This window comes from Vicia villosa, linkage group LG5, assembly GCF_029867415.1.
Source record: "Vicia villosa cultivar HV-30 ecotype Madison, WI linkage group LG5, Vvil1.0, whole genome shotgun sequence".
NCBI classification, from domain to species: Eukaryota; Viridiplantae; Streptophyta; class Magnoliopsida; order Fabales; family Fabaceae; genus Vicia; species Vicia villosa.
In genome coordinates, this window is record NC_081184.1 from 28,348,643 (window position 1) to 28,420,731 (window position 72,089).

Consider the following 72,089-nt stretch of genomic DNA (forward strand, 5'->3'; position numbering starts at 1 on the left):
CGACTCAAGTGTTTATTTGTCTGCTTTTTGTAATACGCACTCACGTGAAAATATAAACGATACTTTTTATGTTTAAATTTCTTTAATATAATGTGTATCATGTCTAATTTTTCTATCAACGAATTTCCTAAAAAAAATAGAGCATTACAATATTCTTAAACATGATATTTTTAAGTATCACGGAAATTTTCATTTATCACTTCGTTAAAATTTTCGTCAAGAAGTAATAACTTTGTTATTAACATTATAATGAGATAATGTCATCATTATTATATGTCTTTTCCGCTTTTTCAATGTTCACATGCGACAAAACATAAATATATTTTTTATTCAATTTTTGTCTAATCTTTTATTCAACTTTCAATTCTCTCTCTCTCACTTCAAATTCAATCATACTCATTATGCCACATGATGGTTATTTAGGGGTAATAATCGAACAAATATAAGCCAACCTGAATTCTTGAATCGCCTTTATAAATAGCTATAGATTTATGCAAATGAACTATATTCTCTCTCTCAATGGAACTCAATCATAAATAAATTAAGAGAAAATAGAATATATGATAGTTAATAGTGTAAATTAAATTTACATAGTCAACCAATCACCATCATGTATTCCACTAAATCAGACTGTATTTTGGAAGTTAGAGCACCCACATCTATCATATTCATTTCAGTTCTTTAAATGAGTCACACTCAATTTTTTATATTATATTACACTTTCAAATAATTTAAACAACTCACCTATGTTTTTCAAATATCCATACAATCCATCAAAAACTTTAAAATGGACCCCACTATACCCCACAATATATTCCAATAATTTGTGTATCCGATTGTAATTGTCATTTTTTATTTAAAAAAAATAAAGAAAAATGGACAATTGTGATAGAGCACCGTGCTGTACTGCACCCACGTTTGTGTATTAGAGAACACAATTATTAGGCGAACATCAAATATTTCTGACATGATAGCTTTGGGTAAAGTGTAGGAACGGTAAAAAGTTGCCGATAATTATGCTCTTAATGGCATGACACGGCTGAATGATGAATTTCTATTGAACAACAATATAAAACTATTTTACACTATCAATACATAACCAATAAACTCACAAATTAATATACTTGTATTCTTACAAACAATTACTACTTCTTATAGCAGTATTATAGTTGATAAGTTTTTTCTATATAAATTTTTAGTGCTACATTCTCTTCCATAGTTGTCTCTTTTTTCTTCTTTTCATCCTTCCCATTTCTATATAATTAAAAGGAGATTAAGTAACAACAAAGACAAAGAAAATATGTGAACAATGTAATGTCTGCATTTTTCAAAATCGTGAATAAAATAAAATTCAAGACAAATATAAGAAAAATAAACGGTTAATGAATTTTTTGGTCCCTCTAAATATTCCAGATTTTGTTTTTAGTCCCTCTAAATTTTTTCTTCAAAGAATAGTCCTTCTAAAATTTTTCATTCACACTTTTAGTCTCTCCTGCTAACATCCGTTAACAGGGCTGACGTGGCACTACCACGTGGTACTGCCAGCGTGACAAAGATGCTGACATGGATGCCACGTGACATTTGGTTCCCATTTTATATTTTTTATATCTATTTATAGCAACAGAAATTCAGTCGCAAAATCCGTTGCAAACATGAACATCATATAATAGCCCAGAATTTGTAGCTAATCCGTAGCTAATTTGTAACTAATTCCTAGCTAATTCAAAGACATCATATTTATGACCTAGAATTTGTTTTTTTTCATGATTTTTTATAAGAAATTTTATCACATAATAAGGATATCTCTCACAATTTTTTTTTGTTGACTTGAGATGAATTAAATATGAGTATTTTTATGACTCGATTTTCTTTAAAACGTTAGCATATGCTTTATTTTTAGGCTATTATTTTTCAGGGAGTTATATCATAACATATATAAAATATCTGCAAATTTTCATGGCATTTCGAATAAGTCTCGGTTTATTTTGATTTTTTGATCAAAACACGTATAAATGTTTTTTTTTTCAAGTGACGAAATGAGAAATTTAACCATATTGACTGTAAAATGACTGAGATGCTTTACTTTTTTTCAACATTAGTGTATCAAATTATAAGGGTCTCTCCCACAAAAATTGTTTTTTTTTTTAATTTTGTATGAGGCTAATTAAATACGAATTTTTAAGCGCAGGTATTTCACGAAACGGAACAACGTAATATTGGAATATTATTGATTTTTTAACTAATATTTTGCAAGAAATTAGATGATAACACATAATAATTATCTGCAAAGTTTCATGACATTTAGCATAAGTCTCGATTTATTTTGAATTTCTGATCGAAACACATATATGTGTTTTGATAAAAAAATCAAAATAAATAGAAACTTATTCAAAATTCCATGAAAATTTGCAGATATATGTTATGATATAACTCCACGAAAAATAATAGCCTAAAAATCAATCATATGCTAACGTTTTCCTTCTTTCCGTTTTAAAGAAAATCGACTCGTAAAAAAATTCATATTTAATTCATCTCAAGTAAAAAAAAAAATTGTGAGAGATATCCTTATAATGTGATAAAATTTCTTGTAAAAAATCATGAAAAAAAACAAATTCTAGGTCATAAAAATGATGTCTTTGAATTAGCTGAAATTAGATACAAACTAGTTCTATGGCCCGTGCGTTGCACGGGTTTGATTAGAATTTTGATCTTAATAATTTATATATAAAAATTATATCATATACTTAAATGTATTTTTAAATTATATTAAATATAAACAAAATTTAAAATATATGAGAATTCCTAATAATTTATATATATATATATATATATATATATATATATATATATATATATATATATATATATATATATATATATATATATATATATATATATATATATATATATATAATTTTAATTATGTTCTATAAATTTGAAAGATTTCACATATTTACGTGAATAATGCAATATTATAAAAAATGTTATATTAAATTATTTATAGATAAATATTTATGATTAATCATTAAATTCATAATACATATAATACATATAAGAGTATATCAATCTAAATTTCAGTTATTCTTTTAGTATTATTCTATAACTTCTAAAACCTAAGATTTCTTTATTCAATGTCATGTCCAAAAAAAGTTTTAAATCGTATATTCTATATATATTTTTTTAAAATAAATCATATTATATCTTATTATATTGATTTTTATTTGGTGTTCCTATATTAATCAAGTAACTTCATCCATATTTTTATGATTTTTTTGTTTGTTTATTATTGTGGAAGAGATATGTTCTTACTTGGTTAATGGATTTTTTATTAATACTATTATTTATTATAGGTTAACCATCTTAATAAATTAATTATTTTCACTGTAATATTTTTTTTGGAAAGAAATTACTTTATTAAATTCCAAAAACAAGTAATACATGCCGATCAAAGATCCAGGCCTCAACAAAACAAGACAACTAAAAGCTCAGTTTTCAACTACTACTACTAGCATTTACATGATTCCTTAGTTTGCTAGATAGCTTACTTCTAATACTAACTCTTTCTTGAATCCTGTGAATGATATCCAGACTAGGACTAACCAAATTGAAGATCATATCATTTCTCAAAAGCCAGATTTGATACATAGTTTCAGCAAGGTTAATACGCAACAATTCTCTTCTCCACCCTTTTTTGGACAGCTCCACGATAAGCCATTTCTTTTCATTGTCCCAGTTCATGTTCTGTCGATGATAACCATTCCAAACTAACATATGTCTCCACACTGTACCTGAAAAAGCACAGTCAAAATATAGATGATCCAGTGTTTCATGTTGCAAGCAAAAACAGCAATGACTGTCATTGATCATCCCAAAGCGCATAAGTCTATCCTTGGTGGACAGTCTCCCCCACAAACCAAGCCAAAGGATAAATTTGGCCCTAGGACTGGCTCGATTCTGATAGAACAGATGTCTCCAAGGCACCACACTGCTCTCCCCACATATACTCTTATAGTTGGCAGTAGTGTTGAAAATTTTTGTACTATTAGCTTTCTCTCATGCCTCATTATTCTGAGTATACACCCTACACTTCAAGATACTGTTTAACATCCATGAGCTGGTATGTAAAACACTCCATTGAAGAACAGGTTTACCTTTTAGGAAGTAAGTGTCAAGTCATCTTATCCAAAGCTTGTCCTCCTTGTTATGAATGTTCCATAATAATTTCAGAATAGCTGCTTTATTCCATACGACCAGTTTCCTGAAGTTGAGGCCACCAGCATTCTTAGGCTCACAAACATTGTCCCAAGCTACCAAAGCCTTCCTACCATCAGCTTTAGCAGACCATAAAAAGTTCCTACAAATTGCTTCAATTTTCTGTATAACCTTCTTAGGTAGAGGAAATACACTCATCCAATAGCTAGTAATAGATAGAAGAACACTTTGCACAAGCTGTTGTCTACCAGCATAACTCAGAAACTTAACCGACCAATGCTGAATCCTCATCATCATTCTATCAATCAGGGGTTGGCATTGTGCCACAGAGATTTTCCTACTTGTTAACGGCACTCCCAAATATCTAATAGGAAGCTTACCTTCACCACATCCAGTAGCACTCCTGATAGCTTGTTGCTCTTCCATTCCCACACCTCCTAAGAAAACCTTACATTTGTCAGGATTTGCAGTCAGCCCAGTTTCCTCAGAGAAGCCATGGAAAACTTTCATCATAGTCTGGACAGAAAGACCATCCCCTCTAGTAAACAGCATGAGATCATCAGCAAAACAAATATTGGTGATGTTCAGCTTTGCACATCTAGGATGATACTTAAAATCCTTATTATGTTTGAGTTCCAGCATACACCTATGGAGATACTCCATAACCAGCACAAACAATAGAGGAGATACAGGGTCACCCTGTCTCAGACCCCTATTAGCTTGTAGGATATCACTTACTTGCCCATTGATCACATATCTGTATGAAACTGTTCTAACAGCAAGCATAATCCAATCAATGAATTGAGTGGGAAAACTCATCTCTGCCATAATTGTTTCCAGAGCATCCCAGCAAACCGTGTCATAAGCTTTTTGTAGATCAATCTGGATAGTGCATCTAGGAGATATGTGCTTTCTATTATAACCTCGAATCAATTCATGTGTCAGAATAATGTTATCATGTATACTCCTACCAGCCATAAAAGCTGTTTGACTATCATGGACAACAGTGTGGATTACCTTGCTCAGCCTAGAAGTTAAGATTCTTGATATGAGTTTGTATATAGTTGAACAACAAGCAATAGGTCTCATTTCTCTCATGGTAGAAGCATCCTTATGCTTAGGAATCAGTGTCACTAGGGCACAGTTGGCAGCTTTGTACAGTCTCTTATTTCCAAAAAAATCATGAACTGCATCAATGACATCTCTCTTGATAATGTTCCATCCTGATTTGAAGAATTTACCATTAAATCCATCCAGTCCAGGTGCCTTACTATCTCCCATACCTTTAAGGGCCTGCCATATCTCTTCCTCAGTCACAACTTGAGTTAGAGATATTTGTTGCTCTCTATTCAGCTGGGGACCTTTCCTCAGTATGCTGATATTGACTTGCCTTCGATTCTGGCTTTCAGTACCAATCAGATTCTTGTAAAAATCGAGCACTTCTTTTTCTAACTCCTTATACTCAGTCACTGTCTTCCCATGTTGGTTCTTTAGGCTAAGGATAATCTTTTGTTTATTTTTTGCCTTGAGGTTGGCAAAGAAATTGATAGGAAAATAGCAAGTGTACTATTTTTGCCTATGTAGTAGTAATGGGAAAATCCCAAGTATCGAATCTCAAGGACTGCTTGACGATATAGAGTTTTATCAGTGTTTCAATTAAACAAAAGTTCAAAAGGTTGTTTTGATTGGTTTTGCAAATAAAGTAAATAAACAGAATAATAGAACGATGAACAGAGATGAGTAGATTGCTAGGGACGGTGAATGATTCTTCATGCAACGAATTTTCTGTCTTAATACAATAACATGCTTTTCATAGTTAATTACCGGTTCTTTAGAGTATCTAATCCTAAGGCCTTAGTGAAAAGATCTTTGACCTCACAACCTAATTACTATGTCCATAGACAATTACGGTTATGATCAAGCATTCCAATAACAAGAAATTCCGGTTACAATATGATATCCCTAGTCCTAGGTGATATAAATATTATATGTTCTTAATCGTGTCCACAAATAATATGCCGTCCAGCTACACTATTCATTCATATTCAGAATCCGTTTTTCCGACGGATAAAGCATTATTAACGGATGAAGAACAAATTAACAAATATGAAAAGTAAAATAGTTATTGCATCAATTGAATAAATTCATCACAATCAGAATCAGGGTCACCCCCCTAGCAATGGGGGGTTTAGCTACTCATGAAAATAACAAAAACCATAGTGTAAATTGTAGACATTACAGATAAATGAAGGAAATCCAATCTTCAATGGCAAAAGCTCATAGAAATCTTCAATCCTTGCATAGAATCTGAGTTCTCCAGCCTTCTACAGTGTATTTTCGCTCCCAAATTCGTCGAACCCTTGTCCAAACGCAACCTCCTCCTTTTATTTCTGCCAAACTGGGCTTTTCAGCAAGAAAGCCCATTCTTTTACGTGCACACGCGTGTGGACACGCGTTTGGTGGCTGTGACACGCGTCCTGGGACGCGTCTTGGCAGGGGCAGGCATTCCTTTGTAATTCTGGCAGCTGGGACGCGTGTGGGCACGCGTCTGGCAGTCTGGGACGCGTCTGGGCACGCGTTTGGTGGCCTGGGACGCGTCTGGGCACACGTTTGGTCAGCAGACCTCAGCATTTCACTTCCACACGCGTTTGGGGACGCGTTTGAGCAGCAGGATGCACTTTCATAGGCTCCACACGCGTGTGGGGACGCGTTTGGCCAGGCCATGTGCTTTTTCATCAGTTCCTTCACGTTTCGCACTGATTTTCTCCACTTCATTCATCTGAGCCTACAAACACTTAAACACAAAACCAAAGCATAAAATGACGAATAATAAATTAAAACATAAAATAAAATACTTAAAGATAACTAAAAACAGCGGTAAAAATACGTGTGAAAACCACTGATCAAACTCCCCCAAACTTAAACCGTTGCTTGACCTCAAGCGACAATTACAAGAGTTAATGACCTTCAAGGCACATCGGTATTCATACGTGAGATATCCAGTTTTATTGATCAAGAAACAGTGGTCCGACATTCACATGACGCGACGAGTTTCTGCTCCCACTTTAAACCTTAAGCTCCCCTTTTCGATACCTCTCCAACTATGCTTTGCACTTAAGTCTCTTTCCGATTTTCCTCCTCTTTCATTCGGACAATCACATTAAGGCACTGTATTTCTCATGATAATCATCACATGCATGAGACAGATCAAGACTTTATATTTTCTTTTCTCTGGCACCAAACGAGCAGCATTTGCTACTTTCTTATTACCGATGAAATTTTCAAACTTTACAGTTGTATATTGTCCTTTTGGACGACGTTTGGGGATCAACCTCCTTTGGGCTGAATAACCGGGTAAGGGTTACCCAACTTAGCGAGCCGGTTGCCTTTTACCGCCTTTTCATCATTTGGTGCCAACCTTATATCCTTTATTTTTTTTTTCAACCAATCATCATGCATGTGAATCTGAATTATGCCAGACTGTATCAATAAACTACTCGAGGAGTACTTCTCAGGATACAAGTACTATGGTGCAAATCTACACGTTGGACTCGTATTTCATTTAAGGAACCAAGGGTGTTTAACCAAACCTCTTCTTGTCACATTATTCCGAACTTCCTGTCCTCAACCAATCCTCCCTTCATCTCTATATACTATTCCCGATCGCTCTTTAAGATCCAAACTCTTCAAAATTTAAAAATTTCGGTTAAAATTTGGGAGAATGATTTTGTAAGTCTTACACATATTATAGCAGCAAAATAAATTAAAAATGCAAAGAGTGAAACCTCCCCCAAACTTGAACAAAACATTGACCTCAATGTTTTAGAACAAGCCCGAGAGAGGTGACTCACAGAGGGTACTGCACTCCATAGCTTCCACTTGACATGCCCCTTTTATTTCCTGAAAATAAAACAAACAAACAGAGAAATTAATTATTAAAACTGTGGGTTGCCTCCCACGAAGCGCTTCGTTTAACGTCGCATGGCTCGACGGTCCATTACCCTTTATTATGGAGGGTATTTTCTATTCCACACCTGGTTGCTTTTCACCTCCGCAACCAAAAACTCATGAAGATGAAAGGCATGGACAACTTTTCCCTTCAATTCACTTACCACATTCTTCTTGACTTTCTTAGCCTTCTTCGGACTTTTGATAGCTTCATGAGTTGTTTCTACCCGAGATGCTATGCTTGAAACTTTTTCTTGGAGCTGCTCAGGCTTTTTGTCTTTTTTTTCACTTTCTGTCATACCACCAGAATTTTGATCATTCACAACCGCCCTATGTTTCTTAACTCCTAACATCTTCAAGGTTACTTCTTCATCAAAAGATCTCAGCGTTAGTGTCCCCTTTTCAATGTCGAGGTTGCAGCGACCTGTCGACAAAAATGGCCTCCCAAGAAGGATAGGAGTTTCTTCGTCTTCCGGAATGTCCATGACGTGGAAGTCCACGGGGAATACAAACTTATCCACTTCCACCAATACATCTTCTGCTACCCCATATGATTTCTTGATGGTGTGGTCGGCGAACCTTAACTGTGTCTTACTCTCACTAATCTTTTGCAACTCAAGCTTTTTAAAGATTGACAAAGGCATTAAACTCACACTAGAACCAGAATCGAGGAGTACCTTTTTAAAAGTTATGTTATTGATAGTGCATGGTATTGCCACCGCTCCCGGGTCTTTCCTCTTTATTGGGATCTTTCTTGCTGACGAGACTAAACCGCACTTCTCAGTTGCAATCTTTTGTTCTCCTTCCACTGATCTCTTTTTCGCCATCACCTCCTTCATAAATTTCCTATACAAGGGCATGTGCTCAAGTGCTTCAAAGAATGGTAGATTTACCTCTAGCCTTTTGAACAATTTAGTGAACTTCTCGAAGTCTTTCTCTTTTGACTTCTTCTTTGTCACTCTGGAAGGGAAAGGTAGTTTGATCGCCGGTTCAGCATCTTTCTTTTTTTCTTCAACTGGTTTAACCGGTGGTATCACAACTTCTGGCTCTTTCGAATTCTCTCTTATTTCTAGATCCACCTCTATTACCATAGGGTCATCTATTTCCTCTTTCTCTTTTTCTGATTCAGCCACCCTTTTGCTCCTTGTTGTAACAGCATTAATCTTCTCTTGATCTTTCGGATTTTTCACAGTTGCACTCGGAAAGTTACCTTGTGCCTGTAGAGTGATATGCTGTGCTATTTGACCCACCTGAACCTCTAGATTTTTTATTGAAGCTGTGGTGTTCCTATGGTTGTTTCTTGTCTCTTCTTGAAACTGAGAGCATTGTCCAGCCAATCTCTCGATAGCTACTTCCCACTCCGCCTTCTGAGGGCCTTGTTGTTGTTGTTGATCTTTCCAAGCGAAGTTGGGATGATTCTTCCACCCAGGATTATAGGTGTTAGAATAAGGATTATTTTGCCTCAGGAATTTGATTTCTTCAATTTGCTTGGGAGTCGCAACACAGCATACAGTTTGATGAGGACCATTGCAAATTTCACATATTACAGGTTGAGCTTGTTGCACTTGAGCCACCCGTTGTGTACCTATATTCATAGCCTTCAATCTTTTTTCAACTTCAGCCGATATCGCATCTTCAACTCGGATTTTTGAGGTTTCCAGCTTGAGGTCAATGATTCCTTCTGGTTTACTGGCACACCTATCATACAGCTCCAAATGCTCATTTGCAGCTATAGCTTCAATGATCTTGATGATACCAGAGGCTGTTGTGAAATTTGTTGAGCCTCCAGCTGCTGTGTCGATTAACTGCTTTGTTTTCATTCTGAGCCCATTGACAAATACTTGCATCTGTTCAGTCTTGTCCATATTATGAGTGGGACATGCTACTAGAATTCTTTTGAATCTTTTGTAAGCATCTCCTAAGGGCTCACCCTCCTTCTGCTTGAAGTTCAAAATGTCATACCTCTTTCTTATAAAGACCGAGGCGGGGAAATACTCATTCAAGAAAGCCTTCTCCATTTCTTCCCATGATGTGATACTGCCTGCTGGAAGAGAATAAAACCACTCTTCTGCTTCTTCGGCTAATGTGAACGGGAACATTCTCAGCTTCTTTGCTTCTTCTGTATGCCCTTCAATTTTTAGAGTTGTGCTCATGGTCAGAAATCTCTGCAGGTGCTTGTTTGCATCTTCATTTACCTTTCCGGTGAAAGGTTTCCTTTCAAGCTGATTGATTGTGCTTGGATGTAGTTGAAAATTTGCAGCATTTACCGGTTGGTTGACAATTGTTTGTCTTCCCCCCGGTGTGTTTGCAGCACCATAGTCACCAAGGAGTCTCTCAGGAGGAGGAGGATTTTCACCCATGGTTTCTTCTTCACTTTCAGACTCTGAATCGGAATGAACTGACACAATTTCCTCTTCAGGTTCCAGTTTAGCCAACCGAGCTTGTCTTCGCCTTGCGTGCAAAGTTCTTTCGATTTCTGCGTCAAAAAGAAATTCAGCTGAGGCCTTACCTCGCATACACAGATTAGACAAATATTAGAATTAGGAAAAATAACTAAAAAGTGCAGAAAATAAAATTTTAGTCGCAGAGCAACAAAATTTTAATTGAAATAAATCTAGAACTCTATAATCTTCGGCAGTCCCCGGCAACGGCGCCAAAAACTTGATAGGAAAATAGCAAGTGTACTATTTTTGCCTATGTAGTAGTAATGGGAAAATCCCAAGTATCGAATCTCAAGGACTGCTTGACGATATAGAGTTTTATCAGTGTTTCAATTAAACAAAAGTTCAAAAGGTTGTTTTGATTGGTTTTGCAAATAAAGTAAATAAACAGAATAATAGAACGATGAACAGAGATGAGTAGATTGCTAGGGACGGTGAATGATTCTTCATGCAACGAATTTTCTGTCTTAATACAATAACATGCTTTTCATAGTTAATTACCGGTTCTTTAGAGTATCTAATCCTAAGGCCTTAGTGAAAAGATCTTTGACCTCACAACCTAATTACTATGTCCATAGACAATTACGGTTATGATCAAGCATTCCAATAACAAGAAATTCCAGTTACAATATGATATCCCTAGTCCTAGGTGATATAAATATTATATGTTCTTAATCGTGTCCACAAATAATATGCCGTCCAGCTACACTATTCATTCATATTCAGAATCCGTTTTTCCGACGGATAAAGCATTATTAACGGATGAAGAACAAATTAACAAATATGAAAAGTAAAATAGTTATTGCATCAATTGAATAAATTCATCACAATCAGAATCAGGGTCACCCCCCTAGCAATGGGGGGTTTAGCTACTCATGAAAATAACAAAAACCATAGTGTAAATTGTAGACATTACAGATAAATGAAGGAAATCCAATCTTCAATGGCAAAAGCTCATAGAAATCTTCAATCCTTGCATAGAATCTGAGTTCTCCAGCCTTCTACAGTGTATTTTCGCTCCCAAATTCGTCGAACCCTTGTCCAAACGCAACCTCCTCCTTTTATTTCTGCCAAACTGGGCTTTTCAGCAAGAAAGCCCATTCTTTTACGTGCACACGCGTGTGGACACGCGTTTGGTGGCTGTGACACGCGTCCTGGGACGCGTCTTGGCAGGGGCAGGCATTCCTTTGTAATTCTGGCAGCTGGGACGCGTGTGGGCACGCGTCTGGCAGTCTGGGACGCGTCTGGGCACGCGTTTGGTGGCCTGGGACGCGTCTGGGCACACGTTTGGTCAGCAGACCTCAGCATTTCACTTCCACACGCGTTTGGGGACGCGTTTGAGCAGCAGGATGCACTTTCATAGGCTCCACACGCGTGTGGGGACGCGTTTGGCCAGGCCATGTGCTTTTTCATCAGTTCCTTCACGTTTCGCACTGATTTTCTCCACTTCATTCATCTGAGCCTACAAACACTTAAACACAAAACCAAAGCATAAAATGACGAATAATAAATTAAAACATAAAATAAAATACTTAAAGATAACTAAAAACAGCGGTAAAAATACGTGTGAAAACCACTGATCAGAAATAAGCATTGTTGCCATCCCCTAGTTGGATCCAATCAATTTTAGCCTTTTGCTTAAGAATTTTCTCTTCTATCTCTGTTTGCTTCAGCAGTTCCTCAGTCCAAAATTTCACTCTGCTGCAGTAATCCGGGTTCATTAAATCAGTCTGTAGAACCTGATGGGACTGGTCAAGCTTGTTCCTAGTCTCATTGATTTTCAGCACTTCATCCGTAGTACTCTTATTAAGCTCTTTCATAACATGTTACAGTCTTAACAATTTCTTCCAAAGTCTGTACATAGGGTTGCCTATAATCTCCTGTTGCCAATTTTCCCTCAACCTCTCCATATAATCTGGCCTCTCAGTCACCACATTTAGAAATTGGAATCTTTTCCTTTGAAATCCAACAGGCCTGTTTGGTTCCAAGCTGAGCTTCAGTGGGGAATGGTCAGAGATGTGAGGATTCAGAATCTCAATAATACTTCCAGGGAAAGTTGTAAACCATTGACTGTTGCAAAGGGCTCTGTCGATCCTAGAATAGATTAAACCATCCGCATGTTTGTTTGACCAAGTGAAGTGAGGACCTTTAGTGTCATGCTCAAAGATGCCCAGGTTCTCCATCAAGATTTCCAGATCTATGTATTCAGATTCATGTACCTCTGAACCACCAATCCTATCATTGCACTTTAAAACATTATTAAAGTCGCCAATGATAATCCAAGGTTGATCTATCATGTTACCAATCCTCTGCAGATCATTCCATAGAATCCTTCTATTGCTCAACTGATTCTGTGCATAGATGATGGTTAAGTAATGGGAGAACTCACCCCTACTATTAGAAACCTCACTGTGCAGATATTGATCCGATGCTCCCAGAGACTTAATCTTCCACAAGCTATCATCCCAGCCTAGCCAGATTCTACCATTAGGGTGATGTCCATAATTATCCATTAACTGCCAGTCTAATCCCAGCTGTTTTCTAATAGTCTCTTTATTACTAACTTTTACTCTAGTTTCAATAAGAGCAGCATAACTAACCTTATTATTCTTGAGGTGGGCTCCTACCTCCATGCACCTAGCATGTTTATTTAGCCCTCTAACATTCCAACTAAGCATCATGGTACGGGGTAGGGTGTGGAACATTCACCTTGGTTCAAAGGATCAAAACCATTTGTACAGTTCACCTCAATTTGTGAAATTGGCTCTTTACCCCTATTTCTACTAGCAGTTCTAACTGGTATCCATTCCTCCTCATTCTCAGCAGGGTTCTTACTATTCTGATTTCCAGTCTGAACATTCTCCTTAGGTACAACTTGTTGAGTAACAACTTGTTTCTGTACATAAACCTGTTTCTGTTTCTCAATTTTTTGCTTGCATACATGGCCCACTTTTTTGCACGGAGTACAGAAAGGTGGCTCCCACTCGTAATCCACTTGTTGTATCAATTTTTCCCCTGTGGGATCTCTTATGGTGATGTGCTTCTTAAGTTCCTTGGTGACATCAACCTCAACAAGAACCCTAGCATAAGATACCCTGAGTTTCTTTGATGTGCACTCATCCGTCATTAGAGGTTTCCCAATCGCGCTTGCTATCTTCCCCATACTTCTCTCTCCCCAATATATCAGCGGCAGTTGGGGAAACATCACCCAAATCGGCAGAACCCTGAGAATATCATCGTGCAAGGTGAATTTGGGATTCCAGTCATGGAGTAACACTGGCTTCTTGTGTATTGTATAAGGACCTCTCATGAACACAGCTGTTTTATCCTCGCTGCTCTTGAATCGAATAAGGAAATAGCCTTCCTCGTTGTAGTAGAGCTCTGGCATAGCCACAAAGTTCCACGTCGTATTCATAAACTTCCTGACTGCATTCATTGATAGCTCCTCACCAATTGCATACATGATAAGCACATTTTCCCAGAAGTGTTTCTCAGAGGCAACATCTTGTTCTTCAATATGCACTTCCATCTCCCCATTGACAAGCATTGGTGCCGTATATTCAATGATACTCCCATTCGATGCTAGTCTGTTTCCTTTTATGATGTCCACCCAAGGTTTAGGTGGTTCATCAGCAACCCTTTCTAATTTCTCTTCTGCAATTGTTTCCAGAACCGGTCCTGTAGTCACTTTGATCACATCTGCACCTGTAGTACTGGTATTCTTAGGAGAGCTTGGTGTTGACGAGAAAACTCTAACACTCGCCGGAGGAGTCATCGCCACCTTCTTCTTTGGCCGGCCACGACCCATACCCAAATCTCACGTTAGCAGGTAGCCTACAAATCCACCGTAGAGGTCCCTATCCCTAAGGCTAGGAGTTTAAACCAACTACACTGAATCTCCAGATCCACCTCTAACCCAGAAACCGTTGTTCACCGCTTATGCACTCGCCGGAAAATCGCAACCCTAGCAGATAGACTCGCCGGAAATCGCAACCCTTATTTTCACTGTAATATTAAAATTAAAGAAAAAATAATTTTGTAAATTAAAATAAAACTTTAAAGAGTTTTTTTAAAATTTTATAGCATTAATGATTTTAAAACTTATTAATTTCAGTTATTAATTTTTTAGTGAAGTTTTCTTAGTTTTTTTATTAAATAGTGATATTTTGATTCTTAAATATACTTTTATGATTAAAAAAATTGTAGATTAGTCCTCATATTTCTCATTCGTTAAAAAAATAAAGTAATTATTCATAATACATATTATTTATATAGGTATATAATGATAAGTCAAATACTTTATCATTACATAATTTTTAAAGTAATATTCAGAGTTTTGTAAGTAACAACTAAATCGATTATAACTTACAACTACAATTTATTTTGCAATTTTATTTTCCATAAATAATTATTCATTTTAAAAGAATATATATAGAGATAGTTAATAATTATTATCATATTAATAACAATAATTATAATAATTTAATAATAATAATGTAATTACTACATTAATATTTTTCTATAATACACTTTTTTTTTTGAAAGACTATGTAATACACTTAGTACAACATGTATCATAACTATATCAAAATATATCATTATTATCATTCTCATTTATTACACAATAAAATATATTGACAAATGAGACACATATTTACAAATGAGACACATCTTAAAAAATTAAGTAAATAAATTAAATCAAACATATATTTCTCTAAAATATTTTGGTTAAAGACATATATTTACATGAGTTTTCATTTTTCACATAATTTTCAAATAGTAAAAATACAAATGTAGCAACAATATAAATTTTCTTTCTTCTTTTCATTCACTAAAAAATTGTTACATTCAAATTAATCAATGTAAAGAAGAGAAAAATGCAGAAGTAGATAGCATAATAATATATTTATTCTCAAGAAAGTTATTACAAAATAATATAACTAAAGTATTTACATAACTAATATAACAAAGTAAAGTTGAGTCTTAAACCTGTCACATAAATCAAAGAACAATTAGCATATATGTTCAAAAATAACAAAATAAAAATAAAAATATAGATACAAAATAAAAAAGTAGGTACCTTGTGAACTTTGTTTGAATAGAAGGATAAAGATCTACAAAAAAAATACAAAATAAAGTAGAGTTAAAATATAGATAATTGTTATAATAAAATAAGTTGAGTCACCTATGATATAAAACAAATCATAGTTAATACTTGGTGAGAATAAGAAAAATAATCGAAAGTATCAATTATTTGAAGAGAATGATGAAGACTTAGCCAAAATATATAGTATAAATATGTCAAATTCATTCACCAAATACGCATTCATATATACAATAAACAATAATGGTTACTAAAAACAAAATAAATCTTATTAAAAACTGTAACTCCAAATTTTACTAATTAAAACTTATTATACATTAATATTATTTTAATTGAGATTAAAAACTATAACTTACAGTTTAACTAATTATAATTTATTATTAATTAATATTATTGTAAGTGAGTGATAAAGAATGAAAAATATTATAATTTATCATTAATTAATATTATTGTAAGTGATTTATTTATTTTTTAAACATAAAAATTTGTAAAATAGATGAAAATAAAAGAATGAAAAATATGAAAAAAAATATTTAAAAGCTGGTGCAATAAAGAATAAAAATTATTATTCATATAAAATTGATATTTGTCTTAAATGATTATATTTAAAAATTAATTCTTTAACTATAGTAATTTTTTAATGTTACAAATAGTGAATATTTGTAGAATATATTTTATTTTTATATAAAAATTAATATTCTAAAGTAAGGGAAAAATAATTATTGATAGGATTTTTATTTTTAATTAATTTTTATTATCATAATGATTTATTAAATTTTTTGTATAATAGCACTTCATAAATGTTGTAACTGATAATTTTAATATATAAACGTTTTTATTAATATAATTGATGAGTTAAAGGTTTAATTTTATTTAGAAAATGAGTGGTTAAAGTTAAATTGAAAAATAATATTAAATATTTTAATTTAAATAAATTTAGTATATATCTAAAGTAATTATAATCAATATGAGAAGAAATAATGATTTACAAAATTTTCTTTTTATTTTCATAATGATTTATTAAAATTTTAGTACAATCAAACTCAATAATTATTATAACTGATAATTTTTATATTTAAATATTGTAAATTTTTTTATTAAGTTTTTATAATAATAAAAATTTGTGTAACTCATTTAGAAAACACATTTTTTTAAAAAGATACTTTTATTTCATCTTTATTTTGAAAGAAGTAAGTTATTTTAAACATGAATTTTTTTAAAATAAATGAAAAATAAAGGAAGAAAAATAGAAAAATAAAATTAGAATTTAGCATGAACTAATTTAAGATTATCTATTTTATCGTAAAAATTGATTATCTAAAATATATTTAAAATTTACTTTTATATTTTTTAAACTTGAAATATAGGCTAGATTTCAAGATTTTATAAGTTTGAAAGATTTTTTTAATAATAACTTTTATTTGGATATTTTTAATAGTGGTAATTGAATATTATATTATTAATATTACTATTATAGAAAATGGCTCCCAAGCGCGGGAGAGGAAGGGGACGAGGGAGACCTCCAAGATCAGAACCGTCGCCGCCTGAATCACCACTGGAAACCACCGTGAAGGGACCGCCAGATGGACCACCAAGTCCTATCAAGAATCCTGTGAGTGCCAGCAGCGCCACGCCACAGCCGGAGAAGCACACAGCCAATCCTATCAAGAACCCTGCGACTGTCAACAGCGCCATGCCACAACTGGAGAAGCAAACAGTGACAAATATGGCAAAGCTTGACGAGAGAAATGATGGAACACCGGCGAAGGACATGGAAGAACCTAGAAAGCTTTGGGTAGATGTACTCAACAACAACAGGAAAGCCTCACATGGTATGAATCTCGATTTTATTGCTCCTAAGGTTGTAGAAGGGGAAACTGTAGTTGAAATTGATGAAGCCGATATTGAATCTGAAATTAGGTATTGGGAAAATGCTCTTATCATGTATGTATTAGGGGGAGAGTTAAGCATGAATATGGTGAAACAATTCATGATTAAGAACTGGAATTCTATCCATTTGCCTGATATACTATACCATGATGATGGCTACTTCATCTTGTGGTTTAAGACTTTTGATGAAAAAGAGGAGATTCTTATGAATGGACCTTACACTATCAAGAACATGGCTATGTTGCTTAGGGATTGGACCCCTGAATTTAACATGAAAACTGATATGTTGAGGACAGTACCAGTTTGGGTAAAATTGCCTAAGCTACCTTTGAGATTATGGGGAGCAAAAAGCCTAAACAAGATAGGTAGTGCCATAGGTACACCTATAGTTACAGATGAATGTACTGCTCATAAGCTTAGAGCCTCGTATGCTAGAATGTTAATTGAAGTTGATGCTACAAAACAAGTCCTCAAAGAAGTCACCATCAGAAATCATGAGGGAGCCTTGATGAACCAGCCAATTGAGTATGAATGGCTTCCTAAATTCTGTGGAAATTGCCAGGTTTTTGGACACAACTGTGCTAATAGACAGACTGCACCAGTATGGAGGCCTAAGAAAAAGCTTGAAGAGAAACACCTTGATGAACCCATAGCAGTTGAGCAAAGAGTGGAGGATCAACCCCTTACTGAAATACCAGCTACTGCACCACCTGAGACAGCTGTGGTAAACAATGCAGGGGAGGTTGTTTGGGAGACACCCAAATCTAGAGGGCCAAATAATGGGAAGAAGGCAACACCAAGAGAGAAAAGTACTGTGAATTGCAGCAATGGTTTTCATGCACTAGAGGGTTTGGCTGACACTCTAGGGCAACAAACCATTGAACCATGTTGATTTCATGGAATGTTAGGGGGCTGAATAAGTCTGGCAAACAAAGAGAGATCTGCTCCCATCTCAATGATTTGGGGCCAGAGATATGTATCCTGCTTGAGACTCGGGTGAAACAACAAAAAGCTACTAATATAAGAGGCAACATAAAACAATTTGATTGTTTCTTGGACAATTATCAATACCATGACAATGGAAGGATTTGGATTTGCTGGAAATCCAATTATTATAAGATACAGATGGTGAAATGTTCTAGCCAATTTATCCATTGCAGAGTTGAGAGTGTTGATGGTAAGGTGTGCTACTACATGACAGCTGTCTATGCCATGAACACTTTAGAACAAAGGAAAAGCCTGTGGAAAGCTATTGATACTCTGCCTAGGGGTAACAATAAGCCTTGGTGTGTGTTGGGTGACTTCAACAATGTGCTACATAGTAAGGACATAATTGGGGGTAGAATGGTGGTGGAACAGGAATTCAAAGACCTCCAGAGTATGATGGACTCTTGTGGTTTGAGTGAGATGGACAATATTGGTGAGTACTACACTTGGCATAACAAGCATATCCATGATCCTATCTTCTCTATAATTGACAGGGTTATTGGTAACTCCTTGTGGTTTCAAGAGATTGATATGCAACTGAGGCATCTTCCCCCTAGTGTCTCTGACCATGTTATCTTGCAACTCACTAACCAACACCAGATGCAGGTCCACAGAAGTCACTTCAAATTTATAAATTGCATCACTGAATTTGATGGTTTTCAGGATACGGTTGCTGCAATTTGGGCCACCCCAATTATTGGAAGCCCTCCTTTCATATTATGGCAGAAATTAAAGAGACTTAGAAGGCCCATAAAGAATCTGAGCAAGCCTCTTAATGATGTCAAGAGAACCATAGCTGCTAAAAGAGAAGAATTAGCTAACTTGCAACAGGCTTTGGGAATGGATCCAATGAACAAAGATATTCTGCAGGAAGAAAAGGAGAAAACTGCTGACCTCATTCTGTGGAATGAGATTGAAGAAAAAGTCTTAAAGCAAAAATCTAAAGTGGATTGGATCAAACTTGGTGATGGCAATAACCATTATTTCCATGCAACATTGAAGGCAAAAACTCAATATAAAAGAATGATTATATGCAGGGCTGATGGCACTGAGCTTAATGCTACTGAAGACATTGAAGAGGAAGTACTGAGTCACTTTGGTGCTCTTATGGGAAATGAGGATAAGACCCTGAATCACATTGACCTTAGAGCCATGAGAGATGGCCCTCAACTCTCCTCCACTCAGAGACAGTCTTTGCTGCAGCCTATTAGTGAACAGGAAATCTATGAAGCGCTTCATGACATAGGTGATGACAAGGCCCCTGGACTTGATGGGTTCAGTGCCAAATTCTACAAGGCTTGCTGGAGCATTTTGAAGAAGGATGTGGTGAACACTATCAGGTACTGGTTTAGGCACAAGTGTATGTCTAAAGCCTTTAATAGCACCTTAGTAACTCTCATCCCAAGAAAGAGAATGCCATGAATTTGAAAGACTATAGACCTATAGCCTGCTGCACCGTGGTTTATAAAATATACTCTAAAGTCTTGACTGCTAGAATGGCTAGTATCATAGGATCCATCACTAGCCATAACCAGGCTGCTTTCATCCCTGGGAAGCAAATTCACTCTCATATTCTCCTTGCTACTGAGCTGATCAAGGGCTACACTAGGAAGCATGGCACCCCTAGATGCCTTATCCAACTTGACCTTCAGAAAGCATATGATATGCTTAACTGGAAATCCCTTGAAACCATCCTGCTTGAGCTTGGCATACCTGAAACTTTTGTCTTGTGGATTATGCAAGGTGTCTCCTCTGTAACTTACAGGTTTAGCATAAATGGCGATCACTCAAAGATTATGCAAGCCAAACGAGGTGTCAGGCAGGGAGATCCCATATCTCCCTTCCTTTTTGCTCTTGTGATGGAGTACATGAGCAGGCTTTTGAAGAAGATGCAAAAGAGTCCCAATTTCAGGCACCATTCACAGTGTGGTAAACTGGGAATAACACATCTCACATTTACAGACGACATCCTCCTTTTTGCCAGAGGTGACAGGCAGTCGATTGATGTGATGATGCAAGCGATGGACACTTTTTATTCTTCTACAGGTCTGGTGGTGAACCCTACAAAATGCTACATCTATTTTGGTGCAGTGGAAACAGACACGAAGCAGGATATCTTGGCCAATACTGGGTTCAATGAAGGTGCTCTCCCCTTCAGATATTTGGGAGTTCCTGTTACTAGCAAAAGGCTCACTGTAAATCACTACCTCCATTTGGTGGAGAAAATTCTTAACAGGATCAATCATTGGAGTGCTAAGCTCCTGAGTATAGCTGGAAGGATACAATTGGTTAAAGCTGTTACCACCTCCATTGCCAATTACTGGCTGCAGTGTTTCAATATACCTAAGGCAGTCATTGAGAAGATTAACACAGCTATGAGAACATTCATCTGGACTGGAGGCTCCTCCCCTAGTAGAAAGAGCCCGGTAGCTTGGAGCAACATGAGCAAACCAGTCAAGCAGGGTGGCTTAAACATTCTGAATCTTAGTGTGTGAAATCAAATCACAATGATGAAACTCCTATGGAATATTTGCAAGAAACAAGATTGCCTATGGGTGAAATGGCTACATGCTTACTTCATCAAGAGCCAAAACATGTGGAGTATGGAGGTGAAACATAATACCTCTTGGATCATCAAGGGGATTATGAAGGCAAGAAGTCTAGTTCAGACTGTTCAGAATTATTGAGAGGAAAGTCTAGCAGCCAACAAATTCACCATGGGGAAAGTGTATCAAATGCTGCACATGGATCAGACTCGTGTTGACTGGTATGAACTAATAACTGGGAACAATGCTAGACCTAGGGCAGTAACATGCCTTTGGATTGCCTGCCATAGGAAACTTGCAACCAAAGATAGGTTGGTTAAATGGGGTATGTTAATCGATAGTAAGTGCAGTCTTTGTGAGGAGGAGGAAAATATTGATCATTTGTTCTTTGTTTGTGAGAAGCTGAAAATGGTTTGGCAAGCCATCTTGCAGTGGATCCAGGTTGATCATCAACCACTCTCATGGGACAATGAGGTTCTCTGGCTGCGCAACTACTACAAAGGAAAAGGCAAGCGTGTGTGGGTCATGAGAATAGCTATTGCTGAGACCATATATCATTGCTGGAACTGGAGAAATGCAATGTGTTTTGATGGAAACTTTGATAGCAACAATATTGTAAATAATATCATAGAGGCCATTATACATAGAAGCTGGCAAAAGAAGAAATATAGGGGCTATACAGCATTGTGATTTTGTAGATAGTTGGACCTTTGGTCACTTTGTACTCATTGTTTTTTTGAATTAATCCATATTTTATTTGATTCAAAAAAAATATTACTATTATTATTATTATTATTATTTTATATTAAGTAGAAGTAGATTATTATTATTATTAATTAAATATTATATTATTATTAATAATAGTGGTGGTTTAATATTATTATATTAATATTATTTATTTTAATATAGAAATTGTATAATTAGAGTTTGTAATTAGAATTCTTACCAAGATGACATGTGGCTAGAATTATTTTCAAGATGACATGTGGCTAGGGTTGCCATCATGACTTCTTTATATTTATATTAAGTAGATTAGCTACAAATTCTGGGCTATTATATGATGTTCATGTTTGCGACGGATTTTGCGATAGAATTTCTGTCGCTATAAATAACATTTATATAAAAATATAAAATGGGAACCAAATGCCATGTGGCATCCATGTCAGCATCTTTGCCACGCTGGCAGTACCATGTGGCAGTGCCACGTCAGCCCTATTAATGGATAGGGATATAAATGGATATTCATAGGAACGGATAGTATGATATTTGTGTCCGCCCTGTTGGATAAATATGATATCCATATCCACCCCATATCCGTCAGATATCCGCTAAACGGGTAATCCGCGGGTTTTAAGATATCCGCAGATATTTACAAATATCCATGGATAATACTAATTTTCTAAAATTATGTTTTGAAAAAATATTTTCAACTTGTTTTTAAGACACAAGACGTTATTATCACAAAACCTTCATACAAATCTATCTTATTTTAACAACAAAATTTCATCACATTAATTTCCTTCATTTTCACCAAAGCATAATAATATCCATATATTTTATTTTTAACAAAAAAACAATAATATTGTGATTTTGAGTAATGGTGGAAAAGCGGACGACGGAGAAGTAGAAAAGATAACACAGTTTGGACAAGAAAAGAGCGATACTGATTGGTTGGACAACGGAATTGTTGAAGTGAGGTATGGAGAAGAAGCTTAAATATGAAATGACCAATAAAATTTATATAGAATATAAAGGAGACTAGTTTTCTAGAAGATGAAAAGATATAGTATAATAAACTAATAATAATTAATAATTTTTATAATTTATTAACGAATATGGATATTCGCGGGTATGGATAACATTAAACCCGTATCCATATCCATTAATAAATGGGTATTAAAATATCCATTTATTTTATCCACGAATATCTTTTAAACTATCCGCCCCATATTCGTGACAGATTTTAACTGCGGATATGAGTATTTTTGCTATCCCTAATAACGTACGTTAGCAAGAGGGACTAAAAGTGTGAATGAAAAATTTTAGAGGGACTATTCTTTGAAGCAAAAATTTATAGGGACTAAAAACGAAATCTGAAATATTTCGAGGGACCAAAAAATTCATTAACCAAAAAATAAATTGATAAAAGTAAGTCTAAAAGTGTATAAATGAATTTAGGATTAATACCATTTTTTTCACTCCTCCTGTAATATATGTGAAATTCGCTTTACCTTGACAATATATATTTTTTTAGTTTCCCCCTGTAATATATGCGATTTTATTTCAAACACCCCCTGAAATATAAAAGTACTTTGTTTTTTGCCCCCTGATGTAAAGCTTACCCTCCTGTAATATTTTTTTGTGTTTGATTTTCCTACATATTTAGTGTTAAATGTACACGCTTAAGAGGTAATAAAAAAAATATTACAAGGAAAACTAAAAAAAACTTTTAAAAAAGAAATAACATAAATAATAATGATAGATGAAATATTGAAAAAAGCAGTAGGGATAAGAATAACTGAAATTAAATAACCTTTGAATATTTCTATAAACCTTGAAACAAACACACCGTAAGACTCTAATAAGTGTGAATTTTTTTAAGGGAGTGTTTGTTTCAAGTTATAAAATTATATTTTTGGGAATTATATTTTTGGAAATTATATTTTTGGAATTATTATTTCTGAGAATAATCTTCCCACTTATGTGTTTGGACAAAATTAAAGTTCTTAGGAATGTTTACAAATTAATTTAATTTAAAAATATGAAAAAATAAAAATAATGAGTAAAAGTGAAAAGTTATAGGTAGTTAAGTATATTTCCATGAAAATTTTGGAATCCCACCTTTTTAACCCTGAAAATAATCATGAAAAATATTACGTATAAACATCATTCTTTAGAATAAAAAATATTTAAGAATCATTTTTATAAATTTGAAACAAACATGAGATTATTGCATTTTCAGAGTTACATTCCTAAAAATGTAATTTCAATCTTTGAAGCAGTGTTTTAAAAATCGGACCGGTCATCGAACCGGTGAGGGTACTGAGTCACTGGTTTATCGGTCGAACCACTGGGTCATTGGTCGAACCGCACGACCAAACTGGATTAAACCGGATAACTCGGTTGAATAGACCTGTCATTATATAGGTATAAAACCGGTCGAACCGGATGATTCAGTCTCTAAAAAAATATAACTAGCTTTTAAATTTTTTAAAAATATCATATCATAAATTCACAATTTTATAACTTAAATTCAAATTTTAAACAAAGGTATCACACATAACAAAATAGTAAAAAATTACAAAGTCTAATTGCAAACAAAGTCTAATTACAACATAATCTAAACAAAGTCTAATTACAACATAATCTAATTGAATAGTTTATAACAAAATAACTCCAATATGTACCAAATTTAATTCAAAATAGGATCCTCCTAAAAAGAAAATCAAATAAAATTCAATATGTTTATGCTATTTAAGAAAATTTATTAGCAAAGATAACAAATAGACAATAAAGTTTTTAATTTGTCACTAACGAAAAAAACTATATGAGAATGCTATTTAAGTAATACACTACTAAATATATTAAAAAAAAAAGTTAAAAAAAAAGAAGCAATTAAACTGTCGGTTTTCCGGTTTTCACCGGTTCCCACCGGTTTGATGGCATACCCGATCCGACTATTGAACCAGACCGATTACCTGACCGGTTCCCGGTTCGACCGGTCCGATTTTTAAAACACTGCTTTGAAACAAACGCACCCTAAATCATTCAATCAATTCTTACCTTTAACTCTAAATAGTTAGTTATTTTTGGTGAACTTCTATTGATAATTGACACATGAAGACACAATTATTGTACTAATTAACAAAAAGATAGAAATTTAATTTTAATCAATGAAGAAAACTTCACTGGTAATAGAATAGAAAAATATAAGGTAATGAAACAAAAAAAATAGAAAATATAATTACTTTTTTAGCGAAACCATCTTGTAACCAAAAACGACACCGTTTGGATCAATGGTTAAGGGTTTGCACAGCCAAAACCTCCCCGGCGATGTATCACACGTCGTCGATCAGCTAGAGCGCCACTGCTTGGCTCCCGATGGATCTCTCATCTCCAAGCCTCTCTTCAACGATCTCCAACTCGTAATTCTCTCTCACTCCAAACAATGCTCTCTATGTGTTTGTTGAATTTCCCCAACATAATTGGAAACGGTTTGATTTGCAGGCTAGAGAGGAAATGTGCAGGGAAAGACTTCGATATCTCGAAGCCATGGTATGTATGTATACATCGTCGTGTGTGTGTAATATGCGAGGGGGTAGACTTGAAAGGTTAAGACTTCAACGCTCAAGTTAGTTACTTAGTGAGAAGTAATATGCGAGTTGGAATGAATTGAATACCTGAAATGGCGTGATCCGATCTTTATATAGTATGGGCATTAGAACCGCCCTCGTGTGATCCGAGTCCGACAGCTTGTGCGGATGACCGATTAAATATCAATGGTGAGAGATATGATGGAGGGTGTGTTCACCTGTCCTTGGGAGAAATGAGGGGCGGAGCTACAGCCCAGCGAGCCCGGGCACGCGCCCGTACTCAACTCCTTATTTTGTTGTATACTCTCCACCTAATAGTCTATTTTTAGACAACACCAGGGGCAAAATTAGTAATTTTTAGACAAAATTAAGGGCAAAATTAGTAAAAATAGGGTGTGAAATTTTTGAACAAAATCAAGGGCAAATTTTTTAGACAAAATCAAGGGCAAAATTAGTAGAAACAGGATGTAAAATTAATAAAAACAAGGTGTAAATTTTTTGCCAGGCTCCCTGAAAATTCTAGCTCCGCCGTTCACTTGTTCGGTGTGACTTCCCTTTTGGCGCTTGTTATTGGGGTTTCTTCGCGGGCCTTGCGGACGGCACAAAACAAAAACTATTTTAGAAATGATAAATTGTCAATAAAAATTGAAGGAGTCCCACTGAATGTCAGGGTAAAACTAATTTATACCGTAATATATTTTAAACTCTTATGATGTGTTTGGATGGAGGGTTTTGTAGGAAAAGGATCACATGATAGTATTTATATCTTTTCTTTTCTAAGTCTATATCTTGGTATATACTTTAGATTTCAATTTATTTGAAGGAATCACATGATAATGTTTCAGTTACGCTTAATGCGATTTTAGAAACATTTTATAGCTTGCTTAATTTAGAGAAAAAAAACCCTCCCCACCTCCCCTCCAGGATTATAATACCGGAGTAAATTGTTAAGTATAGTGAGAATGTGATTCTTATTTTAGTGATTTATACTTTTGGTGTTTTGGATTTGGTTGCAGGCTATATATTCTGAGGCTATTGCAATGGTGGAAGAGTATCATCAAGCCATTTCTGTGTCTAGCATCGGTGGAATGAGAGATACTGGAGGTCTTTATCCGCAGTTCGGATTGAGGAACTCTCCTCAGGTTCTTAAAATATTATTTCTGAAAATTTAGTTTGATTTAGAAACCAATATGAGACCTGTGTGAGAATGTTGTCGGTTTTGGTACTTGAAAATTTGAATCTTCGACACAAAAATAACATTTAAACTCTTTACTAAATGCTATTTTTGGGAGTGGAGTATTATACATGGATCATCTCTTTTCACTTCATACCTTTAATCATTGGTTACATGGATGAAATTGATATTTAAACAGTGTAATAATGAAGATATTGATTTCTGAAAGCAGAATAGATTGCATCTTATGTTACCTGTATGAGAGTGATGTTGATTGTTCCTTCTAAAAAATTTGAGTCAGAACATGGAGAAAACTATTATACTCTTTACAAAATGCTCTTTAGACCAAATGGTGGAAAATAGACTTATGTGGTTTGGGCATGTAGAGAGAAGACATGTAAATTCTCTAGTAAGGAGATCAGATCAAATGGAGAGAAGACAAACAAGTCGAAGAAAAGGATGACCCAGAAAGACTATAAGAGAAGTTATTAAAAAAGATCTCAAAATTAATGATTTGGATAGAAACATGGTCCTTGATAGAACATTATGACGAAAGTTGATCCATGTAGCCGACACCACCTAGTGGGATAAGGCTTAGTTGCTGTTATTGTTACGGAATTGTAAAGAAGATGGTTTCATCTATTGAATGCTTCCTGAAAATAATTTGCTCAGTATCGCAAAAGATCTGTTTCTTAGGTAGTTTGCCTTAGAGAGGACTGTGATGTATTTCTTATAGAATTACATATTTCATTTTCTCTAAATTTTGTTAGAATATGTTCTGCTATCTCTTTATTTTACCGTTTTGACTCTTGATATTTCATGCTTTCATATTTATGCATTGTGAATTATGTGCTTAAATGTGTTTTTAGGGCAGCGGTCTTTATTGAATCAAATGAACATGTCTATATATTGTCAGGTTTATCAGACATTAGAACATCAAATGATTGTCGCTGAAGCGGCTCAGCGATTGAGACTACCTCTTATTTCCAAAGATGGAGAAGTTCACGATGAAGAAATTGAAAAGCTAAGTGTAGTGTCTCGAAGCTCCCTTGACAGTAATAACAGCTCGAGCTTGAGTTCTTCTAATTATGCCACTCCAAACAGCTCTGTTAGTGGGGTTAATTATTCTCTTGCTTCTATGGATCAAGTAGACCCTGTAGTTGGTGGTGTTCCCAGTCGTTTTCTTGGAATTACACCGGCTTATTTGTGGCAGACTCAGCATCTGAAAACGCCATTATCTGTGGTATAATATGTGAATCACAGTATATGAAAGTCTGATTTAGTATTTTTTATGATAGTTATTATTTCGAAGTGATTAGCTAGCTTGGTTATGTTTTTTTATTATTGACTCTAACAATATCTTTAGGATATGACAGAATATCGTATGTCTCTCTCACGGGAGGTAGATGCTCGCTTGAAAATGAAATGTGATAAGTTATCAGATGCATTTGTATTGGAAGACAACGGTAAGAGTGAATTATAGATTTCTAATATATATGGGGACACAATGGTGATTTCCTTTGATTTATAGTTTGGTTCTGCTAGCTGATACCTTGTTTCTTGTTTCTTAATTCAGAATCACCATCATTTGGAAGTCAAAGTTCAACTTCACGGCTTCCAGAAAGGTTTGAGCTTATTCAAGTAGCCTAATTCTTTTAGTATTTATGATTTTTTTTTTAGCATAATGTTTAGGAAATACTTATTCACATGCAATCTGTTTACCGAAGTTTCTTTCTCTAATATCTGTTATCTTACCAGAGTGAAGTTGTTGATTGAGGAGATCGAAAGAGAAGAAGCAGAACTGAGGGATGACCTTTATTCTGCTGATAGAAAATTCGCTGAATATTATAGTGTACGTGCATAAGCATTTCTCGCTTGCTGACACACATTTCTCAAAATTCCCACACTAAATCTGCACGAGTGTCTGTGTGAGTGAGTGAGAGAGAGATTGCATGTGTGGTTTGTTGTATTTCTTTTCCGGTCTTATGTATATGGTGATATAGCGTAGATAGTTGATGTCATTACTCTTGATCAGGTATTGGAACAGATACTTGGGGTGCTCTTCAAACTTGTCAAAGATTTGAAGTTGGACCGTCAACATAAATACGTGAGTATTTATTATTCACCATAATCCACTGTTTTGATGGCTAAGTACACATCTTAACTTCCAAATATGTTTGTAGGATGAGATGCAGAAAACATGGTTCTGTAAAAGATGCCAAACCATGAGTGCAAAATTGAGGTTTGTTTGCTATATATCTTATATATTATTATTGTTCCTTGATATCAAAATACTGTCATGTTTTAGAACTTAATAAGGGATTGTTGAGTTTGAAGTGAAATGGATTCGATATTTCATCCACAAATTACTCTAATAATTTTGATATCTGCAATTTCATGTCAGTGTTCTAGAAAATGTTCTTCTCCTCGGAACTTACACTAAGGAGTCTATAGCCGCCCTTCATAAGATAAGGTATGAATGATGAAACCTTTGTAACTCTGTATGCCGTTCCTGATTTAATTTTAATCAGCCATTTCCTTTAAATTTTAGGAAGTATCTCGTCGAGGCTACTGAAGAGGCTTCTATCGCATATAATAAAGCGGTATGTCTCCATATGCATGTTTTCTCATTTGGATGATTTAGAGGTCATCATGGATGTGTTGATTATATGTATTAATATTAACCCTTGTATTGTACCAGGTTACTCGACTGCGTGAGTACCAGGGTGTGGATCCTCACTTTGACGACATAGCGAGGCAGTACCAAGACATTGTAAAGGTGACAATAGTTAACCAAATACACCCCATGTTTTTTAATATCATTTCAATTTCCTATAAAAACAATCTTTTGGTTTTAAAAAGATTCTTACATTGGTGAGAAATTGTGCAGAAATTGGAAAACATGCAATGGACAATCGACCAAGTTGAGATGGATCTGAAACGCATGTCAGATAATTCTACCTCATAGAAGTTTTATGTTTGTGTTCATTTAACACGGTTTGATTCTTTATATGTTGTGAATGGTGTTCAAGACATGACCCCCTCACTAATTTAAAAAAAAACTTCGTCCAAGTGAATACACTTTGCCGTTTTGAAATTACATTCTCCTCTCTTTAGATTTTGCTCACATCCTTCTTCTTTCAATCTTCTTTAAGGTGGTTTTTTCACAAATTAAATGCTGATTTTGTTTTTATTTCAACTTAATTGACGTCATACCAACAATTTCAAACAAAGGTGGTTTGTATTTATTTGTCTTGTATGTGTTATCCATAATCAACACTATAAGAAAATTATTCAACAACTTATTAACTTTGGTTGGACCTAAAAAATATCTCTCACAACATCTAATTCATCTATTCTTCTACTTCAGTAAACTTAATCTGCATTCTCTATCAGCTTAAATAAATGTTGTATCTCAATTCTTGAATCTCTGATATCTTTTTGTTGCATACTCTTATGTTTATATATTTGAATGATTTGACATTCTTAGAATCTCGCTCTTGCAACAACAAAAAAATGTGTTTGGGTGGAATATGACATTTTGTCAAATCAACATGTTTTCGCTTATCTATGCTTGGACGCCCAACAAACGCATAACCTTCAAATCTATAAGATAAACTATGGCTGTAAAATTCACATTTTACATCAATTTTTTATACGATATTTATCTAATTTTGAATTGACAACCACATTTTTAGTAGCACTTTAGTATCACTTTATATCCCAACTCAATATTAATTTGTTGTTTCTCCATTTTTTTTCTTGTCGATATTTGATCGTGGAATCACGACAATCACTACATGTCTGATTTTAACTTCCTTAACCCACATTATTACCTTTTTATTGTGTACAAGTGTGAGTTGAAAGTCCCACATTACTTAAAAAAGTAAAAGTTGAACATTTTATAAGTGAGAGGAATCATACACCTTATTACCTTAAGGTTTTGAATGAATATATGATGTCTTTTTCACTTGTGTGTTGCTCTTGACTTAATGTAGATGCTCTTCATAATGACCTAACACTTTTCTCACTCCTCTGTCTCATAATAGGTGTCCTCTTTGAGATTTTCACGCTTTTTAAAATAATGATTAATTTGGTTGATTTCAATGATAAAACAAGTGTCATTTACTATAATTTGTGAGACGGAGGGAGTAGTAAGTAATTTGATGAGAAAATTCACATATCAAAATACTTAACAAGATATTCGATGAAAACTTTAACAGGTATACTATGCTTGTTTACACTATATGTTACACCTACATCCAATTCACTGTTCACAAATACCGTGACATGAACGGTGAATGTGAATATAGCAATATGAATAGTGGTAATACAAAATTGGTTAATTGAGTATAAAAAATTGGTTAATATAGTTTATTGTTTGGTTAATAACGCTCTAGATATTATAAATAATTTTGTAATAGTAAAACAAAGTTGATTAATGATGTATAAAATATTGGTTAATAAAATAATAAAGTTGATTAATAAACGCCCAAATATTAAAAGTAATTTAATAGTAAAACAAAGTTGGTTAATAAAGTGTAAAATGAAGTGTAAAATGTTAGTTAATGTAGTCATGAAATTGGTTAATAAACATTCAGATGTTAAAAATAATTTTTAGTAGTAAAATAAAGTTGATTAATGAAGTATAAAATGTTGGTTAATAAAGTGATGAAGTTAATTAATCACAAAGTTTTTATTTCAGCCTTGTTTAATCAAAAATAATTTTTAATAAAAACACTGTTCACCATATTGGTGATCAGGAAATACGGTGCAGTGTATATTTTGAATATAAGAATAGCTTTTTTTTAATAATTAAACCAAGCGAAACGGTAATATTTAGACCGAACAAACAACCAATAATTAAGAGCCGTCTTGGTGAGTTATCAGAAATCACCAAATCAATGTTTCCAATGGCTGGCTTTTAACTGTGACTTAAGAAGGAAACATCATATTACAATCACTTTTTCACCAATTCTAACCAAATACTAAGGAACATTTCATTTGCGGAGAAATAACTTGAACCACAAGGCAGACCTTTTACGGTACCTTCGCAGTCCGTTCTTGTAATCAACATACACGAGTCCAAACCGGAGTGAGTAGCCAGCATTCCATTCGAAATTGTCCAACAACGACCATGCAAAGTACCCCTTCACCCTCACACCATTCCTACCAAATTCAAAGTTTCAATTGTTGAGTCCAAAACAAAAACAAATCATGCAAGTGCATGCAATCTTGTCCATCGCATATCGTAGATGACGATAACAATTTATTGAAATTATGTTATACTATAAACTGTTCATTATAAACTCACATTATGGCCCTTTGAAGATACAATAGATGGTGACTAATATAGTCTATCCTCGCTATGTCATTGAGTGACCTTTTTCCATCATCAACCTCGTCTATTCCTGCAAATATTTGAACGATTTGATTCACACGAACGAAACATTAGTATTGTAACACGGTAAAGATGCAGCAGCGTTAGGGAAAAACGATACATGAGATTGTTTTAGCTAGTCTTACCATTTTCTGTTATGTAAATAATCGGATTGTTGAATTTCTCCTTAGTGTATTGTAATAGTCCTTGAATTCCCGGTGGATAGACGTAGAGCCAGTCTGAGGCAGCCTGCAAAGATTTCTAACTTCTTAATTCCTTTTCCAAAAAGTTTTGGAGGAAGTATGGTGAGAAACAACTTATGCAAGTACCTTTGGACCGATGAGAACTCCGTTTCTTACACCTGATGTAAGCAAAGGAAAAAAAGTGTAATAAGTATCAAAATTACGAAGAAACTTTAATAGAGTTGAACAATGTTTATATAGAATTACTTACTAGTAAATCTAACACAACTGTCAGTAAAAACCGATGGCTTTCCACCCTGGCAAGGTATATCGGTTGCATAAGTTGAAGTGTAGTAGTTTAAACCTACGAAATCGAAGGACCCTTTGACCATTAAGGATTGACTTCTCGAAAACCTTGGCAGACGTTCCTTGACTTTGTTAACTATTGTAGCAGGATATGAACCAGAGTTTAGAGGTTCCATGAACCTTGAAAAAACACAATGATTAGTGAGAGTTTGTTAGCCGCAGAGATCGAGCGGGAAAGATAAAGACACTTACCAGCCATACATAAAATCAAGACCGCGAGATACTGCGTCTCTGTCCGCTTTTGATTGCGATAGTGGCACAAGCCATGCAGAATTTAGTGTTACTCCGATTTGACCCTTCTGAGTATTCTGCGATCGAATCATTCACAATAAGTTATCGCCAATTTGAATTGTTTTATTTGCGAGACTATTTGAAGAAGCTTATAAAAACTTATAAAATTATGCAACAACCTGGAACTTCTCCCTATAGACTTTTACTGCTGCGGCATGAGCAAGAATGAGGTGGTGCGTAACTATATACGGCTCAGTACTAGAATCGCCGGCATTGCAGTTAGCCACCCATTTAGAGCACCTCGAGGGAGGGGATCCTCCATTTCCATAACCTCCGGTGCTATAAAGCAATGGCTCATTTAATGTAATCCAATGCTTCACTCTGTCGCCAAATTCTCTAAAGCATACTTCTGCATAATCTGCGAAATCTTGTTCAATTTTGGGACTCAAAAAACCACCATATTCATCTTCAAGACCTTGAGGGAGATCGGAGTGAAATAGAGTTATAAACGGTTTTTGTCCTACAAGCAAAAAGGTACATCAAAATCATATTTAGTTTATTTTGATATATAATGGGAAGAAGAAAAAAGAGCAAGAGAAAACGAAAATCGAGTTTAATACTAACCATTTGATATCAGTTCGTTTATGAGATTGTTGTAATATATGACGCCTTCTTGGTTAATTCCTCCCTTTAGATTTCCACCTAAAACACAAAAAATTTGAGCTTAATTTCATTACGAAAGACCATCAACATCTATGTTCATTTTAAGTTTCAATACTTAATAGTTCCCCGAGAATCTGAGGATGCGTAAAAATGATTAGAAAGTTACTTACGAGGTAGTATTCTAGACCACGCGATGGAAAACCTGTAGGCATTAAATCCAATATCCTTCATCATAGCCACATCTTCCTGATTTTTTTTCAAGCAATGAACAATATCATCCATTTCGACCGATTCAAATCGCAATATCAGGAAAAATTCATCTAAATCTATAAACTCAAGTTAAGAGAATGAAAGTACCTTGTAGCGGTGGTATGAATCAACAGCGACATCTCCATTACTACGGTCTGCGATTCTATCTGAAGAACCAACAAAACATCACAACATATCTAAGTTTGTTCGACTAAAACTTAAAGCACAATTGCATCCACAGATTCTGAGTGAATTGATTATGTAAAATTGATTCTGATTAAAAGTAAGTTGAATATAAAGTAATTAATGTTTGGATAACTACATGCAAAATTGAGTTGAAAAAATCGCATTTTAACTCAGAAGCTACAAATCCTAACTTCAACTAGAATCAATTCCAGTGACAAAATCAATTCTACTTTAGAAGAACCAAACACCTCAAAATTATTCCAAAATCAATTTTACACCTTTACAAAAAGGGAAACAAAATACACAAACCTGGGTGGCTATGAGTGAATGTGTCCCATATACTAGGCCCTTTACCACCTTCACGAGCTGCACCTTCATACTTGAAACAACAAAAACACAAATAAGATCTAACCAACAATTTACATAGACAGATGCAAAAAAACATAGGACAGAACAAAAACCTGGTAAGCTGAGGAAGCTGTTCCAAACAGGAAATCAGATGGAAAACTACTCCGGTTAAGAGAAACTGCTGAGATGAAAATGGAAAAGGAGATTGTTGCAAAGAGAAGAACAACAAGGTTAAGCCACATTGTTCAAAACTTGGTTTTGGTTTTTCTAGAAAAATTTTCAACCCAATGAAGGGTTTTTAGTAAAGGTGGATTCTTTGTCTTTTAGTGAGTGAATCAAAAAATAGATACAAAGGAAAAGGACTGGTTTTTATTATTTTATTGCTTTTTGTTGGAAAGTGAAAAGATGCTATGGTTATTGATGAAGATTAATGAGAAAAAGGTTCTATGCTTAGATTGGTTAAAATATGGGTTAGCTTTGCTTCTTTGAACTACCATTCGAATTTGTTTGAGAAGTTCAAAGATATGGGTTAGTAACTTATTTGGGAAGTTAGGAGAACCTTCTAAGGGGGAAACTTTAATTACAAAGTTACTCTTTATGAACAAGTATATAATTAAAAAAAAATTGCAATATTTTAATTATTTTTTTAGTATTTTTGTTTTTTAAAATGAAAGGACAAAATTGAAAAAGCAAAGTGCAAAAGACAATACAAACAAATGGAGAAAAGAGAAAGGTTACCACAGGAACTAACTCCACCCGATCCGATACAAACAGTCAGCAAGATTAACAATCCAATCCTCTTTAGCTATAATAATCTTACCATTGTTGCAAAAACTCAATCAATTCCACAAGATAGATTTAACCCGAACAAAAATCAAAGGAATATCCAACTTATCTTCATTAAATATAATCGCATTCCTAGTCAACCAAATAATCCAAGTCGCCACAAACCATAAAACACTCCGAAGCTTCTTCTTGATTTTCCCCCGCAATAGATCGTTCAAGGCTTCAAAACTCTCCCCAAGTGAATGCAGAATAGTCAAAGCTGGAATTCCCAACCAAGTAAAAATACTCAACCATATGAACCGTAATTCTACAATGAAAGAAAAGATGAACCGCATATTCTTCGTAAAAAAACAAAGGACAAACTACTCCAAGATGATCAAAACGCCTCTTTTGTAAAGTTGAAGTCTCGTAGGGAGACGATCCAGAAGTAACCTCCAGCCGAAGAAATGAATATTCGAAGGAATATGAGCCTTCCACAAAGAAGAAAAGCAATGAGAAAGAGGAGAATTATGAACGTACCCTGATGTCGATAAAGAACATAACCTTGAATATGTCGCTTTAACCGAGAATCCAAACGGATCCCTCCACCAAATTGTAGTATCCAACAGATACGGGACATAATTCAATTTTGTCAATATGCACCAAAGCCTCTGTTCATCCAATGCCAAAGACGACAAAATGCCCGAACCAACGTCCACAATCATGTACTCCTTTTTAAAAGTTACTTTATGAACAATTTTGTGATCTATGAAAAATAGTTGGTCTTTATTCTAGTTGTAGACATAACTAGTTAACCAGTCTTTATGAAATGTTGGGTTAATAGGCCAAATTGTTTTACACTTGTTGGATTTGAGTTATAACATAATAGACTATAGTGCTTCAAACACGAGATTTGTAAGTGTGGAGTAGTTAAGTAAACGTATAACGATTCAAAGTCTCTTAAACACAAGACTTGTAAGCATGGAACAATTAAATAAAAATATAACAGTTTGAAGTCTCTCAAACACGAAACATATAGGCATAGTTGTTAAGCAAGAAACATGACAATTTAGAATCTCTTAAGTATGCGGTATGTAAGAAAGAAATGTCTAATATGTTGTTTTCAACCTAGTCTCTAAGGCATGTATATAAATCCCATTTATTGTATTATGATGTGGTTTAAGGAAACATGTCATTTCGTTAGGTGAACATCTCGATCGAGCTTCATTTGACCTCGATCTACTGAGCATTGTGGCGGACAACTCACCCTTTAATATGTAGCGTGACATAGCCAGCTCGCCTTTGTGACTCGACTCCTATATCACCTCTGAAGGATAGAAAAACACTTAGAAAGGGGGGTTTGAATAAGTGTAGCTTTAAAAACTTGACAGATAAAAATAAATTGCACAGTTATTTTTATCCTGGTTCGTTGTTAACTAAACTACTCCAGTCCACCCCCGCAGAGATGATTTACCTCAACTGAGGATTTAATCCACTAATCGCACGGATTACAATGGTTTTCCACTTAGTCAGCAACTAAGTCTTCCAGAGTCTTCTGATCACACACTGATCACTCCAGGAACAACTGCTTAGATACCCTCTAAGACTTTTCTAGAGTATACTGATCCACACGATCACTCTAGTTACAACCTGCTTAGATAACCTCTAAGACTTCCTAGAGTATTCTGATCCACACGATCACTCTAGTTCCTTACAACTTAATGTAATCAATTCTAAGAGTATTACAATTGCTTCTTAAAAGCTATAATCACAAACTGTGATATTTCTCTTAACTTTTAAGCTTAATCTCACTAATATATTACAACAGCAATGTAGTGAGCTTTGATGAAGATGAAGTTTCTGAGCTTTGAGTAGAACAGAGTTTCAGCAAGTTAATAGGCGTTGTTTTTGTTCAGAATCGTTAACCTTGCTTCTCATCAGAACTTCATATTTATAGGCGTTGGAGAAGATGACCGTTGAGTGCATTTAATGCTTTGCGTGTTCCGTACAGCATCGCATTTAATGTTATACGCTTTTGTCAACTACCTCGAGCCTTGTTCACGCTGTGTCTACTGACGTAGCCTTTAATAGCTTTTAACGTTCCTTTTGTCAGTCAGCGTAGCTTGCCACTTGTACTTCCTTCTGATCTGATGTTTGTGAATACTACGTTTGAATATCATCAGAGTCAAACAGCTTGGTGCAAAGCATCTTCTGATCTTCTGACCTTGAAGTGCTTCTGAGCGTGATACCATCAGAACTTCAGTGCTTCTGTTCTCTCGTTCTTCTGATGCTTCCATAGACCCATGTTCTGATTCTGCTTCGACCATCTTCTGATGTCTTGCCAGACCATGTTCTGATGTTGCATGCTGAACCCTTTGAGACAAAGCTTCTGAGCGCTGAATTATGCGTACTCTTTATATATTTCCTGAAAAGGAAATTGCATTGGATTAGAGTACCATATTATCTTAAGCAAAATTCATATTATTGTTATCATCAAAACTAAGATAATTGATCAGAACAAATCTTGTTCTAACAATCTCCCCCTTTTTGATGATAACAAAAACATATATAAATGATATGAATTTGCGATCAGAAAGAGCAGACGGCAAAAGACAAATTACACAGCTATAGCATAAGCATATGAATATGTCTCCCCCTGAGATTAACAATCTCCCCCTGAGATAAATAATCTCCCCCTGAGATAAATACTCGAAGAACTTTAATAAAAGACTTCCCTGATTATTTCGGTAGAGACGATCATATAAGCTTCTGTCTTCAGAGAATTCATAGCTTCTGACTTCTGCTTCCATTGGACAGCTTCAGAACTAGAATTTCTTTAGATCCCTAGAACACTCACAGCTTCTGATTCCTGCTTCCATCGGATAGCTTCAGAGCTTTGAATTTCTACCAACTTCACTTCATGCTAGATTTGTATCAGAACATTGTTGAATGTACCAGAGCATCATCTGAGCATCTTTACATCCTGAAATGTTACAGAACAAAAACTAAACGACAAAAGTCAGCATGAACGAGTCAGAACATAAAATGTATATTAGAACACATGATATGTATCAGAGCCATATAGGCTGAAATAATGTATCAGAGCAAATAGAATTTTGTCAAAGCAAATAGACAAATATAGATCAAATTCTATTATCAGTGCTTCTGATTCTGAAGCTTGACAGCACTCAGCTTGCTTCAGTTTCCATGAGTTTATTCTTTTTACAGAATAACACTTCTTATGGTTTTGCTTCTTGTGTTTGCTTTGAGGATTCTCTTCACTTCTTTATACCTGCAAAACACTTAAACCATATAGAACTTGCAGTTCTTGTTAGTAACATGTGTGGGAGCTTTACCCAGCAACTGATAGATTAATCAAATCATTTATCATTTATCTTCTCCCCCTTTTTGTCATATCATCAAAAAAGCAAAAAAGATTCAGAGACAAACAAAACGAAACACACAGAGGAAGAAGATGATTTCATTGAAGTTCAAACAGCAGGTACAGAAGTACATGAAGATAAGTAAGATCAGATGCACAAAGACAGATGCAACGAAAAGAAAGAAACAACACAGACTCAATCTAAGATGGCCCTAGCCTTGACAAGATCTTGGCCAGCATCTCTTGAACCTCATTGTTGTGTCCTTCTTGCCTCACCATGAAAGCTCTATACTCATCATTGAGTGAGCTTTGCTCATCCTGTCTCCTCTGAATTTCTTCCAGAGTCCTTGCAAGACGAGAAGGTTCATTAGAAGAAGCTTCACCGCTTTCAACCACAGGAATAGCAACTTGATCTATAGCTTCCATGGATAGATCATTTGCAGGGATGTCCTCAATAGGATCTGATTCAGCAACATGATCTTCAGCATCTGCTTCTTGTATAGAAGCATCTCCATATTCTGCAGCAGGAATTTCTGAGTCTCCATTCTCAAGTGCTTGAAGAATGGCAGTTAGATTCCTGGGAGCAGAAGGACCTTCAACTTCTGGTGGGTCAACAACTTCTGGAATGACCAAGCTTGGGTCTTTCTCAGAAGGGTTTTCCCTCAGAAAGTCAAATAGGGTCTTGAAGTCTCCAAGAAGAACAGGATAATCAGGAATCCAGATAACCATATCCCTGCATGGATTTGCTTCCATTTCAGCAGCCAATCTTAATTGTTCCATCTCATCCAAGAAGGGCTTCTCTTCCAACAGATGTCTTCCTTTGAGACTAGCAAACCAGAAGTCTTCATAATTCCTCAGAATTCCACGAGGCCGTGGGGCAGCAGCTACACAGGCTTCCTGAAGTTCTAAAAACAGAGCATCTGATTCTCTGCGAAGGATCCTCCAGAAGTTCTGCATAGCAACATCATTCAATCCAGAACTTTCAGCAATTCTGAGAGTATCAAAGATACTTCTGAGATTCCTCTTTATGTTTTCAAAAACTACACCAATAGGGTATACAGGGCGAAATTTTATTTGGGTTTTTGAAAAGGCAGGGTTGGAAGTGAAGTACGGATGAGATTCTCTATCCAACCTATAAGAAGATTCTGCTTCAGTATCAGAATCCAACACTACTACTTCAGCTTCAGGACGAGGCTTGGGAGTGTAGTTGCAATCACGGAGCAGCTGCTCATGTGATGCAGAGGTTGGAAGAGGAGAATCACAAAGATTGTTTTGAGAGGTGGAGGGAGTATGTTCAAAAGTGGCATTGAGAGAAGGTTGAGATGGAAAGAGAGTTTGAAGGGGTGGTATATCCAGAACAGGATTTATGGTAGGTGGAGAGGAAGGAAAGGTTATAGGAGAAGATGGAGGTGTAAGAACATGGACAAAAACCGGTGATTCTGATGTGGCTTTTTCTGGTTCAGGTGTAGGGACAACCTCTATTGGTGCAACTTCTGAACTAACAGCAGGAACAGAATCAGGTTCAGAAATGCATATACCTTTGGAACCTCTCAGAAAAGCTTTGGCCACATCCTCAGTCTTCTTCTGCTTTTTACTCTTCGGCTCTTCAATAATCTTTGCTTTGCCTCTAGAGATTTCTTTCCTTCTGACATAAGCCAGAACTTCTGGTTGATTCTCAGCCTCTTGAGCAGCATTTTCTTCATTTGAGCTTTGAATAATCATCTTCCTTTTTCTGGTTATCTTCTTCTTAACAATTTCAACAATCTCATCATTGTTATTTGACTTCTTCTTCTTTTTCTTCTTCTCAGCTTCCTTCTTATTCTTCTCAAAATCAGCAGATACGGCCTTAACAACTTTTGCAATCACTTCTTCTGGGACTACTTCATTCTTAGTGGTAGCAGCAACTTTCTTTGCAACCTTCACTTGATTAAAGGAGGGATGATCAAACTTTCTTTTGGTTCTTTCTTCCTTCTTGCGATTCACTTTAATAGGAGCACCTTTGTCTTGATCTTTAAGACTCTTATCCTCTTTTTGTGACTTCAGATACTTAGTTCTGACTTCAGGTACCTCACTATTGAAGAAGGTTTCAAAGTCAGCTAGAACTGGTTTTCTTCTGATTCTTGTTCCAGCTAGAGGTTGAGGAACTTTGAGGATAGTGTCAATTATTTTCATCTTCTTTAAAGAAAAAGCATTCAGACAGGCTCCAGAGGTGACAGCAAGGTCTTTGATAATACCTTCAGACTCCAGACTCTCAACAATCTTGGAATGCACCAGAAGGTTTGTAATAATTCTACCAAAAGGAATGATTGTTCCACCATTTTCTTTTCTGAAAGCGTTTCTGGAATCCTTTACTGCTTTCCACATATGATTGAAGATAATGTAAATCGCATCAACCTTCTTCTGAGTGGCAATGCAATAAAGAATATACCTTTGATCATTACTGATGAAATCCGAGGCATGTGTTCCTTTCCTATGGTAGAAGCACCCAAGAAGGATCTTTGTCCAGATTCTGTAGACATCTCTCAAATCCTTGACGTGTTTTGTTTTCTTGACATTTGGATAGAGAGTGGATAGAACATCTCCCAAATCTTCCCTTTGATCAAACTCAAAAACCCCTTCAGGGTTTTTCAGGTCAAACATCATTCTTAGGATGTTTTCAGTAATAACAACAAACTTTCCATGGACGAAAGAAAGTATAGATTTTGGAGCAACCACAGCATGTGCCCAGAACTCCTTGACAAGATCCGGATAAACTGGACCAACGAACTCAGCAAACAACGAGGTCCATCCTTGAAAGATGATGTCTTCTTTAAGGTGAAATTGGTTTTCTTCAATGTTGTCAAAGTCAACCATGAGTTCACACAGAACTTCCAATTCATCTTTAGAAATGGAGCATGCAACAACAGGAGTAAGTTGCAAAGTTTCTTCTTGGAGATGATGAGGAACAGATGACTCAGCATTTTGGGATGAGAAGGCAGCCATGGATGCAGAATGAACAAAAACGAGCAAGAGAAGCGAACTGGGTTTTCGATTAGGGTTTTAGAAAACGGCTAAGAACTATTCAAACGAGAGAATGCAAGAAGAGAGAGACAAGGGAGCGAAAAAAAATATATGTGATGATTTGAAAAGAATATATAGAGACGGATTTGAAAAAGAAAATAATAAGAAATATAAACTGAACAGTTCCAGAATCAAAAGAAAACAATTTTATTAAATGATGAGTGACGTAAGGAGAACGTGGTAAATGAAATGATTTAATACAGTTACCTAGGTCGACGTCTTTTCAACTGCACGCTTTGTACTAACCGTACAGACACGTGTTCACCATCAGATAATAGATGACAGCTGTGAATTTCAGAATAGACTTTACACCTTCAGATTTAGATCAATGCTTCTGATCTGATCAACTTTCTCTTCTGGAAACACTCCTTCTGAAGTGTGCTGATATAAATCTGAATGATCTTCTGATCCATTACTTCTGATATACACAGCTTCTGGAGGTTCACTTCTTTGTTCTGCAGCTTCTGATACGACAAAATTTTATCTGCAGAAATTCTTAAGCTGCTTTGTTTCATCAGAAACAAGTTTATCATCAAACCAGATATTTATTGATTCGTCCACAATCAGTGTTTCAATATTGTATATTCTGTGGCATTTAGAGCATTCAGAATAAATAAGAACGAAACATCATTGCTTTAGAAACAAACAAAACAGATGGTTCCAAGACTAATAAACTTTCTTTTCTGATCTCCTACGAACATAGTTTCTTCAACATATTTTAAGTACCAGAACTTGGAAGACAGTCCTTCTTCCCTTCAAGTGTTGAGACCAACTTGAGTCCAGGTGACATGACATGTTGACTTTTATCTTCTTTGTCGCCAAGAGAATCTGCAAAAGAAATAGTCTTTTTCTTTGGTACCCACATCTTCTTGGGTCCTTTCTTGTTAGATTTTCTCAAGTTCTGATTGAACTTGGGTTTAACATTGTAAGCAATAGGAGGAACAGCATGATAATTTTTAATGTGAGTTTCATGATATTTCCTAGGTTGTGTCACATGCTTTTTGGTGTGAGTTATGTGAAAACTTTGAGCATGTGAAGTGTGCCTAATATCATGGGAGTGGCCATACTTGAACTGATCATACAATGGCTTGTATGTGAATTTCATTTCATCAACAGGTTCAAGTTTGTATGGGGTTTCACCCTCAAAACCAATGCCAACTCTTTTGTTTCCAGACACAGCATATATCATAGAAGCTAGCTGACTTCTGCCAATACTTCTAGATAAGAACTTCCTGAAACTTAAATCATATTCTTTCAGAATATGGTTTAGACTAGGAGTGGATTTTTCTGAATCAGAAGGAGATCCAACATTATTGGATAATTTTAAAAGTTTTTCTTTTAATTCAGAATTCTCCAACTCAAGCTTCTTTGTTTCAGATTCAAATAGCTTTTTCAGCTTTTTGTATTTGAGACTGATCTGAGACTTGAGTTCCAGAAGTTCAGTTAGACCGGAAACTAACTCATCTCTAGTAAGTTCAGAAAATACCTCTTCAGAATCTGATTCTGATGTAGATTCTGATTCGTCATCTTCTGTCGCCTTCAGCGCACAGTTAGCCTGCTCATCTTCAGAGTCTGAATCATCTTCTGACTCATCCCAGGTTGCCATAAGACCTTTCTTCTTATGAAACTTCTTCTTGGGATTTTCCTTCTGAAGTTTTGGACATTCACTCTTGAAGTGTCCAGGCTCATTGCATTCATAGCACATGACCTTCTTCTTGTCAAATCTTCTGTCATCAGAAGATTCTCCACGTTCAAATTTCTTTGAACTTCTGAAGCCTCTGAACTTCCTTTGCTTGTTCTTCCAGAGTTGATTCAGTCTTCTGGAGATCAAGGACAGTTCATCTTCTTCTTCAGATTCTGATTCTTCAGGATCTTCTTCTCTAGCCTGAAAGGCGTTAGTGCATTTCTTGATATTGGATTTTAATGCAATAGACTTACCTTTCTTTTGAGGCTCATTTGCGTCCAGCTCTATTTCATGACTTCTCAAGGCACTGATAAGCTCTTCCAGAGAAACTTCATTCAGATTCTTTGCAATCTTGAATGCAGTCACCATAGGACCCCATCTTCTGGGTAAGCTTCTGATGATCTTCTTTACGTGATCAGCCTTGGTGTATCCCTTGTCAAGAACTCTCAATCCAGCAGTAATAGTTTGAAATCTTGAAAACATCTTTTCAATGTCTTCATCATCCTCCATCTTGAAGGCTTCATACTTCTGGATTAAAGCTAGAGCTTTAGTCTCCTTGACTTGAGCATTTCCTTCATGAGTCATTTTCAAAGACTCATATATGTCATAGGCCGTTTCCCTGTTAGATATCTTCTCATACTCAGCATGAGAGATAGCATTCAGCAAAACAGTTCTGCATTTATGATGATTCCTGAAAAGCTTCTTCTGATCATCATTCATTTCTTGCCTTGTCAACTTTACGCCACTGGCATTTACTGGATGTTTGTAACCATCCATCAGAAGATCCCATAGATCACCATCTAGACCAAGAAAGTAACTTTCCAGTTTATCTTTCCAGTATTCAAAGTTTTCACCATCAAATACCGGCGGTCTAGTATAACCATTGTTACCGTTGTATTGCTCAGCAGAGCCAGATGTAGATGCAGGTGTAGACTTTTCACTTTCATCAACCATCTTTTACTGAAGCGTTTTTCTCTTCCTGAATCTTTTCTAAACACGGTTAAGTGCTTGCACCTTAGAACCGGCGCTCTGATACCAATTGAAGGATAGAAAAACACTTAGAAAGGGGGGGGGGGGGTTTGAATAAGTGTAGCTTTAAAAACTTGACAGATAAAAATAAATTGCACAGTTATTTTTATCCTGGTTCGTTGTTAACTAAACTACTCCAGTCCACCCCCGCAGAGATGATTTACCTCAACTGAGGATTTAATCCACTAATCGCACGGATTACAATGGTTTTCCACTTAGTCAGCAACTAAGTCTTCCAGAGTCTTCTGATCACACACTGATCACTCCAGGAACAACTGCTTAGATACCCTCTAAGACTTTTCTAGAGTATACTGATCCACACGATCACTCTAGTTACAACCTGCTTAGATAACCTCTAAGACTTCCTAGAGTATTCTGATCCACACGATCACTCTAGTTCCTTACAACTTAATGTAATCAATTCTAAGAGTATTACAATTGCTTCTTAAAAGCTATAATCACAAACTGTGATATTTCTCTTAACGTTTAAGCTTAATCTCACTAATATATTACAACAGCAATGTAGTGAGCTTTGATGAAGATGAAGTTTCTGAGCTTTGAGTAGAACAGAGTTTCAGCAAGTTAATAGGCGTTGTTTTTGTTCAGAATCGTTAACCTTGCTTCTCATCAGAACTTCATATTTATAGGCGTTGGAGAAGATGACCGTTGAGTGCATTTAATGCTTTGCGTGTTCCGTACAGCATCGCATTTAATGTTATACGCTTTTGTCAACTACCTCGAGCCTTGTTCACGCTGTGTCTACTGACGTAGCCTTTAATAGCTTTTAACGTTCCTTTTGTCAGTCAGCGTAGCTTGCCACTTGTACTTCCTTCTGATCTGATGTTTGTGAATACTACGTTTGAATATCATCAGAGTCAAACAGCTTGGTGCAAAGCATCTTCTGATCTTCTGACCTTGAAGTGCTTCTGAGCGTGATACCATCAGAACTTCAGTGCTTCTGTTCTCTCGTTCTTCTGATGCTTCCATAGACCCATGTTCTGATTCTGCTTCGACCATCTTCTGATGTCTTGCCAGACCATGTTCTGATGTTGCATGCTGAACCCTTTGAGACAAAGCTTCTGAGCGCTGAATTATGCGTACTCTTTATATATTTCCTGAAAAGGAAATTGCATTGGATTAGAGTACCATATTATCTTAAGCAAAATTCATATTATTGTTATCATCAAAACTAAGATAATTGATCAGAACAAATCTTGTTCTAACAACCTCGACCTTTGACCAAGAAAGCCATCTTAGTTGTTGGAACTTGCATGATGAGCCACACCCTAAAAGGAAATAGGGGTGTGGATGAATCACCTGACATCTAACATGTCATCGACCTTGCCTTACCTCCTTCTTGTGCGTTCAGTCCCACTTACGAGATGTTGGGTTGATATATAGAATCCATTAATACTACTTATAAGGGTTTAGTTATAACATAACAGTCCAGAAACACAAAGTGGTTAAGGCCAACATCATACATAAAAATTATGTCATTCAAAGGGATAACACTAAGTGTGACTATGGTCGTCCACAATGCTCAAAGAATATGCCTTTCCAAGGGATAAGGCTAAGTTTGATCACGGTCATCCAGAATCTTCCAAGCACAAGATCTATAGGGGCGAAGTGGTTTAAGAAAAGACAAAACAATAATTAATTATTTAAGTTGATTGAGAGGTATTTCATAGCCTTAGAATAACTTAACCATTTTAACATGAGCCCTAAACATAGATATGATCTCAGTGATTTACTCTGACAATTATATCTTGTATGTTTGCCCATTTTGGCGTTTTGTTAAGCGTGTCATAACTTGTTGGGTTCATTCGACCTATTTTAAGTGAGATAACACATTTATTAGGTGAATACATCTCAAATCATCGAGTTGATTTAAATATTCTCATATATGAGTTAAGATGATCAACTATCTCGTTTTTCTCAAGACCATGTTGTCATTCTTATTCACCAAATCAAATTTCTTTGTAGTTTGGCATTATGATCAACTTAATACTTCTTTCATCGGTTATAAAAAGCCATTTTGTATTTGGCAATATTTCAACATTAGGAAATAAAGAAAATTAGGAAAATATTTAGGGCCCGTTTCTTGTGGCTTTTTAAAAAAATAATTTTTATAGTGTGACATAATTTTGTGTAAAAAAATTTACACAAAATTTTTTCATATAAGTTTCTAATGGAAATTTTGTTTGAATAGTTATGCTTCAAATGTTATTTCGGATATCATATAAATAACTATTTATAAAAAAAAAGTTGCATATCGAAATTTTAAAAAATCACTTAATTTTGAAGCTATTTAAATAGTTTTTCATATAAATAATTTTTGAGATACAAAATTTTTAAAAAATTGTGATTTTGACTATGTTTTGATCTTCAATAATTATAATAGGTTTTTTCTTCACCCACCTCCTAACCTTCTTGCCCACCCCTGGTGAATTTACCACAATACCCCTTGTTTCGGAAGTTCATTTCCGAAACGGTACTTTTTTTTGGAAAAAAGGTGTTTTCGGAAATGAACTTCCGAAAACGTGTTTTTTTTAATATAAAATATTGATTTCGGAGATGCATCTCCGAAATAAAGTCACTTTTCAGAAAATGTGGTGTTTCGGAAGTTCATCTTCGAGCGCACCCCCCTTGGAGGAATTCGGAAATGCACTTCCGAAAATAGGTCTTGACAGAAGAAAATGAACAATTCGCTTTATTTAATCGGGTGAAAATTACAACGATAATATTACATAAAATTAAAGTTACATATTGTTAAACACGGGTAGGTGGGGATGAGAGAGTGGTGGGGAGAAAAAAATGCTTCCAAATTTCAAAAGGTTTATTTATTATTTTAATAAAAATACGTACAACTGAAAGTAACAAATGACGGAGGAGGTGTAACCGGAGCCGAAACATATGACGGAGGAGGTGGATGTCCGGAGGAAGAAGACCCGGAGGTACGTCCACCGCGAGACAAAGGAGCCAATCAATGTAAGCTATAATTTATCATTATCATCAGGGGACGTCATTACAAAAAATTGGAAAAAAAATCTTATTATTTTTAATCTTGATTTTTTAGAAATGACGTCCCCAGATGATAATCATAAACTATAGCTTACATTGATTGGCTACTTTGTCTCGTGGTGGACGTATCTCCAGTTCTACTTCCTCCAGACATCCACCTCATCCGTCATATGTTCCGACCCCGGTTACCACTTCCAAAAACTAACATGATAAATCCAATACAAATATACTGTGCGATACAATCCGAAATCAGAACAAAACAAAACAAAAACATGTTATTCTGCCCGACGAGCGTTACAAAATACACATCAAACAAAAAAAAACACGTTATTTTTCCCGACGAGCGAACTCCTCCGAATGAAGATAATTATACCAATCCTCATCCCACTCAGTCTCAGAACCATCAGCGTTGATCACGACTCTCACGCCTGAAGACTGAGCTTGAGCATCCGGGCCCCCTGGGAACGAGAAGTAGAGCCGGTCGAAACCTTCTTCTTCTCCTTCACCTCCTTCACCTCCTTCACCTCCTTCACCTCTTTCACCTCTTTCTTTGAAGAATCCTTTCTTCCCTTAGCGCCCTCTCTAGAAGACATGTTCCTGTAAACAATTGAAATCGATTAATATGCGAGACAAAATAAAAAACAAAAAAATTTGAACTTCTCATATATTTCGGAAGTTCATTTCCGAAAACTGGGATGGAGGTGTTTTCGGAAATGAACTTCCGAAACACCCCTGCGATGCAATTTCCTGCAACTTCCATGGCAGACCCCTAAATCAACCTTCAAACCAAATCAAAATGCTTCTAAACAACCTAAATACTACTAACAACCTAGCCATATATCATTTATGCAATTAAAACCCTAAATAACATGCATTTGAATAATAGATCTAAAAATTTCAAAACTTACAAAGTGTTAGGATTGAGGGCTTTTGAATGTTGTTTAGCAGTGTGATTGGAGCCTTGATGCAGCTTTGGAATTCTGTTTGCACAAATTTTCGCCTCTGCCACTTTTTGTTTTGATTTAGGGTAAATGATTGGGGGAGGGGGAGTGTTTTGATAAATCTGCAGAAATCGCAGTATTTCAGAAGTGAACTTCCGAAATAATTGTTTCGGAAATGAACTTCCGAAGTAAGTCAATTTTTTTAAAAAACACGCTTTCGGAAATGAACTTCCGAAGCAGGGGTAGTTTTGGTTTTTCGCAGGAGGTGACCACCCATAGGGAGGTGGGTAAAGAAATTTTCTTATAATAATGTCATAAAATGTCAAAAATTAATCTTTCAATGCTAAAAACATAAAAACTTGTAATATTTTAAAAACAGTTTTATAAAATTCATTTTTAAAAAAAATATTTTTTTTAAACTAAAACAAAAAGGCCCGAGCTAAATCCAAATATGAATAGGATTTATCCTGTTACCCAAATATTTTCATAATGTCAAAAATGTCTATGATGAAAAAATAAATAAAATTAGCTAACAAAATTTCCGATAGTTCATTCAAAATTTCTGAAAACATACATTTCTAATAATTTTGGTAAAAAATACAAGAGTTCTTGTATTTTGAAATTTTCGGTAAAAGCGCACATATTTTCGGTATAGTTTTGAAATTTTCGATTAAAATTCATAAAATTTTTGAAATTCTCAATATTTTTTCAAATTTTTTGGTATAGTTTTGAATTTTTTGATAATATCTCATATTTTTTTTAAATTCGATAACTTTTGGCAAGAATATAATGGTAAAAGATATTTAAATTGAGAGGGTGCCAGGTATAAAGGGAAGAGCTTGACAAATTAATTCCTCAAATATGAGTACAAAGATAATCACTTCATTTGCATGACCCCGGGTAACAAAATATTAGGCCAGAAAGCATAGAACAAACCAACCCATTTTCCCTAGGTCTAGTTGAAACCTCAATATCATGATTAATGCTACATGCAAATAAGAAAGTTAAGCATCAACAATGTTATGTACATAATTGATCAACACTAAATGAAGAACTAACCGACAATAACGCACACCTACTCTCTTGATTGTAGCACCAGATGACAATAACGCATAAATGAATACTAGGTAATAACAAGTGTGCACATGGACAACTCCACTTTTTCAGTCTCATTGAATACCAATATTGCTTATCAACGTAATACTACGAATAACAGTCATTTCTTTTGCTTCCATGCATCAAGTTACTCAGACCTAAGTCATCCACTAATTGAATATGTACATGACTTCAAGTTGAGACTTATTTCAACTTATTTCTGATAGAAACATACATGGTTGAATATACATTCAATTTCAGCCTACTGTTTCAAAAATTGATGCTTAGATAGTTTTCTGATTGGCATAGTGTCACATGATCATGCAGCACTGACTTCTTCTTCTTCGATTTCACCCTCTACAAAATGTTTAAGATCCATAAGTTCCTCTACCAAATACCGAAATACATATATGGAATTAAAATCTTATGGCAAACTATAAAAAGACAGAACCAAAAATTAATTAGATAATTCTTGAGGTGTATGTAACCTTCTAGAGTAAGAGCATGGGTTGCTTGAGCATCCGCTAAAAGGATTTCGCTCTTTAAACATGAAAAAAAGAAACATATGAGTTAAGCTTGAGGCAAAAACATAAGGAGCTATAATCAAAAATCAAAACCAGTATATAAATACCGAAGGAATTCGTCGGATGTGGAATGAGTGAAACTTTTCCTTCAACTCCACAACCTGCCTCCATAACCACCTAATAGGCTTATGTGCATACTCAAAACCCAGAACCTATATTGTTTAGAAAGAAAAAAAAAGTATTAAAAGTGAAAAACAGCAACACATCGTCGCGAGTTCAAGAGTTCAACAAGTAATGAAGTTTAGGTCTGAGAATTGCTATATACCTGAAGGACAATACGTCGCGAGTATGATTCAGCAATGATGTTCTTATATCCTTTAATTCTGGCATATTTCAGTCCTAGAATTAATGCGATATAGTCAGCAGCATTATCTGTCTTCTCTCCCAGTCCCAAGCGGATTCGATAAAGCTACAACGAACGAGAAAGAAACATCTTGTAACTAACTAATATAATATAACATAATGCATAACTGGACTGTTGCATAAACTTGATACCACAGTCCTATCTTGATCTGCAGCACACAGTAAAACTCCTGCACCAGCTTGTCCAGGATTTCCATCGGATGTACCGCGGAATCGAAGCACATAAGTAGGCTGCAAATTAGGTATAAAACTTTAGAGTCTCATCAAAACTTTACACAAGATTTCAATTAATCACAGATAAAGAAAATCAAGGAATTCATATTAATTAATACTAAAAACTAATCATCATGCATTGCATAAACAGTGTTAATTATTTAGGTTAATTAACTAGATAAGAGGTAAAAACAATCAAGATCAAGATCAAAATCAAAATCGATATCAAAATCAAAATCGATATCAAAATCATCTACTCTAGAATGTGTTCGATTCGAACAAGTAATCATTTCTTTAAAGAATCAAAACCTAAACAAATCAGTGCAATGTGCGAGTTCAAGACAGTTATCATTGCATTTTCATGGTGACGAACATGATCAAAGAATCAATGTAATAGCAGAAGAAGAACAATTGAAGAAGAAGAAGAAGAATGGAACTCACGTGATTTTCAAAGCTCATGATTTCTCTCTCTCTCTGATTTTCACTTTCTTTAACTCCAATTCCCGCTCAAAAGTTTGTTGAAAGTTTGTTATAACAGAATATAACCGGATTTCAAATATTTATGAACTAGAATAAACTGTTGGCTTTGATTACGTGTTTGGATAAATAAAAAAAAATTAGTATTTGCTTTTGTTTTAATTTTAAGTTTTAAAAGAGAGTCAGAAATGAAATAGATAGAAGATTCTAGAATAAATGGCAGTAATAATTTAATGTTTGTCGTGTTTTATTTAGGTGTATATATTGTATTTGTTTTTAACGAATTTAATTGAAAACTAATTTTAAACATTATATTATGCCTATAATCTATGTAGAGTTTAATTGAAAACTAGTAGAATGAAATTAAACTATAATTTTGATTCTGCTATTTAATTTATTTATAAAATTAACTCCTCTATTTTATTTTTAAATTTTTGATTTTCCATTTTTATTTGTTATAAAAAATAGTGATATGAAATTCTGTATGTTGATGTGTCCAAAATTTTATGCCATGTAATAATCTAGTTGTATTAAAGAATGATATATCATTAATTTTAATATATATTTTTAAAATAAATTAATGAAAACTAATTATTTTTCATACTAAAAAATGTTTTTATTATAGAAAACATAATTCATAATCCATTAGGTAGCCCTTTAGACATAAATAAAAAAAAAGGTGTTCTTCTCATTATCCTATAAAAATTTAAAATTGTCTTCACTAATTCAGAAGTATAATTCCGAATGCATCTCATATACATTACATCAGTTCATGCAAGTGATTATGGAAGCCATAAAAGCATAAACGCTTCAATTGAAAATCTCATGGCGTAAATTGGTCAATTAATCAAGCATCTATTTGATGTTCAAATCAATGTTAACATTCAAACTAACTCAAATGAATACTATAAAGTGGGTGGAAATAATAGTGTTAAAGAAACACAACAAATTGTTGTTAAAGAAGAAAGTGGGAAAGAAACTGAAGAAAAGAAGTTGGAGAAAGACATAAGTCAAGAGGCATAAACAAAAGCTCAAGGAACAAAGGAGGAAAAACAAAAAAAATCTACCTATTCAAAACCTACCTGACATATTGACTCCAACTAAGAAAAGGTTGTATTCAAGGCTTTCAAATATTCTCAATAGAGTGCAGATGAGCACTCCATTCTCTAAGGCCTTGAAACAACTTCTTACCTATCTTGAATTCAGGAGAGAGAATAGGAAGAAGATATATATTAAGGAATCCTAACACAAGCCTCAAGCTAATGACAATAAGAAAATGCTTATTTGGAGGCAACCCTATTTTCCTGCTTTAAATTTCTTTTATGCAAATTTCATTTTTCTGAAGATAACCTTGAAGAAACAGGTTTTAACCATTTTGCAGATATATCGCTAGGCGAGAACATTTATTCACTAAGTGAAGACTTCACTAACAAAGCTCGTCAGCAAAATGTTATTGCCGCTAACCGAAAATTTTGGGTCCTAGATGCTAAATTTCACATGATGATAGCCTAAGGACAGACCAATTTTTTTGGAATGGATGGATGTTGCGACTAAGTGTTGAATGGGAATATGGACACAAAGAGTCTAGAAGGGGGTCAAATATATTCTTTCCCTTTAAGATAATTTCAAAAACATTTTAGGTCCCGTAAACGGGTAAACGGAATCTGAGATTTTAAGAAGTGCAGAAGTAAAATACAATACTAGGAGAGCTTGGAAGCATCTTAATAAATTTAACCAAGTGAAATAATACATGATGTTACTAAGAACTTGGTTTCTTCAAATGCAAGTCAATCACAAGACAACCAAAGTTGCTTTAAACAAATTAATTTAAAAACTCTTTACATAGATGTTCTATCAAGACATAATTTGCTCCATGATAATTCAATAAAATTGATACACCACAGACCTAAGCTTATACATTAAGTCTCTATAAGCACGATCTAACCTATATAACATACAAACAATACAACAATGCACTAATGCAATGACAATATTGACAAATACTAGAAATTTAGAAAGAGATAAGAGAAGAAGAAAAGATACACAGAGATATATAATGATTCTACGTTCGTCCTCGTTTTACCCACTCCACTCTTCAATAGTGTTAAAAACCACTAGAAAATAATCATAATCTTCCACTATTTTGATAAGTTTGATACAAGCATTTTGGTTACAATGAACTATCAAACAATAATTCCCTCTGTTGATGCAGTCACTCAAACTGCTAACAAAAACAAGATCTATAAAGATCTTGATCTAATAACCTTGATATCCACAATAACCTTTTCCAAGTATACATATGTGGTAATATACCTAGTCCCACGAATTTCTTGCCTGAGCGATTACCATTAGCTAAGCATTGATTGAAATACTCCCAACTTTTTCTGCGAACAATCTTTCTCCAACTCCATCAAAGATGAATAAGTTCTAACTCCGCCTTAGAAACAATTGGTACTTGACCTCGCCAAAGTCTTCCTTGGAGTATATTAAAACTCTCTCTTTGATAATAAAAATAAAGAAGAAACATCAATCAAGAAATTATACATGCACCTGTTATAAACAACAAACTTCACACAAAAACATTAGATGCCCTAATGTACCACTAGTCTCCCTTAACACTCAATCTTTAGAGATGAAGATCCTCAAACATGGAAATAGACTAAGGATTAAGATGATGAGCACTGCCAAACTATTTCACAAACACTATAAATAATAAGGTGTTAGTCATAGGATTAGATGAATGTGAATGAAGAACACACACACATATATAAGTTTTTTCTCAAATTTCTAAATAAATGGGTTTTGGTTCTTGATTGATATCATGAGCTTTACTAATCATGAACAACACTTTAAGATCAATCAAATCACACTCTCTAATTCATTCAAAATAACAACAAATTGCACAAGAGAAAGATGCAACAAAAAGAAGTAAATCTGACATGGATTATACTTAAGAGGTTGTTCTAGAGAAGAAGAAAAAGATTCATGGTGATGCATATAAACACACTAAAGAAGAGAAGACAAATTTTCATTTTGTCTCTATGGGTTTCACCCACTGTTTACCGTGAAATTAAGTAAACAACCCCTGGTCTCTTATAAAAGTTTACTTGCAGGATCGACTAGTGAATCTGAGGACATAGTGCTTAAATTTTTTCGAAATTGGTATGAATTTATGAAAAAAGTAAGGATTTTAACGTAGGAAAAATATTGATAGTAAAATGAAACAGATAAAGTAAAATGCACTGGAAAACTATAAAGATTTTGACAGTGGTCAAAATTGTGATAATTGAAAGTAAATGAAATCGAATTTAAATAGAAATGAACTTAAATGAAGAAAAGTAACTTTAAAGTAAAAGACTTTGTATTGAATGAAAATGATGTTTGAATACATACATTGCACTCGATCAACTCGTTTTTTTGCTTTGCTTGGGTACTTTGAGTATAGTGAGTTTTTTGTAGTAAATTCAACACCCAGAATCCTAACGCTAAGATTCGTATTTATACTAATATCTAAATAACGACTAAGAACGATCATTTCTCTACTGATTGACACATCTTTGGTGCATGCATTTCACCTTCAATCTTGTCTCCACGTGTCCTCCTAATGCACTTAAGGCTAAAAGATAGTTATTTAGCCACGCTACACATTCCAATTGTCTCCTTCGGAATGTTCCTTATGTTGCTATAATTACTAAGTCTCAAACACTAATGCTTACCCAGGGACTTCGATGCTTTCATTTGAATGTCGTCATGTCGAAAAGGTACCTCCAACATGCCCGTCGAAAACACCTTCTACAATCAATGAAATTCCACTAAGTGTTTCCTCAATCTTCTTTTTGATATGCTAAGATTTGAGAATTTCGAAAAATTCCAGCTAACAATTCCCCTCCCCAAAATGTCACCTTCGACCAACAGGAGATTGGGGAATATTTGAATACACTCAACGCTCCACCCACATTGTACTAACGTCATGGTCATTATGATCAATTTATCAAATGTCATTTCGATACGTGCAAAGTTCAGAAAATATAATAATGGCTCAGATTTTCAAGGAGAACAATGGCCATTGAAATCAACTGCTTGGATCAACCCCTAGACGAGAAGACATGTCCCATGATTAAACTCCACTTGTCAACAAAGAAACTGAAAAGTTTCTCCTTTTACTTCTATAAATTATCGTTCTTTATTTCTTCCTTTTTCTTCTTTCCAGCTCTGAATTTCCTTCATAATTTTCTGAGTTTTCTCTTTCCATAACACAGAAAAACCCCTTTTTCTTTTGAATCATCCATTAATCTTTAACATGCCTTTTTTTGCTAGAATTATAGGTCCACTCATTGTTGGGAACCATAAGTATATTCCTGAACCTCCACTTTAAGAAGAGAAAATGCCCATATACAAATCCCATGTATTAATCCCCTTTTCCATTTCTATTGAAACTCGTGCGCTTATGGGTCCATTACCTGACCCTAAAGCAAATGTTCAGAAGCTCAGTGAATTTTTCCATGCTTACCATCGTACAATGCCCATTGCTATCTTGAAAAAGTTAACGGCTAGTACTGATAAACTTAGCACCAAATCTACTCTTAAAGCAAAACCCTCTAAGGCTAAACCCGTAACTGAGAGGAAGAAACTTAAGGAAAAACTTGTAGCTGATGCAAGGGATTCCAAAGACAAATATGTTTTTGATGCGGCAAATTCCATAGATCTAGGTTATATGAGAAAAACCCTTCGTGTATTTCGTTCTGCCCCTTCCATTAAGAATGTTAAGTACATTTCTTGGCTCGAAAAAGTCGAAAAGAAGAAAGCCCAAACTTGGAAAGGCATGGGGATATATGACTTAATTCAGTTGTCAAAAGTACGTCCCCTTTATTGCCAAAATTTGCTTGTTGCTTCTTTGTATTTCTCGGAAAGTACTACAAATACCTTCCAACTCCCCTGCGATATAATCACACCAACACTTTTCGACATAGCAGCCATAACTGGCCTTCGACCAAATGGGGAGACTCTTGACCTAAATGAGAGGAATGAAGACACCATTAATTTCAACATCAATCACGCTAGCTTTGGTCACTGCATGGCTGATCATCACTACAACGAAACTGATGAGGTATCTTATGAAGAGCATATTGCTTTCTTGTCGATGTGGCTATCGCGCTGCATCTTTTGTTACAAATTGTTGAAAGTGGCGAAAAGGTTCCTAACCTTAGCTAACCAGTTATATAATGGTCGAGATATCTGTTTGAGCGAGCAGATATTAGGTTCTCTTTATGACACCTTAACGTTAGCTGTCGAATCTTTAAAGACTATCAAACATGGAACCAATTTCTTTTTAGCTGACCCCTATTGGCTACTTCAATTATTGTTGAATGCCATGTTCGAACCTTCACTACAAATAAACAAACCCAAGGATAATGATGAAGAGATAAAAAACAGGAGGATCAATGGTGCTCGATTGGCCTTGACGATTCATACTGATGGTAGACGTACTTTGCAAGAGACCATTACAGGATATGTCATGATGTTTGCAAAGCGCCACAATTTCACTTCATCTATGACTCCTTTTGCTAGTCGAACTCATGGTCCTGAGTGGTTCATTCGAGATTTCCATGCTCGCAATGGTGATCAAGAGGTGGAATCCCTTGCCATATTGGAAGCTTTTCTTGTCCCAAAATTACTCTCGATCAGGTTGGGGGTCTCTAAGGAACATGTGAAAATATTATGTTACCAGTCCAACCTTGTATCTCGACAATTTGGACTCAATTAAATCTTGACCAAGTCATTTTCTAGTCGAAAGAACGAACTTTGTCTTTGTAACGTCACCTTTTCTGAAGATGAATACATCGAGCGCTTGGGTTGACATGCTGCTGACACTTCCACACTTACAGTGCTATCTTTTCGACCACCTTTTTACTGTACTAAGGAATTTGACTCTTGGTAGAGAGCCTATTATGCTGAAGAATGATTTGGAGTCTTATTTTTTTTCACAACACTTAACAGATGCTTTTTCTTCTGTGCAGACGATATTCAAGAAAGGTAGAGACAAACACATAAAGGAGATCCAATCTTTCCGACGCTATTTTGAAACTGTTTATAGGCCAAGCGATCTTAGTCAAACTACCCATGATGTAGCAGTTACTCTAAGGGAGAATTTGTAAGCAAAACTTCTTGATTTAAAATTTTCCAACAATATGGAGGACAAATATCAGTTTGCTTTGAAGTTTCATACTCTAAAGTTTCCCCCTTTTCCCAGTAGTGAACTGAATTTGGCTTTTCGACCTTCATTTCCATGATGCTTCATGTGTGGGTCACATTTGAGTGTCCTTAAAAATGAATTTTTAAAACCTGTTAAACGGGTAATTCCAACTAAGTATGATCTAGATAATTTCAAAGGCCACTTTCGTGTCGAATTAGGCATGTCCAAATTACTTCTCTAATACATGAGGAGAGTAAAGGATATTTCGACCACTCCATCTCATTTTTTACATTGTGTTTTAAAATATAAACACTTCGCGTGTTGCCTTATTTTGCAGGCGTCAAACGTAAGAAGAAAACAAGGGACGCTACTAGCATGACCGTCACAACTACTCATGAAAAAATCTTGAGAAGAGAAAGGAAAAGAACAAGCTAAAGGAAAAGAGGTTTGGTAGCATATCGACATGTTCCGGGTCCACTTAGAAAGAAGGTGGATAACAAGGGTGAGATGATGTTGCTTGTTGGTTATCATCCTACTGGAGGTTATAAGGTGATTGCTGTTTAAAATGAGAGGATCATGATCAGCCGGGATTTCGTTGTCGATGACCTGAAGCACATCAAATTGCTTGAGAAACGTAGTCTGCAGCATGTAACCAGTTACCAGCAGCTTGTACCCGATTACCAGAATGAAATTTTGGATTTTAACAGTTCTAAAGCTATTGTACAGCCGCGCGTCAAAGCTCAACCGGAGAAAAACGTTGGACGACCAACTAGGCAACGAGGTTTTCCTCAAAGACTCTGAGATTGTGAGATATTCCATGATAACGAAATGAATGATGATGGTGATTTCGTCTACTTTGTGCTTATGGTCGAATCCGAGTCTGTTAACATGGAAGAGGCATTGAGTGATCCAAAGTGAGTTTGTCTAATGAAAGAAGAGCTGGAATCTATAGAGAAAAAATGTACTTGGGAGTTGATCTATTTGTCGGAAAGAAAGAAGCCAATCAATTTGAGATGTGTCTATAAAGTGAAAGCAAATCCTAAAGGGGAAATAATCAAATATAAGGCTCGATTAGTTGCAAAGGGATTATTGCAAAGAGAAGGGATAAAATTTGATGAGGTATTTTCTCTGGTTGCTAAGATTGAGACCATTCAACTAGTTGTTGGCATTTCTAATAGCAACAATTGGTCTATTTATCAAATAGATGTGAAATCCACATTTCTTAACGGTCCGCTTGAGGAAGAGGTGTTTTTAGAATAACCCCTAGTTTTGTTGTGAATAATCAAGAGGGAAGAATCTACAAGTTAAGAAAATCAATATATGGTTTGAAGCAAACTCTGAGGGTTTGGGACAAACGGATAAATGGTTTCCTAGTTGATGTGTGTCCGAACATGGAGTTTATGTGAAGTCAGGTACAAGTGAATGTGTGATCATCACTACAAGAAAATATCAAATTAGCCAGGTGACTATGCCAGGTGTTTTTCACCTCGCTAATTAATGCACTTGCGGGGTGATATTCACCTCGCAACACTTTTTTTTTATATTAAAAAGAAAAGATAAGGTTTTCCATCTCGCAACAGATGGGGGAAAATATGAAATTTTTGAAAAGAACGTTGCGAAGTGATAAACACCCCGCAACAGTTTTTAAAATATTGGGGGGAAATTTACTTATAAAATTACTGCTGCGTCAGTGGTTGCAGGGAGCTGTATTGTCACGTCAGATTTTGCAAGGGGAGTTGCACCCCGCAACTCCCAATGGTAAAAAAAGATTTATTCTCTCTCTTTCCATTGTAACCCTCTTCCTTCTTTATATTGCTCTTTTTATTTTCTCTCAAACCTCTCTCACACCTCTCTCACGAGTTTCATATGTTTTCTTCTCACACCTTGTTTCCAATCAAACTCTCATTATCTCTTCAACAAAATCACATATTATACATGAACAAACAAGCAGATCTACTGTGTCGGAGAAACGGCGGTGGTGCAACAGCAGATCTACATGCTTTCACGTTTGGTTCACTCTACTAATTTCCAACACGAATCGAACTCTCTCTTCACCTTTCTCAGCAACCAGCGTCGGCGATTGCACTCTTAAGTTCAAGGTGAAGACAAATGTCGTTTGTATCGGATCTGATTGTTATTGTTTCAGTATCACAATTGTGTCGGTGTTGCAGAATATTATGAAACAATATTGATGTAAGTGAGTTGATAAGCGTTGTTGATGATTTAAGTTGTGTTTCGTGTCGGTGTTTCGATTGTGTTGTGTTGCAAGGTTGAGGTGGTATAGAGTTTTTGAGGAAGATAAAGTTATGTTAAGTGGTGTGAGCATGTTTTGTTAGTGTTTTTCGCGGTGGAGAAGCAAGGTGTTTGCAGTGGTGTAGGTTTGTGAACGTTGGATGAAGTTGGAGTGAGATCTTTAGTGTTAATTTCTGGGAAAGGAGTTGCGGGGTGCTTTTCACCCCGCAAGTTTCTGCCACTTTCTGCTCCACTCTGCTCTGAATCATCTGCTACTCACCTGCTCTGACAAGTACTGAACTCTGGGGAAAGGAGTTGCGGGGTGCTTTTCACCTAGCAATGTTGCGGGGTGCTTTTCACCTAGCAATGTTGCGGGGTGCATTTCTCCTTACAAAAAGTTGCGACTAACGTCTGAAGGATAGAAAAACACTTAGAAAGGGGGGGTTTGAATAAGTGTAGTCTAAAAACTTGAACGATAAAAACAATATGCACAGTTATTTTTATCCTGGTTCGTTGTTAACTAAACTACTCCAGTCCACCCCCACGGAGTGATTTACCTCACCTGAGGATTTAATCCACTAATCGCAACAGATTACAATGGTTTTCCACTTAGCCCACGACTAAGTCTTCTAGAGTATCCTGATCACAACCTGATCACTCTAGGAACAAATGCTTAGACACAAGCTAAGACTTTCTTAGAGTATCCTGACCACCACGTGATCACTCTAATTACAACTGCTTAGACACAAGCTAAGACTTCCTAGAGTATCCTGATCAACACTTGATCACTCTAGTTACTTACAAATTAATGTAATCAATTCTAAGAGTATTACAAATGCTTCTGAAAAGCTATAATCACAACAGTGATATTTCTCTTAACGTTTACGCTTAATCTCACTAATATATTACAACAGCAATGTAGTGAGCTTTGATGAAGATGAAGTTTCTGAGCTTTGAGTTTGAACAGCGTTTCAGCAAGTTTTTCAGAATAGTTTCGTTCAGAATTGGTAACCTTGCTTCTCATCAGAACTTCATATTTATAGGCGTTTGAGAAGATGACCGTTGGGTGCATTTAATGCTTTGCGTGTTCCGTACAACATTGCATTTAATGTTTCACGCTTTTGTCAACTACCTCGAGCCTTGTTCACGCTGTGTCTACTGACGTTGCCTTTAATAGCTTCCAACGTTCCTTTTGTCAGTCAGCGTAGCCTGCCACCTGTACTTTCTTCTGATCTGATGTTTGTGAATAAAATATTTGAATATCATCAGAGTCAAACAGCTTGGTGCATAGCATCTTCTTGTCTTCTGACCTTGAAGTGCTTCTGAGCGTGATACCATGAGAACTTCAGTGCTTCTGCTTCTGATCTCAAGTTCTTCTGATGCTTCCATAGACCCATGTTCTGATTCTGCCTTGACCATCTTCTGATGTCTTGCCAGACCATGTTCTGATGTTCCATGCTGAACCTTCTGAGACAAAGCTTCTGAGCGCTGATTTGTGCATACTCTTTATATATCTCCTGAAATGGAAATTGCAATGTATTAGAGTACCACATTATCTCACACAAAATTCATATCCTTGTTATCATCAAAACTAAGAATATTGATCAGAACAAATCTTGTTCTAACAATCTCCCCCTTTTTGATGATGACAAAAACATATATAAATGATATGAATTTGCGATCAGAAAGAGCAGACGGCTAAAGACAAATTACATAGCTATAGCATAAGCATGTGAATATGTCTCCCCCTGAGATTAACAATCTCCCCCTGAGATGAATAATCTCCCCCTGAAATAAATACTCGAAGAACTTTAATAATAAAAGACTTCCCTGATTATTTCGGTAGAGACGATCACATAAGCTTCTGTCTTCTGATAATTCATAGCTTCTGACTTCTGCTTCCATTGGACAGCTTCAGAACTTGAATTTCTTTAGATCCCTAGAGCACTCACAGCTTCTGATTCCTGCTTCCATTTAGGACAGCTTCAGAACTTGAATTTCTTTGATCTTTAGAACATTCACAGCTTCTGATTCATGCTTCCATTTAGGACAGCTTCAGAACTTGAGTTTTCTGGATCTTTAGAACATTCACAGCTTCTGATTTCTGCTTCCCTCGGATAGCTTCAGAGCTTTGAATTTCTTCTTACATCACTTCATGCTAGATTGTATCAGAACATTGTTGAATGTACTAGAGCATCATCAGAGCATCTCTACATCCTGAAATGTTACAGAACAAAACTAAACGACAAAAGTCAGCATGAATGAGTTAGAACATAAAATGTGTATCAGAACACAAAATATGTATCAGAGCCATATAAGCCATATAGAATATATTAGATCCAATAGACAATGTATCAGAGCAAATAGACAATGATTTGGATCATATTCTATTATCAGAATTCCTGATCATTCTTCCTTCTTGCTTCTGATTCTGAAGCTTCCTAGCACTCAGCTGCTTCAAGAATCCAAGAGCTTGATTCATTTTGTTGCTTCTTATGTTGATCTTGAATCTTTGATTCCTGCAACAACACAGCTTAAAAGCATAGAACTTTGCAAGTTCTGTTAGTAAATGTGGAGCCTTTTTACTCGGTAACTGATAATATTAATCAGATCATTTATCATATATTTTCTCCCCCTTTTTGTCATAACATCAAAAAGCATAAAAGATTCAGATGTAAAGCAAGAGACAAAAGGAAAGAAACATAAATAACTTTTCATTGATTTCAACAAGAAGGATTACAAAAGAGGAATGCAGGAAAACAGATGCAACAAGGAAAGAAAACTACAAAGACTTAAAGCCTAAGACTCTATCCTATGCAAAGACTGCGCAAACAACTCAAGAACCCTCTGGTCTTCAGTTTGTTCAGCCATGAAAGCTTGAAAACTCTTCATGCCTGTCCAGACTAGAACCTCCACTGTAGGAGAGATCCAAGAGACCAAAGAGGAAGTGAGGGACAGTTCATAGACAGGGAGCTAATGTTGCAAACGGGCTCCAGTGACTCAAGAAGGTCTTCTTCCTTTGGATAAATGTTGATAACAGCATTGAAGAAGAGATATGTCTTGAAAGAGACTTGGAGAGCCATCCCAAGATATGCTTCACATCCTGTAACTGATTAACCCTTCCATCCGTTCTCATTGAGTTGAAAGGGTTCATGATGAACGCTAGGTTGAAGATGAATGAACTAGGGTTTATGCCAAAGAAAAACTTTGTTGGACAAGAGAGAAAAAGAAAGAGAAAGAGAGCCAAGACTTATTGAAAAAATGCAACGAAATGAAGGAATAAATAGAGGGAAAAAAAGAAGAGGGAAACGTTCGAGGAATATAAAAAGAAAAGAAGGACAATAAAAGAAATGATGAATGGCATTTAATGTTACATGACGTGAGTGTCATACCCCAAATTTGTCCTACCCTTAATTATCTGTTTACATTCATGTTTCATATAGGTCATTCAACTCATGCATTCATATCATGGTTACCAATCGAAGACTGGAAAGAAAGAGCCTTTATGGCAAAGAACTCTTGATTAAATATGAGGATCTGAGGTCTGGTCCCGTGGCACTATCCGTCTGAGGGCACTCTTGAATCAGTGGTTTTCTCACCTTCGAGTCAAGGCATTGGTTGGGAAGTACAAGCTTGATGCTCATCTGATTATTCTGAATTAGGGTTTCTTTGACCAAAGTCAACCAGTTGACTTTCGGGTCAACATTTAATCAAGAACGGATCTTATGAGTGAGAAGCTTTCATATTGACCATGTAGGACACATTCGTTTGACTGGATCTGACTGGAGAAAATTTAATCGGGAATTTCATCAATAATCAGAGAAAATCAGAACAGTTGACTTTTGGGTCAAAATCAGAAGAATTATTCAAATATTGACTTTTGGTGGAAAACCGGTCAAATAAAGTCAAGGAAATGAGAAAAATCAAGAAATAATCAAAACTGCCAAATTTGGAAAGTTAGTTGAAATGGGAACTTGCCAAAAGAGGAAAGTTCTACACTTAAAGAATTTTTGAGTGAATTTCCAATTGGCTGGGCAGCTGACTTCAGGTTCGATTATCATGTTGAAAACGACAGAATTTTAAGACAAGCTCAACATCAAAAGTGTTCAAATCATAGCCCTCTACAATTCTCTAGTTGGGAGTTTTTCCATTTAAAGCTTGATTCAAGAGTTATGTTGGTTTGAAGTTAGAAGAAATGCATTTGTTCAAGTCATTCAGCTAGGCAGATTTTTGGTCATACGTGAAGCATTTTGACAAACATGTGGTGTGCCATATCTCAAGCCAATTTTAGAGTTCTATAAAAATTCCATAGAAGCAAACTCGGTATGCTCCCATTCTTTGCCATGTCCTCTATGTAACAAAACCAGAATTGAGTCAATTGAGCAAGTATTGAACAAATTGGAGAGATTCAAAGTCGTGACCTCACCAAGATACGCGTGAGCAAGAGTTTGGGCCAGAGTCTTAGTCATACGCCAGGCATTTCATCAAGCACCTAACGTGCCATTTTCAAACCCGTTGGCTGGAAGTTACAAGTGTTCATTTGAATCAAACTCAATGGCAATATAATCTCTCCCATGCCCCCTACACAACAAGACAATGATCATGGAAATTGACCAAGTATAGAATGAGGTACATGAGTCTAAAGTCATGCTGTCGCCAAGCCACGTTTCGACTGGGACGTAAGCCAAACTCCTATCATACACGCATGAGGCATTGGCAGCATTAATGTTCTAAGTTCAGGGCCATATTTCTCACACTTATAAACCTCATCTCATCAAGTTCCAAACATCAAAGTCAGTCCATCTCATAACAAGCTCGAGAATACAAAATTACCATGTGAAGAAACTCTTGCTCATTAAGTTTGGAGGAGAGATCTAATGCAACACACCACACCATAACCTACCTACACACTCACCATATATAAACTAAAACTCTTCACAACTCACACGAGACACTTCATTTCTCTTTCTCCACTCTCCTCTCAATCTTTCCTTCTCTCTCTCGGTTCTCTCTTCCCACCCTACTTCAAAGTTTGTTGCTAAATTGTAACAAACTTCAACCACCATAACCACCCTCAACCACCATGAACAACCTCTAACAAACTCCGATCAGCACCTCCATTCTCTTTCAGCCACCACCTCTATCTCCATCACCTATCTCCTTCGATCACCATAGTCACCTCAACGCAAACGCAATAATGCTCATCATCACAATGCTACGATTCGGAGTTTAACGATCATCATCTCAGTCACTTCTTTCGCGAGAGCTCGAGCATTGAAGGCTGAGTTTATTTCTCGGTGGTGTGAAGTATTCCATGCGCATTCAGATCTACAACGCGGAGAGCTGAAGGTTTCAGAATATCGTGATCCAAGATTCGTAGCAAGTAAGTTTCTGAACCTCTTCGCATCGTAGATGATATGCCATAGGTTCATACACATGAGTATTAAACTTTGAATTCTTGATGTTTGATTTCTGTTTGTGATGAAACGATTGGTGTTTGATAGCTTAAACTGCATATTCAAGTTCTAGATGACATGAGAGTCGTTTTGATGCAAGACTTGTGCGTTTTAATGAAGTTTCAACATGTTAGGGCTTTATAATATGCCTCGGTCTAGAGAATAAGGATAGAATTAGAAGAATCTAAGGGTAGATCCATGATCGGTATGAGATTCTGATTCGAAAGGTGCCTGCTTTTTTTGTTTCTGGAAAATTACTTACAGCTCCGCCGCTGCTGTCATCGGAGAAGATGACCGGAGCTTGGCTCCGGCGTCTGCTTGTTTGCTTTGAGTTTCCCCTGGAGCTTACGTGTCATCACGTTAATGGCTAAGGCTCCCATTTTATTTCATTTCTATCTTTTATTCAATGATTGACGAGTGTGTTGTTCAATTCTGATTGGTCCATGAATGCATTTTGTCTTATGTGACTTAAATTCCACCATGACCAATTGATGCAGTGTTTACATGTTAATTGAGTGCCACATTTTAATTCAACCATAGTCTAAATAATATTAACATGCTGAGCAAATAATGAATGAAATAAATGGAACAAGTAGGTAGTGCAGTTTGGGCCACGAATTTCTGGGCCCTTTTGTCTTTCTGGACCGCACCCCACTTTTGACAATGCCTCCCCACCCCTTGTAGCTGGGCCTGATTACTACTGCTCTTGCCACCCCCTGTTTTGGGCCCGGTTTTAGCCTATAACATAGTTTTAGTTCATTGTAAAACTCTTGTTGCACCCCCCTGCTGTCTAGATTGTAGATTTTATTTTAATTTTTGTTTTCTTTTAATTGTTGCCCTATAATTCTTTTTACTCGAATAAAAAAAACATAAAAAATGGTTTTAGGTATTTTAGAGTGTGTAAATAATTGTCATGATTTTTGTTAATTTTTCTTAATTGTTTTAATCCTTTTAATAAATCTTTTTCTTCACAATACATTTGAATTTCCTTTGATTAACACTTCTTTGCAAATAATTCTTCAATAGACTTAGGAATTGATTTTTAGTCTCGATTTTTTGTATAGGATTAATGGATGTATGTGTGCTTGTGAATATCGTTTGTTTGCTATAGTTCTCAATTTTATCTGTCGCATACTGATTTTCTTTTACCTATTCCATGTATAGTTTTTTTTATAAATTGTACAGTTTATCATTTTAATTCCCTTGTATAGACAACTTAGACTAGAATTTAGAAATAGTTCCCTTCTTTCATCCTTTTTCTTTTCAACTTCTAAAATACTTAATAAAAAGGAAGATGTGTCATACCCTAAAATTTGCCCATGTTATTTTCCACACATAAAATCAAAACAAAAGACAAAGCTCCAAAACACACTCTGCTATACAAAAGCTCTGAACTAGGGTTTGATTAATTCAATGGGAAATCATTGAATCAATGGCTCAAGATGGTTCCATAGGGTCACTAACATCCCAAAGCATCTCCATATAAAGTTTCAAGTCAAACAGAGCAAATTTAGTCCCTCAAATCCTGATTAGGTCAACAGTCGACTCCCAAGGGCAAAACAGTCATTTCAAGTCAATATACAGTCAAAATTCAAGATATTTGGTCAACAACATCCTCATAACCCTAAAATCATCATTTGAGCAAGGGTTGATCATGATGATGCAAGGAAAGATCAGAGAAGTCAAAAGTCAAGAGTTACTATTTTGGGCATGAACTAAAAAAGTCAACCAAAACTTTGAAAATTCACCAAATATTCATACTTCATCAGAAAAATTCCCACCAAAGCTCATTTTGAAGGTAATTCATTCCTCTATCCAATGGTCCAAGAATCAGAGCTCATAGGTCAATGGTTTAAGAGATATGGCTTCATACATTATAGGTCCTTTTCAAAAGTCAACAAAAAGATACTTTTTTCAAAAGGGCATAAAATAAGAATGGAAAAAGATTTTGATGTGAGACCAAAGACATTGGTTAGAGGACTCTCTAAGGTTTCCAAAATGTCTTAGAACACTTCCATACCTCAAAAATTGAAGGAGATAGACCTTGTCAAAGTTAGGTTATTTTGGAGGGAAAAATGTGAAGGAATCCAAATATTTTTGCAAATGGGCCTAAGAAACTTTGATTCAATTTTGATCCATAATCCATCTAGAACCTATAAATGATTTGCCACGAATTTATTTGATTTTAATTAATTTTATAAGAATTTTATTCACTTAAAATTCAATAAAATTAAGGAAAATTAAAAAGATTTGAAAATTTTTTTGAATCAAATCCAAATCACAATCATGCTCATTTATATATATATTTTCGTGCAAAATAAGTGAAAAGAGAAAAGATGGAGATTAGAACCAAATTTGGAAACTTCTTGAACAAAATTCTCAATCGAATTTTCCCTAATGGCAATCTTTGATTCAATTCGATTCCTTCTATAATTGTTGACCTAAATCCTTCTAGTATATATACACAAGCAATTCAGATCACAAGGGGATTTTTTGGGCAGCCTAAGAACTCGCATCACACCTCCAAAATCCTAGAAGCAACCAAACTCGGTTTCCACATTACAGTTCGATTCCAGCCATTTAAGGTACTCCAACACGTTCCTGGCTTACTTTTGAAGCAATCCCGATCAATCTCCAAGGTTGCCGCGTCCAGAATCATCCTCAATAGCTCACGGTTTGTCTTATTCTTTCAAGAGTCGATTGCATTAATTCACGAATCATAAACGCATTATTATGGCATATATGTGTTCTTGGTTATATTTGCAAGCCTTCTGGGTTGTTAGTATGTGTTTTGAGTGCAGGTTTGAGTTTTTGCCATGAATGGGGTAAAAAGCTTTGAATTAGGGTTTTCTGTTCTAAGCAAAATTAGATCCCATAAATGACATCATTCAATCCGTGAGGGGATATATACTCGATCTGGGCTGTTTCTTTGTGTTTTTTGTTGATAATTTGCAGGATTGAATCACAAAGGGCTATGGCTACGACGGAAAAAGCGTGGGTAAAAACCTGGTTCGTGTGAAGGGAATTGGGGACGATGGTGAACAGTAAAAGGCGCGTTTCTTTTATTTTAAATTCTGAATGTTTTTTTTATATATTACGTGGTGGTTAATACGTAAACAACGAAGCAAAGTTGGTGTAGTGGTAAGGGCGTTCACTATGAAGTGCAGTGCGTGGGTTCAACACTTGCCTGCGACACATATTTTTTTCCCCTTGTTTTTCTCTTCTGCAGATCCAACGCGCTCACCTCCATCGCGCCTACGGAGCACCTTCAATTCTGGGCCATGAGATTCACATCAAAGCCAGATCAAAAGGCTCAAATATGCAAGTCTACCATAGACTCTTCAAGCGCACCACACTGAATCACAAGCTAAGTATTTTGCAAATTTTTTTTTATTTTTAATTATACAGCCTTTTGTTTTTATTTTTATATATTTACACACTTTTTTTTTAATAAAAGTTATTCTTAATATATAAAAACTATATAAAAATTATATAATACTTTTTACATGTTTATTTTATTATTTAATCTATTTATTTATTTATTTATTTTTAATAAATTCATATATACTTGTTTCTTTTTGTATTTATTTTACCTTTAAATCTTTAGAAAATCATAATTGTTTTATTTAAACTCCAAAAAATTTCCAAAAAAATATTTTCATATTCGTTTTAATTTTCTAATTTAATTAATTAGGTCGCGAGACCAATAATTAATTAAATCATCCATTTTCTTTTATTTAATTTCGTACCCTAATCAGGGTTCACGAAGATCATGCCCTACACTGATTTTATTTTCTTTTCTGTGCATTATCAGGGTTAGCAACATGATTCGTCCCGAGCGCGCGCCTTTAACAAACCTTGAAGTTAAGTAATTTAATTCTAATTCAATTTAAATTATATTTAGATTATTTTACTTTTAGGGTTTGCTTTGCATTCATCCTTTTTCTACCTTCTTTTCAGGGTTAACCTTGAAGGCGCCCTATCAACCATATCAGATCAAATGCAAAAAGCTAAGTGCCCTTCATTTAATTACTTATTTCAAATTATTGTCTCGACCTTCTTATTTTAGGATTAGAAACGTCCGCCTTTGAATTAGTCATACACTCACCCAATTTTGTTATTTATTTGCCTTTTCAGGTTTATCAATTGCCAAAGCTACGTCATTGGTAACCCTAAACCTCATTTTATTTTATGCCTTTTATTATTATTACTTGTGTCAAACCCCATTGGGGATCCGCTGGTTTCATTGTCCCCTTCCCCTTTATTGCTTTATATTATTGCGTGGTTAGTAATCTTAGGGAGTGCAAGCCTTAAACTGAATTAGAATAACTAATTAAAAGATAAATATCTGAACATAACCACTGATTGTTGCACTCACGCACCCTTTTGGGGGTAACCTCTCTGTTGCCTTGTTGCCTGTTGCCTGTTGCCTTCGTGTTTTTTTGCAGAATAAGCCATGTCCCTCGAATACGAGGATACCTCAGCCATGCTGCCTCGAATACTAAAGGTCATACGACCCTAAATGATGCTGCCTTCGATACACAAAAATGACCTCGACCCTCGGAAGTTGCCTACGGAAAAAGGCTGAGGTATCTTCTGGTTGCCTACGAATAAGGCTTATTCTGATCCTTGCCTTAGACTACCTGCCTTCCTATGGCATGGGACAGTCTTATGGCAAAGGATGCTTCGATGACCCTTCAACCTCCAAACGAAAGGCTTCCTGCCCTCTTATGGCAAGGATAGACCCTCTCATTCTGAAAGGCTAGATAGAGACTTATCATCTGAGTTTAAGGTAATTGCCCTTAATTGCCTTGCAATGCTCAAACTTTCATTATATTCTTTCTCATAATTTTTCAAAAGGGCAACGCTCATTTACGAGCTAAAGTCCCTATCTCTTTCATCTACATTTTCTAAACAAACGAGCAAGCAAAGCAATTAAGAGCCCATGGAAAACCATGGATGCAAAGGGTGCCTTACACCTTCCCTTTGCATAAATTACCCCCCGAACTTAGATTTCTTAAAAGGTTTTTTTCTGTTTCTTTTTGCCTTTCCGAATATTGTTTGGATAAAATAAAAGTCGGTGGCGACTCTTGCTTACCGCGACATTCTCGATTTTAAATAAAGTCAGTTCACCGTATTACAAGATGCGAATCACATTGAGAAAGTGATAGAGAAATGAGTGGGATTCATTCCCTAATCTGTTTCTCAATCACTTAGTGGCATAGAAACGAGTGGGATTTATTCCCTAATCTGTTTCTCGGTCACTACCTAATGGGAGAGAAATGAGTGGGATTCATTCCCTAATCTGTTTCTCAAAACATTAATTAATGGGAGAGAAATGAGTGAGATCCATTCCCTAATCTGTTTCTCGAACATTACATAATGGGATGGAAGTGAATGGGATTCATTCCCTAATCTGCTTCTCGATCATTATACAATTTTATGTGATTCGGATCGCAAAGTAAACTCCCTTTAAAAAACACACAACCAAAAACATTCAAAACACCTAATAAAGGTTCAGACTAAAGCAAAGTAGAGAAAGTGGTGAGTGGCCCGGTATTGGGAACTGTTCACCACTCATCTACCCTAAAAGACACAAACCAATCATTTCTTTTTCTTTTGCCTCGTTGGCACCTAAGGGCACTGTTATTTCCGCTCCTACGCATCCTAGGCGATCCCTTATGCAAGAGCGCGAACGTTAACGCCGCCCAATTAAAAACACAAAAACAAACAGAAAATCGTGAGCCGAGCTACGGTAACTCTGATTCCTGAAAAGGATACGTAGGCAGCGGGGTAGGGCCCGTGCGAGTACAATTCTTTATTTTCCCTACATTTTGCATTCATTCGCATTTAGACATAGACATAGTTATACACCCTTTAGATAGAAGCAAACATAGGTGGATACCATCGAGTACGATGGGCGTGAGGGGTGCTAGCACCTTCCCCTTGCGTAACCGACTCCCGTACCTTGATTCTCTGGTCGCAAGACCCTGTTCCTTCCTTTGTTAGGTTTTCTGATATTCCTTTCCCTTATGGGATAAATATATTGGTGGCGACTCTGTTCATTTTTCGCGAGCGTGCGACAGCTGGCGACTCTGCTGGGGATGTGATAGACCTGTGCTGGTCCATTCTTAGCGAGTCGATCCTAGCCTTTGTTTGTTTCTTTTATTGGGTGTTTATTTATTTGTTTATGCGTTTTGCGTTTTGTATATATGCTTGCATACCATGTTTACTTCTTGCTTGCATATCATGTTTACTTTTCGCATGCATCTGGACTATATTATGGGTCCCCGTGGGGGCCACATATTTTCTCTGTTTGCAGGTTGGGTGGGATGATTCTATGAGGTAAAAGGCCCAATACCCAGGCCATGAGTGATACTTTAGGAACTAGGAATAGAGTGGCCATGACGGACAGAAGACGTATGTCTGATTGATCCGATCATGTATCCACGGGCAGAGCTTGGTTGAAAGAGGCAATATCGTATGATTACGCCTACTTTCAATCCTCTGTTGGCTTTTTCGACCTACCCTGGCCTAGATTCACCTGTGAGTGGGGAGGGATATACATGACAGGTACCGTTGGTGACTATTCTGCTCTGTTGGTGACTATTGTTCTTATGGCTGTGTGGCACCTATGCCGGACCTCTGACCTTGTGACATTTGATCCTGCTCAGAGACGACACAACAACTCTCTCATATTGGGAGAATCTCCATTGCATCATTCTCATCATGGCATATTTATTTTCAAAAAAAAAAGAGAAAGAAAAGATGTAATAAAAAAAAGAAGAAAGAAAAAAGAAAAGAAGAAAAATAGTATTATTTCTCATATGCATGCCATTTTTCAGGGTGTCTGAGGTTATTACCTTTCATCCAGGATGGCTAACAACGTGACCGCTACAAAAGAGGCTACCAAGCGTACATTCACCTAAAGTTTCTTTCGTGAGGATATGACACATCTGATTCAGTTGAGCACTTTAGTTACTGGGCATAACTTGGATGAGTTCAGGAAGACATATGGCCATATCTTACACATGTTAACTTCTCGGGTTGATGAATGGGCTCTATACACACTTCTTCAGTTCTACGATCCTGAGTTACGATGTTTCACCTTTCTTGATTACCAACTGGCACCAACCCTTGAAGAATATGCTGACATCCTCAGGATTAAGGTTCAACATAGGATCCCTTTTGTATGTGTACCTGAGAAACCGAAAATGGACCGAATTGCTGGTGCTCTTTATTTGAGCATGAAAGATGTTACAGATAACTGGAAGCCTAATGGTGGAACCCACGGATTCCATGTGAAATTTCTGATAAAGAAGGCTGACACCCTTGCTGTTGAGAAGAAATGGAAAGAATTCAACGCTCTCCTAG

At 35.6% G+C, this 72,089-nt stretch overlaps 4 protein-coding genes and 1 long non-coding RNA gene across 5 annotated transcripts; 2 read left to right on the forward strand and 3 right to left on the reverse strand.

Annotated features, from left to right (window-relative positions):
* Positions 1-13,278: 13,278 nt before the first annotated feature.
* On the reverse strand, positions 13,279-14,409 carry LOC131604428 (uncharacterized). Its single transcript, XM_058876869.1, has one exon. The coding sequence runs from the start codon at positions 14,407-14,409 to the stop codon at positions 13,279-13,281; it is 1,131 nt and encodes a 376-aa protein (XP_058732852.1).
* Positions 14,410-21,299: 6,890 nt separating this feature from the next.
* On the forward strand, positions 21,300-21,818 carry LOC131604429 (uncharacterized). Its single transcript, XM_058876870.1, has one exon. The coding sequence runs from the start codon at positions 21,300-21,302 to the stop codon at positions 21,816-21,818; it is 519 nt and encodes a 172-aa protein (XP_058732853.1).
* Positions 21,819-25,084: 3,266 nt separating this feature from the next.
* On the forward strand, positions 25,085-29,744 carry LOC131601509 (AUGMIN subunit 4-like). The gene is made up of 13 exons (XM_058873348.1): positions 25,085-25,273; positions 25,356-25,403; positions 26,458-26,583; positions 27,532-27,858; positions 27,982-28,081; positions 28,192-28,240; positions 28,374-28,467; positions 28,651-28,722; positions 28,799-28,857; positions 29,020-29,088; positions 29,167-29,218; positions 29,317-29,394; positions 29,506-29,744. Exons 1-13 carry the CDS (start codon positions 25,145-25,147, stop codon positions 29,581-29,583), a joined length of 1,281 nt encoding a protein of 426 aa, XP_058729331.1. The 5' UTR covers positions 25,085-25,144; the 3' UTR covers positions 29,584-29,744.
* A 1,709-nt stretch (positions 29,745-31,453) lies between these two features.
* On the reverse strand, positions 31,454-34,528 carry LOC131601508 (beta-glucosidase 13-like). Its single transcript, XM_058873347.1, has 12 exons — positions 34,334-34,528; positions 34,182-34,251; positions 33,795-33,853; positions 33,608-33,683; positions 33,399-33,476; positions 32,954-33,294; positions 32,736-32,851; positions 32,449-32,663; positions 32,325-32,356; positions 32,142-32,244; positions 31,930-32,026; positions 31,454-31,784 (listed from the first exon to the last, which is right to left on the reverse strand). Exons 1-12 carry the CDS (start codon positions 34,460-34,462, stop codon positions 31,616-31,618), a joined length of 1,485 nt encoding a protein of 494 aa, XP_058729330.1. The 5' UTR covers positions 34,463-34,528; the 3' UTR covers positions 31,454-31,615.
* A 15,182-nt stretch (positions 34,529-49,710) lies between these two features.
* LOC131606436 (uncharacterized) lies at positions 49,711-50,378 on the reverse strand. The gene is made up of 3 exons (XR_009284836.1): positions 50,277-50,378; positions 50,047-50,190; positions 49,711-49,933 (listed from the first exon to the last, which is right to left on the reverse strand). It is a non-coding gene; the product is annotated as an uncharacterized LOC131606436 (long non-coding RNA).
* Positions 50,379-72,089: the final 21,711 nt, after the last annotated feature.

Bases quoted from the DNA above. Each gene is read 5' to 3' on its own strand.
- LOC131604428 (XM_058876869.1), bottom strand. From the start codon at position 14,409: ATGGGTCGTGGCCGGCCAAAGAAGAAGGTGGCGATGACTCCTCCGGCG.
- LOC131601508 (XM_058873347.1), bottom strand. From the start codon at position 34,462: ATGTGGCTTAACCTTGTTGTTCTTCTCTTTGCAACAATCTCCTTTTCC. The intron at 32,664-32,735 runs GTAAGTGTCTTT...TGTTTTTTCAAG, and splicing joins CTTGATTTTATGTATGGCTG to GTTCATGGAACCTCTAAACT. The intron at 32,027-32,141 runs GTAAGACTAGCT...AAATATTTGCAG, and splicing joins TATTTACATAACAGAAAATG to GAATAGACGAGGTTGATGAT.
- LOC131601509 (XM_058873348.1), top strand. From the start codon at position 25,145: ATGGTTAAGGGTTTGCACAGCCAAAACCTCCCCGGCGATGTATCACAC. The intron at 25,404-26,457 runs GTATGTATGTAT...ATTTGGTTGCAG, and splicing joins TTCGATATCTCGAAGCCATG to GCTATATATTCTGAGGCTAT. The intron at 28,468-28,650 runs GTACGTGCATAA...ACTCTTGATCAG, and splicing joins AATTCGCTGAATATTATAGT to GTATTGGAACAGATACTTGG.
- LOC131604429 (XM_058876870.1), top strand. From the start codon at position 21,300: ATGGGGAAAGTGTATCAAATGCTGCACATGGATCAGACTCGTGTTGAC.